The sequence below is a fragment of the Moschus berezovskii genome, chromosome 3 (assembly GCF_049115385.1).
Source record: "Moschus berezovskii isolate FMDL1 chromosome 3, NW_MosBer_1.0, whole genome shotgun sequence".
In the NCBI taxonomy this organism is placed as follows: Eukaryota; Metazoa; Chordata; class Mammalia; order Artiodactyla; family Moschidae; genus Moschus; species Moschus berezovskii.
The window spans coordinates 115,948,023-116,008,970 of record NC_142462.1 but is presented as its reverse complement, the minus strand read 5'-3'; the positions used below and the strand labels follow the sequence as shown (position 1 = coordinate 116,008,970).

At 40.8% G+C, this 60,948-nt stretch overlaps 1 pseudogene; it reads left to right on the top strand.

Moving 5' to 3' along the window:
- The first annotated feature begins 7,809 nt into the window (after positions 1-7,809).
- On the top strand, positions 7,810-8,752 carry LOC129552137 (olfactory receptor 9A4-like; annotated as a pseudogene).
- The last annotated feature ends 52,196 nt before the right edge of the window (positions 8,753-60,948 follow it).

The window sequence follows — 60,948 nt, the reverse complement described above, 5'->3', positions numbered from 1 at the left end:
GACGACGGAGAATGAGATGGCTGGATGGCATCACCGACTCTGTGGACATGACTTTGAGTGAACTGCGGGAGTTGGTGATGGACAGGGAGGCCTGGCGTGCTGTGATTCATGGGGTCGCGGAGAGTCGGACACGACTGAGCGACTGAACTGAACTGAACTGAACCTTGTATTGTTCCCATTATTACTGTATGTACTTTTTAAAGTTGGAAGAAAACAGGAGCAAGTGCACGTTTTTAGTATTTGTTATATGAACCTTGCTTACTCTTTCTAGTTCTCTTCCTTTGTTCCTCAGACTGAAGATGACGTTTAGTACCATTTCCTTATTCCAAAACAACTTTGCCTCTATTCACTTCCTTTGTGCTATTATTGGAAAATATATTACATTTCCATTTGTTATCCACTCAACATTTACATTGTTACTGTTTTATATAGTGATTTTTTTTTAGATCAGCAAATGGAAAGCAGGAAAAGTATACACCCACACTGACTTTTATAATTACTAAATTATCTTTGCCAGTACTTTTTCTGCCTTGTAGAGATTCTAATTATCATCTGAGGTCATCTGCCTTTAATCAAATAACTTATTTTAGTATTTCTTGTAAGGGGGTGGGGGCCTGGCGTGCTGTGATTCATGGGGTCGCGGAGAGTCAGACACGACTGAGCGACTGAACTGAACTGAACTGAACGTTAGTAAAAATTTATTCTGTTTTTGTTGATCTGGGAATGCTTCTATTTTGCCCTCACTTTGCAGAGACTACTTTCCTGGATATAAGAATCTTGACTGTCTGTTTTTTTCCTTCAGCACTTTAAATATATGATCCCATAGCATTCTGGTCTTACTCGTTCTGATGTGAAGTCAGTATTAATCTTAATTGGGTCTCTTATACATACAATGTCATTTTGTTCTTGCTGCTTTGAAGATTTTTTTCCTCTGTCTCTTGGCAGTTTTAATATTATGTGTTTCTGTGTGGATCTGGATTTATCTTTCTTGGATTTGTAAAGTAATGTTTACATTGTTTTATGTAAAGTATTTTATTTACAATGTTTTATTTTACATCATTGACTTTGGAAAGTTTTCAACCATCATTTCCTTAAGCATTTATTTCTCTCCTCTGTGTTTCTCCTGTTCTTTTAGTAACATTCATATGTGATGGTGTACTTAATGGAGTCCCATATTCTTCTGAAGCTTTGTTCATTTTTTTCATTTCTTTTTAAATTTCTATGAAATATAAATAGGTTTTTCTAAGGGAAACACAGATCTCTGTGTATTAAAAATTGTTAAATTTAACTACATAAGAGTGAATTTTATGTGTGAAAAAATATGTAAAAATAAAAGCATGAAATAAAGGTAATTTTATATGGACGAAAATTTCACTTATAAACTCATAAGTTCAATAAAGACAAGCATAAATTGTTTTTAAAACACTGAAAATAGTTAAACATGTTTAAAATTAAAGATTGGAAATTTAGCAATAGTGTTTTTCAAATAATAGCTATTTTTCAGAGAATGGGCTGAAAATAATATCAGTGAACATAGTGGACATGATCTCTTTGATAGAGTATATTTGAGGAAGAATATTACCTTCCATGGGCTTCCCTGGTAGCTCAGTTGGTAAAGAATCCACCTGAAATGCAGGAAACCCCTGTTCAATTCTTGGGTGGGGAAGATCCCCTGGAGAAAGGATAGGCTACCTACTCCAGTATTCTTGGGCTTCCCTTGTGGCTCAATTGGTAAAGAATCCACCTGCAATGTGGGAGGCCTGGGTTTGATTCCTGGGTTGGGAAGATCTCCTGGGGAAGGGAAAGACTCCCCACTCCAGTATTCCTGCCTGGAGAATTCCACGGACTGTATAGTTCATGGGGTCACAAAGAGTCGGACATGACTGAGCGACTTTCACTTTATTACCTTCCATAATAACACACACACACTCACTCACACAAGCAGAAACCTATACTTTTACAAGTGAATCTTTAAGAATCACTTTGATAAAGAAACTATAAGTTTTCTTTAGGTCTGTGTAGGCTTTTTGAGTGGAGAAGGCACTGGAGACCCACTCCAGTACTCTTGCCTGGAAAATCCCATAGACAGAGAAGCCTGGTGGGCTGCAGTCCATGGGGTAGCTAAGAGTTGGACACAACTGAGCGACTTCACTTTCCCTTTTCCCTTTCATGCATTGGAGAAGGAAATGGCAACCCACTCCAGTGTTCTTGCCTGGAGAATCCCAGGGACGGGGGAGCCTGGTGGGCTGCCGTCTATGGGATCGCACAGAGTCAGACACGACTGAAGCAACTTAGCAGCAGCAGCAAGCTCTTTGAGAACTCTGTGTCTGGGTGTGAGGAAGGAGATTTGGGCAGAGGAGGAAGAGCTGAGCTGTGTTGCAACAGAGGCTTCAATCTCAGGGGAAGCTCTGGGTTTAGGATGGCTCTTTAAATGTGTCCTGATTTGTGTCCCTACCTGAAACTTAGGGGTTGGGCATTTGCACTACTGCACCAGCAGCCACTGGATCCTGGCTGCCTTAAAGTAAAAGTTGCTCAGTTATGTCTGATTCTTTGTGATCCCATGGACTATACAGTCTATGGAATTCTCCAGGCCAGAATACTGGAGTGGGGAGCCTTTCCCTTCTCCAGGGGATTTTCCCAACCGAGGAATCAAACCCAGGTCTCCCTCATTGCAGGCGGATTCTTTACCAGCTGAGTCACCAAGAAAGCCCAAGAATACTGGAGTGGGTAGCCTATCCCTTCTCCAGAGGATCTTCCCAACCCAGGAGATGAACCAGGGTCTCCTGCATTGCAGGCAGATTCTTTACCAACTGAGCCACCAGGGGAGCCCCAGCTGCCTTAGGGGAAGGCCTATCATCTTAGAAGATGTATTTCTCTCTCCTGAAGGCAATTTCTGGGGATAGTCTCAGCTGTGGGCTGGAGGAATAAAGGCCTTAATCCTGAAATGGGTCTGGGCAATGCACACAGCCATTTACTATGAGGTATTTGGAGAGCACTTGGCAGGGACTCTGAACATGCCTGAGGGAGTAGGGAAGCATCTGCAAGAGAGTGATCATTAAGTGGCATCTGGTTCTAACTTGCTGAGCTGCGTGGGATGGAATGAGCATTCAAAGAAGCAGAGCAGCATGCAGTAAAACCTTTGAAAGAACTGGAAGCATATCAGTGTTTCTGGAAGCATAGGATGAAGATTGAGTAGCACAAGATGAAATCAGAAAAAAAAAAAAAAGCATTTTCTAGAACTCATTCAGGGCTTTATAAGACTTTGACCAAAAAGAACTGAGAAGCTTTTAATCAGTGGAGAGACTCGATCCAGTCTGTGTTTTAAAACATCTCTCAGACTCCTGTGGGGAGAACAAAGAGGGAAGCAGAGGTGGAATGAAGGTCATTGAGGGGGCAGGGGAGGCAGTCAAGAGAGGACTATTCCTTCATTCTCTCTTCCGTGGGTAGGAACTTTATGCTTCAGGTAATAGCTCCATTTATTCCACTGGGTCATCAAAACGGCTCTTTCTTTCTCTGGACTGGGATGACTTCTTGTCTTATCTGTGTCCCCATTGTGCTTATGTGGGAAAGTCAGTTATAGACATGGTATTGCCTTGAGTTTCTGCCAGGTTTGAGTTTGCATATTCACTGAACAGTTTTACTCACCTGTAAAACCTAATAATTTAGACTGGGTTTAGGTCCTGGGCTTGTTGTAGCCTATAAATGCCCATGATATTATCTGGAAAGAGTTGAGTCTGACAAAAAGGTTAGTTTCTCAGAGGGGTTCCATGACAAAAGGGAATGAGAGGAAGTCTCAGTTGGGGCTGAGAGGATAAGGGTGCCATTAAGAACTAGCGCACCAGCTCCATTTCTACTCTTTGCCCCTTTCACCTTGGGCAAGTTGGAAATGAGGAAAACAGACAGCATGCCCTGACATTTCACATGAGAAAACTCAAATCAGAGGGGGTGAGAGCTCACACTGAATCAAAGACACATTTTATAAGTTGGAAACGGTATTGGCATTCAGGTTCCTGATTCCAGTTTCAGTGATTTATCCATGACCTTACACTAGTTTGAAATCCTTTCACTTTTAGTTAGTTGTACACTTAAAGATTGTACTCTCAATTCTATAAGCTCTACTGCTGGGAGATACTGGTCTTCCTTTTTACAGAGTTTTTGTTAAAAAAAAAAAAAAGTATCTATTCACCTCAGGTATGTTTTCAGAAAAAGTTGATAGAACTTGGCCGGAGATACATGTGTTTATGGAAAGGTCTGGGAGTTGCCTGTCACACTCTGATATCCACCAGAGCTACTCATAACCCCTCCTCCTCCTACATTTCTTTTGGTTCTCCCATTTCCACATCCACCCTACAGGGAGATTCTACTTGTGCGTGTGTGTTCAGTTGTGTCCAGTGCTTTGTGACCCCATTGACCGTAGCTTGCCAGGCTCCTCTGTCCATGGGATTTCCCAGGTAAGAACACTAGAGTGGGTTGCTGTTTCCTTCTCCAGGGAATCTTCCCAACCCAGAGATCAAATCCACATCTCCTGCATTGGCAAGCAGATTCTTTACCACTGAGCCACCAGGGAAGCCCTTCACCTCACCTCTTTAATTTCTCTCAGTAGTGTTTTACAGTTTTAAGTGTTTAGGTCATGTACATAGCTTGTTGAATATGTCTATGAATTATATTTTGGAGAACGGCATGGTAACCCACTCAAGTATTCTTGCCTGGAGAATTCCATGGACAGAGGTACCTGGAAGGCTACTGTTCATGGGTCACAAAGAGTCAGACATGACTAACATTTTCACTTTCATGAATTGTATTTGTAACTTATTCAGTTCAGCTCAGTTCAGTCGCTCAGTCATGTCCGACTCTTTGCGACCCCATGAATCACAGCATGCCAGGCCTCCCTGTCCATCACCAACTCCCAGAGTTCATTCAAACTCATGTCCATCAAGTTGGTGATGCCATCCAACCATCTCATTCTCTGTCGTCCCCGTCTCCTCCCGCCCTCAACCTTTCCCAGCATCAGAGTCTTTTCCAAGGAGTCGGTTCTTCTCATCAGGTGTCCAAAGTATTGGAGTTTCAGTATCAGTCCTTCCAGTGAACACCCAGGACTGATCTCCTTTAGAATGGATTGGTTGGATCTCCTTGCAGTCCAAGGGACTCTCAAGAGTCTTCTCCAACACCACAGTTCAAAAGCATCAATTCTTCGGCGATCAGCTTTCTTCACAGTCCAACTCTCACATCCATACATGACCACGGGAAAAACCATAGCCTTGACTAGACGGACCTGTGTTGGCAAAGTAATGTCTCTGCTTTTTAATATACTGTCTAGGTTTTTCATAACTTTCCTTCCAAGGAGTAAGCGTCTTTTAATGTCATGGCTGCAACTAGCATTCGCAGTGATTTTGGAGCTTTTAGGTTTCCCATTAAACAAAAAGGTGAAAAAGCTCTGAAATTTAATTTCAGAATAGGAACAACTAAAAAGTTTGTTCTGCTCTCTCCAGACTGCTTGCTGAAGGATGCTCTGAGCCTGGGCTAGCTAATAACCAAGACTAAGTCCCCTTGGGAAGGAGGGGAGGAGAGAGACAGAGGGCGTGCAACACTTAGCTCCCCACAGCACTGTTTTTTGTGGACTTTTTTTCCTAAGCCCCTCCCTGAGGACAGTTTCCTTCTTCTTCACCATGCGTGGAAGCAGCACCAAGTAGCTCTGACCCCTGTGTTCAGCTCAGCAGTAGCCAGACAGCAGTAGCCCTGCCCGAGCCCCAGAGAGCATCAGCAGTGGCAGAGGAGCCCCTGCATCGAGGTGAGTGTCTTCTCAGGGATCCTCTGTACAAGGGAAAGTGTCGGAGAGGATGAGGACGGGGAGTTCTGGCTTGGCTGCCTTCTAGAGGAAGACACCGAGAGTCTGAAGACTGGGCAGGGGAGCAGCTGGGAAGCGGCTCCTCTCCTAATCCCCCTGCAGAGCGGAGAGCAGAGTCAGCTCTTCTCTGACCCGGAGCTCGTGCAGGCTCAGCTCCTTATGTCGGTCAGCAGGCTCCTCTCTCGTGTTTCTTCAACTAGTGGTTACGGGAAACTGGGGAGAAGCAGACCACAGAGATTTCCCAAAAGTTCTGTCTTTGAGGCCTGGATTCCAATCAGTGAAAGATTTACAGAGGTATCGGGGAAGTCTCAGGAAGGGATGAGAGGAAGGGAAAATCATAAAGTGAGGAAGGAAGGCAAACCAAGAGCAATAAGGTGGGGAAATACGGCTTATGAGTCTTGGTCAGGATCTCATACTTTTAAATCATATACTCTGCATTCATACATCCTTCCTCTGCCAGAGATGTCAGATTTTCATCCCTACTTATTGGTGTTAAGAATATATTTTAAATATTTAAATATATTAGGTCGGGAAGATTCCCTGCAGAAGTGCATGGCAACCCACTCCAGTATTCTTGCCTGGAAAATCCCATGGACAGAGGAGCCTGGTGGGCTATAGTCTGTGGGGTTGCAGAGAGTCGACCAACACTCTCAGGGAATTTTCATAATTTTTAATTTCCCGAGTGGTCCAGTAGCTAGCACTCTGCTCTCCCAATGCAGGGGGCCCAGGTTTGATCCCTGGGTGGGGAACTAGATCCCACATGCTGCAACCAAGAGTTCACATGCCACAAATAATACCCGGTGAAACCAAATAAATAATATATACAATTATGTATACTATATAGAAGATTCATTTGCTCTCATGGAGCTTATATTCCATCATCACACATGGACAGTGAACAAATAAAATGAAATTTCATGTCCTGTTTCTTGCTTTTTTTCCTATGGCATTCTTAGTAAACTAACATCTTCAATATTTTAATTACTTGTTTGCAGAATGACCTTGAACCCCGCCTTAAATGTAAGCTCTACCCAGCCACAAGTTTTATTTTGTTCACTGCTGCCTTTGCTTCATGTTCAATTAAGGAATGAAATAAACAATTAAATATTAACATAATATAAGGCAATAAGAGCTGCGAGGAAAACTGAAGTACAAAAATGAGCAGGTCGGACTTATTTTAAGGAGGGTGATTTTGGAAAGAGTCCTCTGATGAGATGACATTAGTGTAGTGGGATGGTTGAAGTGAGAGGTAGAGATTCAGGCATCCTGAGTGCCTAAGAGCCTTAGATCTAAACTTGTCAAAGCTGGGTGCTATCTTTCCTTCCTGCCAAAATTTGGAAGGCAAATGGAGTTAGAGAAGAATTAATCTATCTGGAAAATTATCTCAGGCTCAAAGAGTTATTGTTTTGGAACACTAGCTGCTCTGTCATATGGAGATTCTAAAAGCTGGGAAAATCAGGGATGTTGTTCTTAGACCCTTTGCTTTTTTTCTGCTGGGTCTCTGCAGCACCAATCAGGATGAAGGGTGGGGTAAATTTCAGACTTTTGTATATTCTCTGAAATGCTACTATGTCACCTGCTACAGTTAACCTAAGTGGAAAGAAAACCTCCCAGATCCAAGAGGCTGATTCAGCATCAAAACTGGTCTCCTTCAAGTCGTAACCTTTGTGCCCTGTGAGAAAGGACATCTAGTGGGGAAAAAAGACAAGAGAGGTGTTCTTCACACAAGTGGAGAGGATGGTATCTTCATCCATTCCAGGCAGTGAACTTCAGTGGGACTGGAGGTGACAACATTTAGGTCTGATTTGTGCAGAGCATCCTCATAGGGGCGGCTCACCTGGCCCCCAGGTTGGACATGGTTCCTCATCCTAGGCTGTCCTTCTCTCTTGAGAGCAGGACCGTGTGGAGCGGTGTTTCTTCTCTTTTGATCTCTAGGTTTCCCAAGGAGCAGAAACAAGGACTGGATGACGAGCAATCCCTCATGTGCCACTGAATTCTGCCTTTCAGGGTTCCCTGGGTCCCAAGGATTGCACCACATTCTTTTTGCTGTCTTCTTTCTCTTCTACTCAGTGACAATAATGGGGAACACTGTCATCATCGTGATTATCTGTGTTGATAAGCATCTACATTCCCCCATGTATTTCTTCCTTGGTCATCTCTCTGCTGTGGAAATGCTGACAACATCTATTATCGTCCCATGATGCTCAGGAGGTTGCTGATCCATGAGATGCAGACAATATCTCTGACTGCCTGTGTGGCCCAGCTCTTTCTGTACCTTGCTCTGGGACCACAGAGTTTGCACTGGTGGGAGCAATGGCTGTGGATCGTTACATGGCTGTCTGTAATCCTTTGAGGTACAATACCATGATGAACAGCCACACCTGCCTCTCAGTGGTGACTGGGTCATGGGTGTTTGGGTTCCCTTCTGAAATCTGGCCAGTCTACACCACATTTCAGTTTACCTTCTGCAAATCAAACGTGTTAGACCATTTTTATTGTGACCGAGGTCAGTTGCTCAAACTGTCCTGTGATGACACTCTTTTCATAGAGTTTGTTCTGTTTTTCATGGCTGTTTTCATTATCCTTGGTTCTCTGGCCCCAACAATTGTCTCCTACACCTACATCATCTCCACCATCCTCAAGATCCCCACCGCCTCTGGCCGCAGGAAAGCCTTCTCTTCGTGTGCCTCCCACTTCACCTTTGTTATCATCGGCTATGGCAGCTGCTTGTTCCTCTACGTGAAACCGAAGCAAACTCAGGCAGTTGAGTACAATAAGACAGTCTCCCTGTTGATTTCCGTGTTAACCCCTTTGCTGAACCCTTTCATCTTCACTCTCCGGAACGACGAAGGCAAACAGGCCCCTCGAGATGGAGTGAAAAGCTGCTGTCAACTCCTCAAGGATTAACTCTTCTCTCAGTCCTTTTTTGTGGTGTGTTCAACATTATGGATTATTCAGGAACCTAGAAAACACTAATTTTTCCCTCTTTAATCACTGTCACCATTAGAAAAGTGAAGTAGTGTGTATGACTCCTGGTAAGGCTATGGAGATAGGAAGAGCCGGTAAAAATGATACCCACTGTCTGCTCACTAGAATCTCATCTCCTTAGTTTCTATTTATACTTCCACTGTTGAACTTAGAGAACCATATTCTTGTGATGTGGGAAGAATCAAAAAAAGTAAACAAGTACATGTTTGTAGGAGCCCTGTTGTTCAAATTATTGGCTTCCTTTTAAGCTCTAAAGATATATTTCCCAGGGGAGGAATGAAATGGGGGCAGTGTGGAGTGAGATATATGGTATAATCAAGGTCCAAAGTCAGAGATGTTCACTTCATTTCTTCAGCAGCTGTTGCTATTTCTTTTCTGACACTTTTGTGAAATTTTTGACAAGGTGCCCACATGCTTTAAAATACCCTATGTTTCCCTTTCCCTCTGGTTGTTTTTCTTGCTTTCTCAGCTCCATTGCTACTGAGAGGTAAATATAATGTTATATACACTTTGCCACAAAATGAACCTGGAGTGGTGATGTGGGGATTGGAATGCTTCTCATTTGACAAATCTTGGTGACCACCGGGGGATTGGAAGAAGGGAAAAGTTCCATTCACTAAACTTCAGGGTGTTGCTTTAGCCTCTCCCCTTTGAGGTGTGTATGTGATAGAGACTGGGAAGAGCAAAGTGACTAATTCTGGAAGGAGTATCCTGCTTTTGCTGCTGTTGAAAGCAACTGTTTCTGTCTAGACCTCTCCCATTCTCAGACATCAGGCTGCATAATGCCTTCTGGTTCTTTGTTTTCCAAATCCAAGGGTCAGCACCTTTCTAAGTCTGCTCTGTGGACAGACTATAACCAGCGAAGAACCCCCCACTTGGTTCCCAGTTCCTAGGCAATTTCAGAGCATGGAAGTTTGGCAGTGTAATTGTCAAAATTTCATGTTGCTGGAGAAAGGCTTTGGAGGTGGGAGTTTACTGAAATGATGATGTGCTGCGCATTCTGCCAGCCCTGAACTGAGAGTGGTGGCTAAGCTGCCCAGCAGAAGGTGATGGGGTTTCTGAGGTTTCCTGAGAGCACTGTGTGAGGATGCCTTCCTGTTGGTGAGCAGAGGCAAAACCACCATGTCTACTGAATTATTTGTACTGAGGATGAGATGATGGGTCAAACAAGCCCATATTCTGCTAGCCACCGCTGGCTGAGAAAGGGTTGGAGGCTCAAAGGCAGGCACCCCTTGCCCCGGTTCATTTCATGAGGTCCGTCCTCACTAGAGGAACCCCACTGTTCTCGTTTGCTTGTGATTTTCCAATTTGCACAAAAGCTTTCTGTGTCGCAGGTTGTCCCCTGATGCTGGAGGCAAGTTAGGCCAGTGAAGAGCGCCTCACAACCTGGACCCCAGCGCTCAGTGAAGAGCACCGAGCATCATCATTTCAGAAATGCTTCAGTGCTTCCCACTTGCCATCACCAGGCCCCTCACTCCCTGCCTTTCTTGTTTCAGCTTCACCCACCACCTTCCCTGACTCTCCTTCGTCTCCTTTGTTCTCCAGGTCTCAGTGGCCTCTCTCTCTCCTTCTTTCCACTCCCCATGTTGGCCCAGGAGTCTGACCTCTGACCTCCCGCTGCTGACACACTCCTCTTCCTTCCCCTCTCCCCTCCCACAGCCCATTCTCCTCCTCCTCCTCAGTCAGCAGTTTGCAAACAGCCTCTCTCTCAGCACTCTAGTCACCTTGCTGACTTTCTCAGATGAATCTGTCCTCAAGTCTAGGTTACGAGAGGAGCAGGAGAGTTCCAGGTGAAGGGGTTAATGATAGGGACTAAAATCATGTTTTGTAACCAGGTTTTTCTGTTTAGTCTTTGGCTGTGAGTAAAAGAATCTGTGAGTCTATTTGTATTAGTCTGCTTGCGCTGCCATAATGAAACGCTACAGACTTCAGCTTGAAATTTGGTGACAAACGGCTGAAATGTATTTTACACAGCTTTGGAGGCTAGAAAGATCCAAGATGCAGGTTTAGACCAATTCAGTTTCTGAAGAAGCTGTTCTTTCTGGTTTGTAGGGAGCCACCTTCTCTGTATGTCCACACAGGGCCTTTCTTGTAGTGGGCATGCGTAGAAGAGAATGAGTCTCCTTTATAAGGACACTCATCTTACACAGTTAGGATCCACCCTTATGACTTCATGTGTGTGTGCTTGGTCACTCAGACGTGTCCGACTCTTTGTGAACCCATGGACCGCAGCTTGCCAGGCTCCTCTGTCCATGGGATTTTCTAGGCAAGAACACTAGAGTAGGTTGCCACTTCCTTCTGCAGGGAATCTTCCCAACCCAGGAATCCAACCCACATCTCCTGCATTGGCAGGCAGATTCTTTACCACTGAGCCACCAGGGAAGCTGTCTTATGACCTCAGTGGAAACATGTCAGACTTTATTATTTTGGGCTCCAAAATCACTGCGGATGCAGATTGCAGCCATGAAATTAAAAGACACTTACTCCTTGGAAGGAAAGTTATGACCAACCAAGATGGCATATTAGAAAGCAGAGACATTACTTTGCCAACCAAGGTCCGTCTAGTCAAGACTATGGTTTTTCCAGTGGTCATGTATGGATATGAGAGTTGGACTGTGAAGAAAGCTGATAGCTGAAGAATTGATGCTTTTGAACTGTGGTGTTGGAGAAGACTCTTGAGAGTCCCTTGGACTGCAAGGAGATCCAACCAGTCCATTCTAAAGGAGATCAGTCCTGGGTGTTCATTGGAAGGACTGATGCTAAAGCTGAAACTCCAATACTTTGACCACCTCATGCGAAGAGTTGACTCACTGGAAAAGACTCTGATGCTGGGAGGGGTTGGGGGCAGGAGGAGAAGGGGACGACAGAGAATGAGGTGGCTGGATAACATCACCAGCTCAATGGACATGAGTTTGAGTGAACTCCGGGAGTTGGTGATGGACAGGGAGGCCTGGCGTGATGTGATTCATGGGGTCGCAAAGAGTCAGACATGACTGAACGACTGAACTGAACTGAACCTTAATTAATTCCTTAGGGCCCCAACAACAGACACAGTAGCCCTGAGAGTTAGAGCTTCAACATATGAATTTTGGGGGATACAAACATTCAAGCTCTAACACTATCACTCTGCTCCTACAGCACAAGCTTATTCTCATCCAGAATGTCTACTTTGACTTCACACTGGAGGCTGAGAGACAGATGTGTGTCCACTGGGGGCTCAGGTTTCCCAAGCTGTAAGCACCTCCTCTATAAAAGTAAAATGAAATGCTTCAGGTCCACTATGAAAGCTTAGTAGCTTTTCGTTCCACTTAATTTTTTCTCTATATTCCTTACAAATGTACACAGCTGTAGTAAACATAAGTATGTAAAATGAAATACTAATTAGAGACTTCTCTGAATTTCTTATGCACGCACAATTACCACACTGTAAAATATTCTTATGTATAATTTTAGGTATGTCAGATTGAATACACTGCTATTTTTTGCTTCACATAAACACTGATCTCTGTTAATATATACTTTGTGTTCTTAGTGATATGTCATGAACAAAAATCAAAATAGAACTAGAGAGAAGATTACTTCCAACCAAGCAAGTTTTTAATATTTTCTCTTCTAGAAAGACTCCTTGGCTAAAGCAAAATGCCTGCCTAGATAGATATCTGTGACATGAGTTTGATGAGACAGTCCCTTTTCCTGTTTCATTTTCTTTAGGTATTCCTCTATACCCATACTTGATGATGCCTAAATTTTGATGTATATGATACAAAGTAAAATATTCAATTTTCTTCTTGATAATAATATTTCTAATCAGGAATTAAAGAATAAGAAGAGAGTAGTATTGTAATCAAAACTTCTGTGCCTTCTGGATCACCACCCCAAATATTAATTTTGTGCCTAATTTAAAATCTCCAGTTTTTTATTGGCCTCCCATATTAAGATTGATAGTAATTCTCAAAGCTAAAGAAAACTACCATTTGGCTCAGGTTTGTCTGACTCTAAAGTTTGCTCTTAACCTCTTTATTTTGTTCTCTCATTAATTTTTTCAGTAGAGACACTGAATATAACTTTTACATCATATGATTGATTTTTATATATTGAATTTTTATATATTTTAAAGCACTTTATATATTGAATATCTACTGCATAAAATTAGCTTTGTTAAATACTTTGAAAGCATGTAGGTAGAAGGGAACAGTATTAATAGTATACTAAGTACCACTGTGAAGAAAGCTGATCATGGAAGAATTGATGCTTTTGAACTGTGGTGCTGGAGAAGACTCTTGAGAGTCCCTTGGACTGCAAGGAGATCCAACCAGTCCATTCTAAAGGAGATCAATCCCGGGTATTCATTGGAAGGACTGATGCTAAAGCTGAAACTCCAATACTTTGGTCACCTCATGCGACGAGTTGACTCACTGGAAAAGACTCTGATGCTGGGAGGAGTTGGGGGCAGGAGGAGATGGGGACGACAGAGAATGAGATGGCTGGATGGCATCACCGACTCGATGGACATGAGTTTGAGTGAATTCCGGGAGTTGGTGATGGACAGGGAGGCCTGGCGTACTGTGATTCATGGGGTTGCAAAGAGTCGGACACGACTGAGCGACTGAACTGAACTGAACTGAAGTACCTTGTAATTTCTCTATATTTTTATTCAACTCTGACAATATCCTGTAGATAAGTAGTAGTATGTGCATTTAACAAGTGAGAAATAGAAGGTCAGAGAGGTTAAGTAACTTGCTGAAGTTTTCTCAGCTATCAACCATATCACATCCATCAGATTGGAAAAAAGTAAAGCTCTGGGAATACTAAGTGTTAATGTGAATTCTGGAAAACAGACTTGAATTCATTTCTGATGGGAATAAAATATTATGGTCTGTGTATTACAAAGTTTCAAAATGAGTAAACATGAACTGCGTATATACTATGACATATTTTCAAGTTGATTCTTTCTTTATCTGTGTTGTGTCTACTGACAAACCCATGAAAGGAATACTTGATCTTTCAGACAATGTTTCTTAATTTATAATATTTTCACTTGATTCTTTTACAATTTTTAATCTCTTTTCTGCAATTCCTATCTTGCTTTTGCATTTATCCACCTTTTCCACTAAATCATATAACATATTAATCATAGTTATATTAGTTTTGAATTGGGTAAATATTTTCTAGTATATAATTTAAAATTCTTTATTTTTTTTCCACTTTTCACTTAATTTTTTAATGGATACTCCACGGCTTACCATATACATCTTAAGTAAGAATTGACTTCAGATTTATACTAACAGTGCAAGTTAGATACAGAAACTTTACTCTTGCAAAGCTCTATTTCACCACCACCCCTTTTTGTGCTGCTGTATTCTTTTTCAATCTATATATGTGTGTTAGTCACTCAGTCATGTCTTACTGTTTGTGACCCTGTAGACTGTAGCCTGCCAGGCTCCTCTGTCTATGGAATTCTCCAGGTAGGAATACTGGAGTAGGTAGCTATTCCCTTCACCAGGTCTTCCTGACCCAGAGATCAAACCTGGGTCTCCTGAATTGCCAGCAAATTCTTTACCATCTGAGCCACCAGAGAAGCCTTTCCATCTATATAGTAACAAATTAAACAATACATTGTTATAATTATTATTTTATATAATTTTAAAGAAGCTGGAAGAAGAAAAGAGAGCAAGTAAATATATATATTATCTGTTACATGAGCCTCATTTACCTTTCTGGTTCTCTTTAAATATTCCTCAGATTCAAGTTGACCTCTGGTGCCATTTCCTTATTCCAAAACAGCTTTGTTCCTACTCACTTCCTTTGTGGTGTTATTGGCAAATGTATTACATTTCTTTATTTACCCACTCAAGAATATAATTATATACTGCATGTTTTATACAGTTGCTTTTTAAAATAAATTAATGGAAGGCAGGAGAAAAAATAGGCATTTACTTCCCTAGTGGCCCAGATGGTAAAGAATCTGCCTGCAATGTGGGAGACCCCCTGGGTTCAATCCCTGGGTTGGGAAGATCCCCTGGAGGAGGGTATGGCAACCCACTCCAGTATTCTTGTCTGGAGAATCCCATGGATGTCAGAGATCCCTCTGTCCATGGGGTTACAAACAGTCAGACAGGACTGATCGACTAACCACAGTGTACCATATTTTATAATTACAGAATGACCTTTACCCATGCTTGTTTTGTGTGCATGAGCCTGGATTCTAGTCACTTTCTGGGTCACTTGCTTTTAGTTAAAAGAACTTCCTTTAGTATTACTATTAAGGTGAATCTTGTAGCAAGAAAATCTGTTTTATCTGGGAATATCTTTCTTTTACCTTTATTTTTGAGAGAGCATTTTACTGGTATAAGATTCTTGATTGACCATGATTTTTCTTTTAGAGCTTTGAATGTATCATCCCATTATCTTCTGGTTTTAATCGTTTCCTATAAATCAGCTGTTAATCTTATCAAGTTTCCTCTTATTGTGCTTGAGAAGTTATTTCCCTCTTGCTGCTCTGAAGTTTTTTTTCTCTTTGTCTTTCAGCAGTTTTAACATTAGTATGTTTGCTTGTGGATCATTTGCATTCATCCTACATGGAGCTTATTTACCTTTTTGGACGTGTAAATTGATGTTTTCATTAAAATTAGAAAGTTTTCAACCATAATTTCCTTGAGTATTTTTTATGCTCTTTTGTATCTCTCCTATGCTCTTGGCCATCTCATTTCATGCATATTGGTGTACTTAATGGAGTCCCATACATCTCCATCTCCAAGGCTCTGTTAATTTTTCATAATCTTTTTTCTCTTAACTCTTAAAATTGCATAATTTCTATTGATCTGTCTTTAGATTTTCTTTTTTTTTTTTTAGTGTGGAAATGATAGTCTTTTTTTTTTTAATATATTTTCTTTTTATTTATTTATTTTTTATTGGAGGCTAATTATTTTACAATATTATATTGGTTGGTTTTGCCATACATTGACATGAATCCACCCTGGGTGTACATGAGCTCCCCCTCCTGAACCCCCCTCCCACCTCACTCCTCCCTTTATCCTCCCTCTGGGTCATCCCCGCACACCAGCCCCGAGCATCCTGTAACATGCATCGACCCTGAACTGGTGATTCGTTTCACATATGACAACATATATGTTTCAATGCCATTCTCCCAAATCATCCCACCCTTCTTCTGTCAGGAAAATTCTAGTGTTGAGTTCTAATGAATTTTTCTTTTCACTTATTTTCAACTCTAGAATTTTCATTTGCTCCTTTTAAAACATAATTTTGATTTCTTTGTTGGTATCTTCGATAGGGAGAAACATTGTCATTGTACTTCTTTAACTTCTTTAACCACCTTTTTTCTTTAGGTCTTTGAACATATTTATAATGGCTGCTTTGAAGCCTATGCCTGTTAAATGTGACATCAGTTTCTTTCACAAGAAGTTTCCGTCTTGTGCTTTTTCTCTTATGAGTGGGTCATAGTTCTTGTTTCTTTGCATGTCTTATAATATTTTATTGAGAACTAAACAGTTTAGATGTTATATGGTACACCACTCTTAGGATTTATTATTGCAGTTTGTTTGCTGAATTATTTAGTGTCCTGGCTAGACTATTTTAATAAAGTCAAATTTCCTTGGCAGTGTGCACCCTCAGTGTCACTCCTCAGAGACCAAATTCTTAGGCAAACACACAATCACCTTGAAGTGACACTGGTTTTAACAGGGATCTCTTTGTCTCTTCCCCTGATCACACCCACTTGTTAAGATCCACTAATTATTGGAAAACTGTTCTATTGTTTTTGACAATGTCCTGGGGCATAAATTGCTTCATAGTCTTATCCAATTATATTTGGGTTCCTTTACAGAGATATTCTTTAAGGTAAGAATTTGAGGTTTATTCTGACCTCAGGAAGGTATTTCTTAGCTCTCTCTTTGATCCTCCCTGTTAAGTTAATTGGCCCATAGTTTGCCTTGTATTTGTCATGAAGTTACCAGCTTCCTCCTTTGCTCACCACCAAAACCTTCACTGTTATTAAGAGTACCCTTCCCTACACTCTGTTTCAAATAAAGTCACTTCTTTCAGAGCTGGCTCTCCTTTTGGGAAAAATATCTGAGCTATGACTCTGGAGCTGGGGATGGGGACAATGGTACAATTCTATGTGATAACCCTGCTTTAGTTGCCGGGTGCCGGGCACTGGCAGTAGCCTTTGAACTTCTTGGCTTGCCTCTCCTGGTGTGGAACCTTCATCCTACATGTGAGCTTGATGAAGGGTGATTGCCATTCTCAGGGTGCCACTCATAAGGTAGCACTTCTGTTCTATAGATGGAAACTGAGTATTATAGAGGCAGGAAGTCCCAAACCCTTTGTCTGCACTCTCCTGGAAATTAGCTTCTGCAGCTTAGAGTTGTGCAAGAGGGATGAGAAATGCTGACCACCTGCTTTTTATGGGAATTTACCATTGCCCTTGACTTGAAACTGGGGGAAAACAACCAGCTGTACCTGCCTGGAGTGGGTTTCCATCACACTGAATTGGGAGGAGAAGAGGAAGATAGTAGGTCATGATTCAAGTGCCACAGACTCCTGCTGTTTTAAGCAAATTTTAGTAGATTCTCTTGATAAATATTTCTTCATTTGTATATGCCTTTAATACAATTTCCAGAGATATTAAATGTTTCTTAAAAATGATAATTCCCAAGAATTATGCCTGTCCAACTAGCCAGTCAGTCTGAGGAGATTCCCTATAAGTCACAGTTATATTAAAGTCCCTCACTGATAGCTGCAGTATCTGGATCTGCTCTGAGTTTAGTTCTGTAGTTTTTTCTCTTGAAAATGGGTTGTTGTTGAATAATAGTGCTGAGAGTGGGCAACCTTGTCTTGTTCCTGACTTTAGGGGAAATGCTTTCAGTTTTTCACCATTGAGGATGTTTGCTGTGGGTTTGTCATATATAGCTTTTATTATGTTACCACCTCATCCTCTGTTGTCCCTTCTCCTCCTGCCCTCACCTTCCCTGAACTGTATACACCATGAATTGATTGCCCAACACTGTCCACCCACTCTTTCTAAATTGTACCGTTTGGGACTACACAGACCAAGTTTCCTTAAAATACCAACCTTCAAATAGTGGAGGAAAGCTATGATTTTCCCGCATGAATCTAGTCTTTCTCAGGCTAAATGTCTCCTTTTCTTTCAACACTTGCCCCGGTCAACCCACCATCCTTTGGGTGACTCCCCTCAAGGTCATCTGTAAGTTGAAATGTTGAAAACAACCTAAATATCCAGCAGTGGAGGCTCAACTAAAAAACATGACAAATCATGTAAAAATAGAACACATAATAAAAATAGATAAAGCAGTAGATTTAGTAGGATTTAAGTTTTGTAATTAAAACTTTATATGTAAAATAAATTTTTGTAATATCTGTCAAAGGGTGGAACAATGGTAGGTGATGTTTCTCTTGTTTGTGCCTTTTCTTCAAATATTCTAGAATGAATTACTGGTAATTAGGAGAAATAAAAACAGACCTTACGTCCCTATAGTTTTTAACCTAATGGCCCAGGTTCTAAATCTTGGGAATATCATAAAATAGGCTTCTGACCACATATCATTTCGAAGATAAGCATGTAGCAGAAAGACCAGAATACCAGGAGCCTAGCAGACATCCACGGAGAAGGCAATGGCACCCACTCCAGTACTCTTGCCTGGAAAATCCCTGGACAGAGGAGCCTCGTAGGCTGCAGTCCATGGGGTCGCTAAGAGTCGGGCACGACTGAATGACTTCACTTTCGCTTTTCACTCCCATGCATTGGAGAAGGAAATGGCAACCCACTCCAGTATTCTTGCCTCCATGTAGAATCCCAGGGACAGAGTAGCCTGCCGTCTATGGGGTCGCACAGAGTCGGAAACGACTGAAGCGACTTGGCAGCAGCAGCAGCATGTCCCTTCTATTCCCACCTTCTGGAGGGTTTTTTATCATAAATGGATGTTGAATTTTTTCAAAGGCTTTCTCTGCATTTATTGAGATAATCATATGATTTTTATTTTTCAGTTTGTTAATGTGGTGTATTACATTGATTGATTTGCAGATATTGAAGAATCCTTGCATTGCTGGGATAAAGCCCACTTGGTCATGATGTATGATCTTCTTAATGTGTTGTTGGATTTTGATTGCTAGAATTTGGTAAGGATTTTTGCATCTTTGTTCATCAGTGATATTGGCCTGTAGTTTTCTTTTTTTGTGGGATCTTTACCAGGTTTTGGGATTAGGGTGATGGAGGCCTCATAGAATGAGTTTGGAAGTTTCCCTTCCTCAGCAATTTGGTGGAAGAGTTTGAGTAGATTAGGTGTTAGCTCTTCTCTAAATTTTTGGTAGAATTCAGCTGTGAAGCCATCTGGACCTGGGCTTTTGTTTGTTGGAAGATTTCTGATTACAGCTTCTATTTCTGTGCTTGTGATGGGTCTGTTAAGATTTTCTATATCTTCCTGGTTCAGTTTTGGAAAGTTGTACTTTTCTAAGAATTTGCCCATTTCTTCCAAGTTGTCCATTTTATTGCCATATAATTGCTGATAGTATTCTCTAATGATCCTTTGTATTTCTGTGCTGTCGGTTGTGATCTCTCCATTTTCATTTCTAATTTTATTGATTTGGTTCTTCTCCCTTTGTTTCTTGATGAGTCTGGCTAGTGGTTTGTCAATTTTATTTACCCTCTCAAAGAACCAGCTTTTGGCTTTGTTGATTTTTGCTATGGTCTCTTTTGTTTCTTTTGCATTTATTTCTGTCCTAATTTTTAATATTTCTTTCCTTCTACTAACCCTGGGGTTCTTCATTTCTTCCTTTTCTGGTTTTTTTAGGTGTAGAGTTATGTTATTTAGTTGACATTTTTCTTGTTTCTTGAGGTGTGCCTGTATTGCTATGAACCTTCCCCTTAGCTCTGCTTTTACAGTGTCCCAGAGGTTTTGGGAAGTTTTGGCCACAGCAATCAGAGCAGAAAAAGACAAAAAAGGAATCCAAATTGGAAAAGAAGACGTAAAACTTTCACTATTCGCTGATGACATGATCCTCTACACAGAAAACCCTAAAGACTCTACCAGAAAACTACTAGAGCTAATCAATGAATACAGTAAAGTTGCAGGATATAAAATCAAAGAAATCCCTTGCATTCCTATACACTAATAATGAGAAAATAGAAATAGAAATTAAGGAAACTATTCCACTCACTGTTGCAATGAAAAGAATAAAATACTTAGGAATATATCTACCTAAAGAAACAAAAGACCTGTACATAGAAAACTATAAAACACTGGTGAAAATAATCAAAGAGGACACTCATAGATGGAGAAATATACTGTGTTCGTGGATTGGAAGAATAAATATTGTGAAAATGAGTATACTACCCAAAGTAATTTATACATTCAATGCAATCCCTATCAAGCTACCAACGATATTTTTCACATAACTAGAAAAATAATCTCACAATTTGTATGGAAATACAAAAAACCTCGAATAGCCAAAGCAATCTTGAGGAAGAAAAATGGAACTGGGGGAATCAGCCTGCCGGACTTCAGGCTCTACTACAAAGCCACAGTCATCAAGACAGTATGGTACTGGCATAAAGACAGAAATACAGATCAATGGAACAAAACAGAAAGCCCAGAGATAAATCCACACACTTATGGACACCTTATCTTTGACAAAGGAGGCAAAAATATAAAATGGAGAAAAGACAGTATCTTTAACAAGTGGTGCTGGGAAAACTGGTCAGCCACTTGTAGAAGAATGAAACTAGAACACTTCCTAACAACATACACCAAAATAAACTCAAAATGGATTAAAGATCTAAATGTAAGACCAGAAACTATAAAACTCCTAGAGGAGAACATAGGCAAAACACTCTCTGACATAAATCACAGCAGAATCCTCTATGGCCCACCTCCCAGAATATTGGAAATAAAAGCAAAAATAAACAAATGGGACCTAATTAAAATTAAAAGCTTCTGCACAGCAAAGGAAACTATAAACAAGGTGAAAAGACAGCCTTCAGAATGGGAGAAAATAATAACAAATGAAACAACTGACAAAGAATTAATCTCCAAAATATACAAGCAGCTCCTGCAGCTCAACTCCAGAAAAATAAATGACCCAATCAAAAAATGGGCCAAAGAACTAAACAGACATTTCTCCAAAGAAGACATACAGATGGCTAACAAACACATGAAAAAATGTTCAACATCCCTCATAATCAGAGAAATGCAAATCAAAACCACAATGAGATACCATTTCACACCAGTCAGAATGGCTGCTATCCAAAAGTCTACATGCAATAAATGCTGGAGAGGATGTGGAGAGAAAGGAACCCTCTTACACTGTTGGTAGGAATGCAAACTGGTACAGCAACTATAGAGAACAGTGTGGAGATTCCTTAAAAAACTGGAAATAGAACTGCCATATGATCCAGCAATCGCACTCCTGGGCATACACACCGAGGAAACCAGAATTGAAAGAGACACATGTACTCCAATGTTCATCGCAGCACTGTTTATAATAGCAAGGACATGGAAGCAACCTAGATGTCCATGTGCAGACGAATGGATAAGACAGCTTTGGTACATATACACAACGGAGTATTACTCAGCCATTAAAGAGAATGCATTTGAATCAGTACTAATGAGGTGGATGAAACTGGAGCCTATTATACAGAGTGAAGTAAGCCAGAAAGAAAAACACCAATACAGCATACTAACGCATATATATGGAATTTAGAAAGATGGAAATGATAACCGTGTATACGAGACAGCAAAAGAGACACAGGTGTATAGAACAGTCTTTGGGACTCTGTGGGCAGGGCGAGGGTGGGATGATCTGGGAGAATGGCATTGAAACATGTATATTATCATATATGAAATGAATCACCAGTCCAGGTTTGACGCATGATACAGGATGCTCGGGGCTGGTGCACAGGGATGACCCAGAGGGAGGATAAAGGGAGGAGGGAGGTGGGAGGGGGGTTCAGGAAGGGGAAGTCATGTACACCCGGGGCAGATTCATGTCAATGTATGGCAAAACCAACCAATATAATATTGTAAAACAATTATCCTCCAATTTAAAAAGATAAATAAATAAAAAGAAAATGGGTTGTTGTGTGTTTGAATGAGTCTCATAAGGTTTTCTAACTTTATTTTTTAAAATTGGAGGGTACTTGCCTTACAATATTGTGTTGGTTCCTGCCTTACATCAATATGAATCAGCCACAAGTATACATATTTCCCCTCCCTCCTGAACCTCCCTCCCACCTCCCACCCCACTCCACCCCTCTAGGTTGTCACAGAGTACTGGTTTGAGCTCCCTGAGTCATGCAGCAAATTGCCACGGGCTATCTGTCTTACATATGGTAATGCATACGTTTCCATGCTACTCTCTCAATTTGTCCAACCCTCGAGTTTTTCAATTAAATTCTGTACATGGTATATAGAACAGTTGAGACTGAGGTTGATAGCATTTATTCGTCAAAATTGACAAGCCTTTTTTTGGAGGAGGATCTACTTGTAAGTTTGAGGGGTCCAGTTAATCTGATGAGGAGGCTGAGCTGGATTGGGGATATTTTGTTACCTTTAATGAACTGTGCTGGAGAAGACTCTTGAGAGCCTCTTGGCCTGCAAGGAGATCAAACCAGTCAATCCTAAAAGAAATCAACCCTGAATATTTATTGGAAGGACTGATGTTGAAGCTGAAGTGCCAGTAAAAGATCCTGATGCTGGGAAAGATTGAGGGCATGAGGAGAAGTAGGAGACAGAGAATGAGATGTTTGGATGGCATGACTGACTCAATGGGCATGAGTCTGAGCAAACTCTGGAAGATAGTGAAGGACAGGGCAGTCTGACATGCTGCAGTCCATGGGGTTGCAAAAAGTCGGACATGACTGAGCAACTAAATAACAACAAGAAGAAATACTTCAGATGTCTTTACTGATGGGCTGTAGTCTTGACCTTAGAGTTTCTAGAAGGGGTATATACATTATTTGGATTTAACACAAAACAATGATTGCTTTAATACTTTACATTTGTGAAATACTAAAAATCCTCCAGTGTTATCACAGCTCTTTTTGACACTGCTGATATTTTCTTGCTCTGGCCAAATAGATATGTTTGCATGAGCAATAGTTCTGTATGCCCTGGTCATTGTTCTCAAACAATTGTTGCTGAGAGAGTCTGGTCTTGGTGAAACAATATTTTTATTTCCCTTTCTCTGAAATTTATTTTCTCTTGTTTCCAAGGCCACAAATGTGCTAAGGCTGCTAAGAGAAAAGAGAATAATGTACATCAAAGCTGCTGTAAGAACTGTGTAACACACACTAGCAGGCACTGCCTGGAATGAATCAGTTGTTGTCCAGTCACTAAGTCATGTCTGACTCTTTTGCAACCCCATGGGCTGTAGCCCTCCAGGCTCCTCTGTCCATGGGATTTCCCAGGCAAGAATACTGGATTGGGTTGCTATTTCCTTCTCCAGGGGATCTTCCTTGCCTAGGGATTGAACCCATGTCTTCTGCACTGGCAGATGGATTCTTTACCACTGAGTCAGAAGGGAATCCCAGGAGTGAATCTAGAGGATGGTGAATCTGGAGATAGTTGGACTGTAAAGTTAAATAAGGGAGAGCTTGTCAATTTGGAGCCACTCTTCATCATACAGGATTAATACCTTGGCAAGTGTCCTGGGAAATGGGTCTGCTATAAGCTATCTCCTGACTCGTGGAATTTTGAAAAAAAGTTAAGTTAAATGGTGTTGTTGTTGAGTTGCTAAGTTGTGTCCAACTCTGTGACCATATGGACTGCAGCATGCCTGGCTTTCCTGTCCTTCACTGTCTCCTGGAGTTTGCTCAAACTCATGTCTACTGATTTAGTGATGTCATCCAACCATCCCATCCTCTGTTATCCCCTTCTCCTCTTGTCTTCAATCTTTCCCAGCATCAGGGTCTTTCCAATGGGTCGACTCTTCACATCAAGTGACCAAAGTATTGGAGTGTCAGCTTCAACATCAGTCCTTCCAATGAATATTCAGTATTGATTTTCTTTAGGATTGACTGGCTTGATCTCCTTGCAGTCCAAGGGATTCTCAAGAGTCTTCTCCAGCACCAGTTTGAAAGCATCAGTTCTTCAGTTCCCAACCTTCTTTATGGTACAACTCTCACATCCATACATGTTTACCGGAAAAACCATGACTTTGACTTTGTGGACCTTTGTTGGCAAAGTGATATCTCTGATATTTAATATGCTATCTAGGTTTGTCATAGCTGTTCTTCCAAGGAGCAAGTTATCTTTTAATTTTGTGCCTACAGTCAATGCCCACAGTGATATTGGAGCCCTAATTAAGTTAACTAGAGATGCCTAAAATTGTCTCATAAGACTGTGAAGGAAGGGAGAAAAGCCATATATAAGTGGAAATAGTACAATGGAGTGTTATATAGGGCTGAAAAACCCACCAGTTGACCACCTTCTTTGGAAGTGAGGCCTGCTTGGCACTCTGCTAGCAAGTTGATAAAAATGCATGGCTAAGGTAAACACAGCTGAACCTGCTGTGAGGAGATGCTTTTACCAAACTGGGCTTCCTAGTGGCAGTGGGAATGCAAGTAACTGGAATGCAGAGGCCAGGGGGCAGCACTTAAATTAACTGTCAGCTGCATAGGATACCTACGTGTTTTATTAGTCAGCAAGGTTGAAGTGGCAAGCATGAGGAGCCTGGATTTCATAGACCTTTGGGCATGGTGAGTGGTGTTCATGGGGAAGTATAGGGCACCTTACATGTGCTCACAACAAGATGGCGCCTGACAGATGTCAGGAGGGAATGGCCAGGGCACCTTACATGTGCTCACAACAAGATGGCGCCTGACAGATGTCAGGAGGGCGCAGCCCCAGATAACCACAAAAGGTTCTGATTGGCTCCTAAACACCTCCCCTTGCATGCTTTAATGTGATTGGAAAGCCTCTTTCAAAAGTCCCGCGCTTGCCCCACGTTTGCCTATATATACCAGAAGCTTACACCAATAAAACTGGAGCTGCCTTGACAGAACCCGCTGCATCTGAGTGTCTCTCTCCGGGCAAGGGAGGCTGTGGGGCGGGCGGCCCCCTCACCTCTTCTTTGGGGCTTGCTCCTTCAGACCCAGACCCCCAGAGGGGCTAATCCTGGGCGGCTCTCTTGCTGAGGCCGAGGCTCCCCTCAGTCTCTGGCTTCTGTCTTGGAGCGTTACAGGGCAGGAGAGGAGAAAGAGAGAGAGAGGGGACCCCATGCCGGGCGCTGGAAGGACCCACAGGGAAGGAGATAAGAGTAACCAACACAAAGACTGTGTGGTGTACACAGTCGAAAGAAATCAATAATGAATGAGAAGAAAGTTCAGACCACCAACCCCAGTGAAGTCACAATCCCTTTGACCAGTCTTCATGTTGGAATGAGTCCTCAGACCCAGTAACATCAAATGTAAGAATCTGAGGTGCCAAAAGTTGGGCCCTGTAATAACACGACCAGTATATCTGGTGGATTTGTCAGATTTGCTCCCAAACCTGCAACCATTCACTTGAGGAACCATCGCTGAGGAAAGGGGTTATGAATACATAAAATATTCATGTATTTTAAGAGCTGTGGGATACAGTATGTGAGTTGACGCTCATACTCAGGGATCAAAAATACCGCCTATGCTCCCCTTATTTGGGAAACTTGTACATCTATCTAATTAATGGAATACGGGACCAGATTCATCTCACAGTGGTTCCGTAGGACCCGTCCATTTTTAACATTCTTTCTCCTTTTTCTCCTCTCTTTTCTTCTCCATTTTCCCTCTCTCCACCTTCTCCTTTCCTCTCCTCCTCTACTTCTCCAGATTCCTCTCACCACCCCCAGCCCCATCTCTTACACACACGGTAATAATAAACACTCATTCTGCAGCACTCACTGTGCTAGGCACTGAGAAAGAGATGAAATCTAGATTCTTCCATCAGATCACTCATCTTGAAGGAAGGGAGACGGCTGCATCGGTGAGCAGCACATTGTAGTAAGTTCCCCCACAGAGTCATGCAAAGGGGGTATGGCAGGACAGAGGGGGAAGCGCCAACTCGGCCAGGAGGGGATAGATAAGGAGGTGTTTCTCAGATCAATCATGTCTGGCTTCATTCTTGAAAGAAAAGTGAACATTATCAGGCAGAAAATGAGGAATCCCCTGTGTTCTTAGGGCTTCCCTGGTGGCTCAGACGGTAAAGAATACGCCTGCAGTGCAGGAGGCTCAGGTTTGATTCCTGGGTCGGGAAAATCCCCTAAAGAAGGGAATGGCAACCCAATCCAGTATTCTTGCCTGGAAATTCTCATGGACAGAGGAGCCTGGCAGGCTACAGTCCATGGGGTCACAAAGAGTTGGACACAACTGAGCAACTAACACCTTTACCTTCACCTGTGTTCTTATGCTCATGTTCCACTAGAACCTAACAGATTTCAAGGTTAACCTCTTGGCTTGTATTTCTAACCATGAAAATAGACATTTCATGGAAGATGCAGCTGGTTTTCGACCAACAATAAGAGCATTGAAAAAGCCATCATTAAGCAGGGAATTCTCTCCAGGAACTTGGATTCTAGAAAATAACTGGTTTCTGCCAGATTCCTTTATTTCATTCTTACAGATGAACTACCTTCGTGAAGTCTCCCAGAATATTCTATGATTTGAGCAGAAAACTGCTGTTCAAGAAGCTATCAGTGCAGAAGGGCTTCCTAGTAGCCCAAATTCTTTCTCCTGAATTCCATCTTGCCTTTGGAAGATGATTAATGGAAAAACATGGAACTTATAACCAAACTCATGCTCAAGTCTTTACTCTACCATCTCTGAGTTGTATGATTCTAGGGCAGTATTCAACCTCTCTCTGAGTATTATGGGGTCAGACTCTTAGACAGTTGGAGAAAAATAAAAGTACAATACATGAAGGAACAGGTCCATATCAGATTCTCAGTAATGTCAAAGGTAGAACAGCTGTTAGAGATCATCCATACTTTCCTTGCACATAAATCATTGTCCAAATCTACATGGTTAGTCAGTGTCCATGATACAAATTAAACCTGGATCTTTGGGCTACAACAGAAGGCAGACTGGGAACAAAAGTTGTGTACTCACTTACTGTGCAAGTTGATGGTAAGAAAAACTATGAATGGATTAAGTTCCTTAGGGACCCAGTAGAAAACAGGAAGATTCATGTTTAAATCCTGAAAGGAATTTTCTGGGGAACAGAAGCGAAGCTACAATAGGAAAAAAAAGCAGAAGAGATGAATGGCGATAGATGGAGGGGTTGATTGACTACTCTGTAGACAAGAGTACAGACTCAGAGTAAGATGACTCTTCTCTCAGAACACAGGCAGACACGATGGGAGTAGGAGGCTGGAGTCCACGGTGCAGAGACGACGTTTACTGGTAAGCCTAGTGACGGTTGTTCTCTTCCTAAGTGTCCTAAGATTTGTTTCTTTATAAGTGAGACGCTCAAGGCCCAAACCATGCTAAAAGGAAAGGGAACCAGACCAAAAATGTTTTCTTTTTAAGTTTAATTTTATTTCTTTTTATTGAGGTATAATCAGTATGAAACATTTTACTAGTTTCTGATGTACAATATGGGCTTCCCTTGTGGCTCAGCTGGTAAAGAATCCGCCTGCACTGTGGGAGACCTGGGTTCGATCCTTGGGTTGGGAAGATCCCCTGGAGGAGGGAAAGGCTACCCACTCCAGTATTCTGGCCTGGAGAATTCCATGGACCATATAGTCCATAGGGTCGCAAAGAGTCCGACAAGACTGAGTGATGTACAATATAATGATTTGATATTTGTATATATTGCAAAATGATCACCACAATAAGCTTAGTTGATATCTGCCACAATACACAATTAAGTTTTTTCTTTTTAAAATTTATTTTAATTGGAGGCTAATTACTTTACAGTATTGCGTTGGTTTTTGCCAAACATTGACATGAATCAGCCACGTGTGTACATGTGTCCCCCATCCTGAAGCCGCCTGCCACCTCCCTCCCCACCCCATCCCTCTGGGTTGTCCCAGTGCACCAGCTTTGAGTGCCCTGTTTCATGCATCAAACCTGGACAGGCGATCTATTTCACATATGGTAATACACATGTTTCAACGCTCTTCTCTCAACTCACCCCACCCTCACCTTCTCCCACAGAGTCCAAAAGTCTGTTCTTTACATCTGTGTCTCTTTTGCTGTCTCACATATAGGGTTGCCATTACCATCTTTCTAAATTCCATATATATGCATTAATATACTCTATAAGTCAGAAAGAAAAACGCCAAAAATGTTTTCTACCATGACTTGGGGACCTCTTAAGGAAGGGAGGTGGTAGTGATGGTGAGCAATGCTTCTAAAACACTGTACGTATGAGAGACAGAGTGTAAGCTGTCTAGATAGACTTCAATTCTATGGGATGAATTATCCAAATAAGCATTTTGAAAGAAGTTGGGGGTACAGGAATAATGTGTTAGAAGTTTAGAGAAATTAAAAAATTAGAGAATGGTTGACTATGTCTAATGGCACGATAAACTGACAATTGTAATTCTTTTTCTTGAGTTAAAGTATTATGTGTGGGTGTAAATTTGAACAGGAAACTGCAGAGTCAAGGAAGAGATGTGATAGTGACTAGATATCATCACTTAAGACCATGAAATGTGTAGAGTGAACAAATAATACGGCTATGTTTAATGTATGGACTGATTGGTCAGATAAACGAAAGTGAAAGTGAAAGTCGCTCAGTAATGTCCGACTCTTTGTGACCCCATGGACTATAGTCCATGGAATTCTCCAGGCCAGAATACTGGAGTGGGTAGCTGTTCCTTGCTTCCCAACCCAGGGATCAAACCCTGGTCTCCCGCATTGCAGGCGGATTCTTTACCAGCTGAGCCCCAAGGGAAGCCCAAGAGTACTAGAGTGGGTGCCTGATCCCTTCTCCAGCAGACCTTCCTGACCCAGAAATCAAACCGGGGTCTCTTGTGGATTCTTTGCAGGCGTATTTTTTACCAACTGAGCTGCGAGGGAAGCCCCAGATAAATGAAATACCCATCTATTGAAAAACATTGATGATTTTGCTTTTTATTTATTTTTTCAAAGTTTTTAAATTTTTATTATGCACTAAAAATTTTCTCTGTAGGATCACTTGAAATACGATTGTGTAAACATTTGAACTAAAGATCTTGAGACCTAAGTTCCAGCTCTGCCATCCATTTCTTGCATAACCTGGTTAGATCATTTCTTGGAGTTTCACCTTGTATGTCTGACACTATGGTTTGAAATCTTGACTCTAAAATCCAACACAAAATAGATTCCATATATAAAAATTGTCTATGCATGTCATCTTTAGTAATATGTATGATCTCCAATACTTTGGCCACCTGATGCGAAGAGATGACTCATTTGATAAGGCCCTGATTTCTGGGAAAGATTGAGGGCAGGAGAAGGGGACAACAGAGGATGAGATGGTTGGATGGCATCACCAACTCAATGGACATGGGTTTGGGTGGGCTCAGGGAGTCAGTGATGGACAGGGAGGCCTGGTGTGCTGCGGTTCATGGGTTCGCAAAGAGTCAGACACGACTGAGCGACTGAAATGATGACATAAAACCAGGTACAATTATAAAGGGTTATTATTTTCCAAGAATGTGTGATCTAATAATGTGTTCTATTTCTTTTTCTGGAAGGGCCAATCTTCCAAACCTCCGACCTAAAAAAATTATGTTATTTTTTGGAAACTGACAAAATTCAACCAGAGACCATTAATCTATTTCCATGTTTAAGCTATGGCTTTGCTCTTTATTCTACTGTGAAACTTGCTATGGTCCGCCATCTTCATTTCTACAATATTACAAATCTCATGATGCCTCATGCAGGCACCAAACATTTTTTTTTTTTACCTGTACTTGGAAAACTATTCCAAATAAACTATCCAGTAAGCTAAAGACGGGGAAAAATCAAGACTGAATATACAGGAGTAATGACTAAGTCTGTTACGGGAAGATCATATTTAATTCGATGAAACAGTACATGTAATGTGATTTGCATAATGTCCTCCTTGCGTTGTTGTCGCTATTCAGTCACTACGTTCGTGTCTGACCCATTTCCGACCCTGTGGACCGTAGCCCGCCAGACTCCTTTGTCCATGGGATTCTCCAGGCAGGAATACTGGAGTGGGTTGCCATTTCCTTCTCCAGGGGATTTTGCTTTTTCGTATTGTAAAAATTTTCTCAATTTGTTGTTGTTCAGTCGCTAAGTCATCTACGACTCTTTGCAACCCCGTGACCTTCAGGGGTTCTTAACTAGGGGATATTAAAATGATCTGCTTTATAATTTTTAGTGTCAAGTGGGGGATTTTCATAATTTTTACCGTTTCAAAAGGAGTCTCATAACGTAAGGGCTGCGTCTGCCTTTCCCAAGCCAGCCACGCTAGCCCAGGTTGTGTATAAGCTGCAGACCGATATCAGGCACAGAGCGTGCACCCTTTTCGTGTGCAAAAAATGTGTCGTATTCTTTACACAGGTGTGTGACTGTGTGGTGCACAAGGAACACATTATGGAATAAATGACAAAGAAAGGCAAGTGGGCTGAGTCTCGACTGCTTCAGTAGAACCTGAATGCTCTTAACAATAGTGACCAGAGATGATTTGAGATGTGTTTGGCTTGAAATGGTTCCTGCTTGATTATAGGCATCTTCATTCTTGTCGCTGTTTAATCGCTAAGTCAAATCCGGCTCTTCGAGACCCCATGGACCGTAGCCTGCCAGGATCCTCTGTCCATGGGATTCTCCAAGGCCAGAATACTGGAGTGGTTGCCACGCCCTTCTCCAGGGGATCTTCCCCACCCAGGGATCAAACCCAGGTCTCCTGCGCTGGCAGGCACATTCTTTACCACCGAGCCACCTGGGGAGCCCCATATTCATCATATTTATCTCATTTTGTCCAAGTTAATTAATGTTAATAAACTATTACTGTTACTGCCTACCTTCCGAATTAAGAACCTGAATCTTCAGAGATCGAGTCCAAGTATCACAGGTGTGTACCTTCTCAGAAATGTGTGTACACTCCCACCTAGTGGCGGCGCTAAGTAATGCAGCGGCAGTGCTGATCTCTCAGGCGATCGTCTGCCAAGTGGGGTCCAGGGATGACGTCATAGGGAAAAGTGAGACCCAGAACATATGCCCTTCTTCCGGAGGAGGGAAAGGAGTGAAGAAAAGAAAGATAATTTTAGGAACGGTTTTTTGAAAACTTGATAATAAACTGTTAGTTATTTCTGACATAAATTAGATTTTCAGAAATTGAGGGAGATTTATGAGCAGAGAGACTGCCTGAGAAGAATGGTTTATTTCCATGAACAGGAAAATACAATTGACCGACTTTTAGCAGCTGGATTGAACTATGGTTAAGAAAGTAGAATAACTGAAGGAGATTCTGTATCGTTTTGATGCCCTCCAAATGAGCGGAAGAACTAGGGACTCATGTTGGTGAAATGGTTACAACTGTAAAACCCCAGGTGCCACGTCTGGGAAAATCAGCTTCTCAGACACGTATTTAGCTGGGCTGGTTATAAACATGTAGACGTCAGACTGTTTTTACTGAGTGTGTTGCCCCATGTTAAGGATGAGAAATGTGGAGTTAAAGGGGTCTGAACTACTTGCCTACACTCTCCTAAGTACTCAGAGGTCAAGGTGGGGTTCAAATTCAGATCTGTAATACCAGATCCCATTCTCTCCACCACATCATGTTGCTTTTCCTTGACCCATATGCATTTTAATGTTTATTTTAAATTGTACTTCTTTGTTGAATTATTAATAAGCTCAGACGGTATAAAGTTCAAAATGCCTAAAAGTGTAAGAGCAAGTGAAAATCAAATGAAAACAAAAAGGGCAAGTGAAAGCAGTCTCTTTCTTGCCCCAACCTTCCTTTCCCCCTCCTAAGGCATTCCTCTCTTGCCCACCTCCTCTATACCTCTCCAGAGTATTTATCCACATGTGTAATTAAGAAATGGTAACAGCAAAATGATCGAGTCTTCAGTGTTAGAGCAAATTTTATGATTAATGCAGAAAGTCAAGACGTTAATTAATTTAAGCCTCAAAATCAAAACTCCCTTGCCTGCTCCAATAGACTTTAAAATTCAATCAAAATTAAGTATAGAGTATTTTAAAAATAAATGTAATTCATTTCATTCACTCACTTGAATAGTTTTGATTGACAACTAATGTAAGGCTTTAAAATGATTGCTTAATTTTTCACTAAAGCTTATATACATTCTCAACACCCTGTTGCAAAACTTCCAAATCACCCAGAGTCTGTATCCCTTCTCTCCTTTTTTAATTAAAACTGTTCTTATTCCCGAATCCTTTTCTTGGTTATTAGATAGACCCTTATTCAATCAAGTTGATTTTAGCTAACGACACTCTCATCAAGCAATCTGAGCCCAAAATGAAGTCTGATTTTATTTCTGGATTATATTATGAGTCAGCTAGCTGGTCATTTCTCCAACTAAATGTCTTAAAGTTTTTAAGATGCTCTAAAACTCTTTTCCCACATGTTGTTTTGTCAGTATGAGTCCAGTTTTCAAATGCAAAGTGAATCAGATCCACCACACTCGGCTTTACAGTACATTTTTGCAAGATCTCCCATTTTTAGCTAAGTCACAGCTGAGCTTCACTTTCAGCTAATTAGTACTTGTTCTCAAATCGGGCAGTTCTAACCCAAGCCAGGAGATGAGATGCAATTTACTTCCCCTCTCCTTTCCTAAAATTAACTAAGCTGTAAAATGTGAGTTTCCCTTGCTTTTCCCTTTGCTCCAAGGTTTGGTTCCATCAGAAAGAATCCGACAGAACTCAGAATGTTCCAAAGCAATCTTGCTGTTCCAATTTGAGCAAGAATGGAGTATTTATTTTCTAAATCTCAGCTCCTTGGTTGCCAAGCAACCATTAATTTATTGTAACCAACTAATATTTAACATAATACGTGATGATTAACTAGTACAGTATGCTTTTTCATACTTCTTACTGTATACAGCTCCGGCCATATCGGAATGAATATGGTTGGTCTTACAGAATCAAAAAACAAACCACAAAGAATTCTTGAGATTAAAAAAGAATCCTCCTCATCCTTGCCTGAGCCCTGTTCTTAGAGAACACAGTGTATGTGGGGATTATGCAATCCAATGTCCACAAAATTGAAGGAGGCCCTGGTTCGGGAAGACCCTTGTCCCTAGGACTCCCTCGAGAGGCCCTGACAACACTTTCATTAACTCAGTTAGCCTGGATCTTTTCATCTATGCTTTTTTTATGCAAGGACATTTCAAGGTGTGTGTAGCTGATTTATTAAATTAACTATAAACTTAATGGAATAGGAAAAGGAAACAGCTTTATTTTACCCCAAACATTTATTTCCTTCAGATCTCCCTTCCCTTCTGTGTGACATTTAGGGTAGCTCCTGCACTTTTCTAGTCCCTTCACTTATAAAGACAGCTTCATATTGTTCCTGAAGACCCATTATCTGGTGTTAAACCATGCGTCCCAGTCTGTGTTAGGATTTCAGCGTTGCATGTCGTTTAAAGTGTTTCTTCTCCCTTGGTCGTGCTTGATCTGTGACTTGAGCCTTACAGGTGGAGAGCAGGAACAGTTTGCTCATTCTGTCCTCCTTGATGATCTAATTCTATTCTCCATCTCTGCCCTGATCTTCTGATGTCAGGACAGGGAAGAAGAGGTTAGGGGGAAGGGGACTGGAGTATTTTTTTTTCACTTGTTTGGAGCTGTTTGTCCTTTCCTCAGCTCCTGAAGCTGAAACTCCAATACACTGGCCATCTGATGTGAAGAGCTGACTCATTGGAAAAGACCCTGATGCTAGGAAAGATTGAAGGCAGGAAGAGAAGGGGATGACAGAGGATGAGATGGTTGGACAGCATCACCAACTGGATGGACATGAGTTTGAGTAAGCTCTAGGAGTTGGTGATAGACAGGGAAGCCTGGTGTGCTGCAGTTCATGGGGTCACAAAGAATTGGACATGATTGAGTAACTGAACTGAACTGAAGCTACTAATTCCCTTTGTGGGGTAGGGGTCCAAATAACATGTCTTTCTTGGGCACACTTGTGGATTTTTAAATATCCCTAAATGACATCTGCATTTCACATTGCTTAGTGATCCTCTCTGCTTCATGTGTGGCTTGTTCATTTACAGCCTGTCAGTGCCAGGAGCTCCTCATCCCAGGAGGTAGCCCTTTTAGACCAGGAAACTTGAAGATGGTTCATATTTTCCACAGTATCTACTTGGCCCCTTTGGCCATATCAGTGATAGGAATGAAGGCTTGCTCTCATTGCCATACTTGATGAGGCAAGAGTTTTCCCTGCTGTCTCAAACTCTGAGGATAGTTGGTTCATTTTGTCAGCTACAAATTGGTATTTGCCACCTTCCTCGACAAGGATTAAATCTTGTGCTGCTGCAGCTGCTGATTTTCAACACCCCCTAAGAGGAGTTCAGGGTGGAGGGCAGAAATGAAGCACTCTGTGCTTGCAGAAAAACTGGCAGAACAGGTCTTCAGATAGTTAGGTATTTTCAGGAGCCGATTTTATGAGCTCAGTTCTTATATCTCCTCATATCTAGAAAAGCACTAAAGTCCTTCATGGTGACAGCTGCTCCTTGTAACTAGCAGAAACCTGCAAAAACTATACGCTTGATTGCACAAACTCTTTGCCTTCACCAAAATCACATAGACACTGACCTTCTGCTCCTTACCTCTTTGAAACAGTTTCTCAGAGCTATCTGAGATGCTGTCTCCCAGGCTATAGTCCTCATTTTGCCCCCAATAAAACTCAACATGCAACTCTCATGGTGCACATTTTTTTAAGTCAGCAGTTTCTTTCTAAAATTGTCACCATGGTGTTCTAATGGCACCAGAATGGGCCCATGAAGTTTTGCATGCAACCAGGCAGTGGGATAAATAATAGACCATGCCTGCATTTCTAATCTCCACACTGGTTTTATCTTGGAGATTGCCTCTACTTGCCTAGGGCATGAGGGACAAGAGTGGGGGAAGAACTATATAGGATAGAACTCTGTCCCTATAAATCTCTTCCCTCTAGTAACAATAGCCTTCTTTTTATAGCCTGGATGGAAGGTGAAATGAAGGTCAGTGGATTGTCATTCCACTTTTAGTAAGCCTTACAGAGTTGCATCAGTCATTTCTCCTTTAGAATTTGTGATATTTAGCATCTCTTTGCTGAGCATTGGCCTTTAAAACTCTGTGGAAATGAAATGTCCATTCAATATGTCATTATAGAGACAATCAGAAAATGAGCAACATTTCCATAAAAGAAACAAAACTGCAGGATGGTATGATAGTTGGCGCCTTAGAGTCCACTGATTTTACTCAGATGCCTTTGGTTTACCTGGGCTTCCCAGGTGATGCTAGTGGTAACGAACCTGCCCACCAGTGCAGGAGATGTTAGAGATGTTGGTTTTATCCCTGGGTCAGGAAGATCCCCTGGAGGAGGGCATGGCAACCGACTCCAGTATTTTTGCTAGAGAATCCCATGGACATAAAAGCCTGGTGGGTTTCTCTGAAGTACAATCCACTGTTATTCCTCTGAAGTGCAATCCACTATTATTTCCCCCACACTTTTCATTCATTTCTTCACTCACAGCAAGATGGACCCGTCACCCACTGCACTCAAACTGCTCCAGCCAAGACAATCATTGTCTTCTGAACTGCTCTATTTTAATAATTGTGTGAGTTAGGAGCTCAGAAGTAAAGTCAACCAGGGATGATAGTTGTGGATACAGGAATGTGGGAACAGCCAAAAATCTAAGGGAGAAAAGGAGGAGGTAAAAAATATGAGAAGTTAAAGGAAAGGATAGAATTTAAAAATTGCTTTCAGGATATTGAAAAATCCTTTCAGACAGGCAGGCCAGGAAAATGCAGTTACTTCTTGGGTAAAATATTCAAACATGCCATCTTCTGAGTGATTTCATATTTTCCAGAAGAGGTCAGCAAAGACAGTAATATCAGTCTTCCCCATCCCCTAGAGGCAAAGTGGTTGGCTAGGAAGGGATGTTTACCTTTTCACCTAGGATTTATACAGGTCTTTTACTTTCAGGACTTGTGTCTTTCTCTGGCCCTCTTCCCAGAGTTTCACAGCTGCCTGTGCTCCTGGTGAAGGGATGGATCAGAGGTTATATGTCTCATGAAATGACAGGCCTTAAATTAAAATTTATATACTTCCCTTGTAAGTGAGTAAGTTAATGAAAATTTCTGGCAAGTTAGCCAATGCAATTAGACAAGAGGAAAAAATGCAGATATAAAATATTAAAAAGGAGAGGATAAAGTTAACCTTGATTTCAAATAATTTGATTGGCTGTCTGAAAAACTCAAGAAAAGAAACTAAAATCCAGTAAGATGACTCAGTGATATGGCAGGATATAAAACTGATATTCAGAAATAAAATTCTTCACATATACCAAAAAAAAAAAAATCTGATTAGGTGACAGGATGAAGGAAAAGGACCTCACTTACAAAAGTAACAACAACAAAGAAATGTAACTATTATATAAATTTTGTAATTTAAGTTCAAGGTCTACATAAAGTAATTTGCTCCTGAGAGACACCAGAAGGCTTGAACAAAGGGAAAGATGAACTCAAAATGCAAAAATATCAATTCTCCCGTAAGTTTATCCATAAGAATTATAAAGTTTCAATTAAAAATGACAGCAATTTTTAAGCAAGAGATCTGATTAAAATTTGTATATGATTATATAAGGAAAAAATAGCCAAAAATGTTCAGAAAGAGAGTGATGAGGAAGAATGCCTGTAAAAGAAGAGCATGTAGCTATAAATTAAAATACTCAACTATGATCATTTGTAAAAGGTGGACTGTTCTGTATATGGTGAGGCAACTAGGTGGCCATCTAGGAAAAAAATAGGTTAAATCCATTCCTGCATACATTACACCAGGATGAATTTCAAATGAGTCAAAGGTGTAAATATAAAAGAGAAACCATAAAGTTAGCATAAGAAATGAAAGAATGCTTATAGGAATTGACAAGCCCTTTCTAAGTGTGACATAAAACATAGAAGTCACAAAAGAAAAGATCGACAAATCTGATTTTAAGAATTTTAAAAAATATGATTGTTCCTGTTTTTCAGTCGCCCAGTCATGTCTGACTCTGCAGCCCCATGAACTGCAGCACGCCAGGCCTCCGTGTCCCTCACCATCTCCCAAAGTTTGCCCAAATTCATATCCGTTGTATCGGTGATGCCTTCCAGCCATCTCATCCTCTGATGCTCTTTCTCCTTTTGCCCTCAATATTTCCCAGCATCAGGGACCTTTCTGATGAGTTGGCTGTTCACATCAGATGACCAAAATACTGGAGCTTCAGCTTCAACATCAGTCCTTTCAATGAGTATTCAGGGCTGATTTCCCTTAAGATTGACTGATTTGATTTCCTTGCTGTTCAAAGGCCTTCAGGCGTCTTTCAGCACCACAATTTGAAAGCATCAATTCTTCGGCGCTCTGCCTTTTTTACCATCCTGTTCTCATAACCATTCGTTACCACTGGGAAGACCATAGCCTTGACTATACGGACTGTCGTCTGCCAAGTAATGTCTCTGGTTTTCAATACACTGTCTAGGTTTGTCATAGCTTTCCAGCCAAGAAGCAATCATCTGATTTCAGGGCTGCAGTCACCACCTGCAGTGATGTTAGAGCCCAAGATGAGGAAATCGTCACTATTTCCACCATTTCCCCTTCTATTTGCCATGTAGGGATTAGGTGGGAAGTAAGGGATTGCCTAATAGCTCAGCTGGTAAAGAATCCTTCTGCAGTGCAGGAGACCCTGGTTTGACTTCTGGGCCAGGAAGATCCACTGGAGAAGGGATAGGCTACCCACTCCAGTATTCTTGGGCTTCCCTTGTGGCTCAGCTGATAAAGAACCTGCCTGCAATGCAGAAGACCAGGGTTTGATCCCTGGGTTGGGAAGCACCCCTGGAGAGGGGAACAGCTACCTGCTCCAGTATTCTGACCTGAAGAATTCCATGAATTGTATAGTCCTTGGGGCACAAAAGTTGGACTTGACTAAGTGACAATCACTTTCACTTTCACTGGGGGCCGGACCCCATGATCTTTGTTTTTTTTAATATTTGGTTTTAAGCCAGCTCTTTCACTCTCCTTTTTCACCCTCATCAAGAGGCTCTTTAGCTCCTCTTCACTTTCTGCCATTAGAGTGATATCATCTTCATATCTGAGGTTGTTGACGTTTCTCCTATCTGTCTTAATCCCAACTTGTAACTCATTCAGCTGTCTCTCCTGATGTGCCCAGTTCAGTTCAGTTGCTCGGACGTGTCCGACTCTTTGCAACCCCATGGACCGCAGCAGGCCAGGCTTCCCTGTCCATCACCACCTCCCGGGGTTTACCCAAACTCATGTCCATTGAGTCGGTGATGCCATCCAACAATCTTATCTTTTGTCATCTCCTTCTCCTCCTGCCTTCAATCTTTCCCAGGATCAGGGTCTTTTCCAATGAGCCAACTCTTCCCATCAGGTGTCCAAAGTATTGGAGTTTCAGCTTCAACATCAGTGCTTCCAATGAATAGCCAGGACTGATCTCCTTTAGGATGGACTGGTTGGATCTCATTGCAGTCCAAGGGACTCTCAAGAGTCTTCTCCAACACCACAGTTCAAAAGCATCAATTCTTTGGCACTCAGCTTTCTTTATAGTTCAACTCTTACATTCATAGATGACTACTGGAAAAAACCATAGCCTTGACTAGACAGACCTTTGTTGGATAAGGAATGTCTCTGCTTTTTAATATGCTGCTAGGTTAGCATATAGGAAAAACAAACAGTGACAGCAGATAGCCCTGTCATACTCTTTTCTGTATTGCTTCCCTGGTAGCTCAGACAGTAGAGTCTGCCTGCAGTGCAGGAGACCCGGGTTCGATCCCTGGGTCAGGAAGATCCACTGGAGAAGGAAATGGTAACCCACTCCAGTATTCATGCCTGGAAAATATCATGGACCAAGGAGCCTGGTAGGCTACAGTCTATGGGATCACAAAGAGTCGGACATGACTGAGCAACTTCACTTTCACTCCTTTCTCAGTCTGAACCAATCAGTCCTTCCATACAGGGTTCTAACTGTTGTTTTTTCACCCACATACAGGTTTCTCAGGAGACAGGTGAGATGGTCTGCTATTCACTTCTCTTTAAGAGCTTTTCACAGTTTGTTGTGATCCACACAGTCAAAGGCTTTAGTGTAATCACCTTTGTAGACCACCAAAAACAAAGTAAATAGACAATGACAAACCAAGAAACATGACAAACCAAGAAACCATATCATAGGTTAATTTGACTAATATATAAAGAGCTCCTACAAATCAATAAGAAAATGTATAACAATCTAGTAGAAAAAATATTCAAAAAATAAGAACATGCAAGAATAACCTCATCTTCACTCAAAAAGGAACAATGAAAATTAAAGCCACACTGAGATACCATTTCCACTTATTAAATTGGCAAATATCAAGGCTTTAAAACACACTGTGGGAATATAGGTAATGTGAAATAACCTGAAAACAGGGCAATTTTGTAATTTGTAATCTATCAAAGCTACAAATATACCCTGTGACCTAGCAATTCCTCTTCTGTGAATTGTCACACAGCTGTTCTGACATGAGGATATGAATTCTATATTTGATTATTAAATGCATCATTGGTTATAAAAGCAACAAATTGAAAACAACTTATATGTTTATCAGTAGGGAAATAAATAATGGCACATCTGTATGATGGAATGGTTTGGAACCATTGATAAAGGAAAAAAGAAAAAGAGGGAGCCTTCCATCTATGGATATATAGTAATTTGCAAGATATGTAGCCAGATGTTTGCGCATGCATGCTAAGTCACTTCAGTTGTGTTCGACTCTTTGCGGCCCTACAGACTGTAGCACACCAGGCTCCTCTGTCCATCAAATTCTCCAGGCAAGAATAGTGAAGAGGGTTGTCATGCCTTCCTCCAGTGGATCTTCCTGACCCAGGGATGGAACTCGTGTCTGTTATGTCTCCTACATTGCCAGGTGGGTTCTTTACCAAAAGCACCATCTGGGAAACCCATAGCCAGGGGTAGGACATATGTTTAATATACTGCCATTTGTACAAGAAAGGAAAATGTATTTGCATATATATGCTTAAAATATTTCTATAAATGTACACTAGAACCTTGATAACACTGACTGACTGTGGGGGATGGGGAGTCAAATGGATGGGGACAGATGGGAAGAAAAATGTTTCAAAATATTTTCTGAATTTTGAACCATGTGAATATATTATACTCTGATGCTTTAATAGTTGAACATGGTTATATCTTCCTTTGATATTCTGACGCTTAAAAATTCTACGTCTGGTATATCCTGTAATCCTAGTTCTCTAGGTTTGCTAATTTATATGTATAGTAAGATCTTATTCATCCAAAATTCAACTATAGTTTTACCTTCCCTTTCTAGATCCGAGCTATGATCAGGAAATAGAAAAATAAGCTATCGAGCAGGCAAATTAGGTGTCTGAGTCCATGTACAAAATAAAACTGAGGCATGTCACTCACCAGAAGTCTATTAGGATTCCTTCATTCTATCAATTTAATGTATTTCTTCAAGATAATTATAAAAGCTTGATAATATGATTTACTCATGGCAAATCGATAGAAAGGGACAGGGTCTACTGAAAGCCCTGAGATTGTTAGCTCACATTCCAAGAGGCATGTTGAAAGGAAAAGCTCTACAAAGCTAATCTCAGGACCCAAGACAGCAACATACTGGTTCATTCTGTGCAGGGACAAACCTCGGAGATCAAATCTTTGTGACGATGAGCTTCTAACGGTGGTCACAAGGGACCAAATCACATTCAGTTACTCTCAGCAGGATCTGCTGAGAATGGTTTTCATACCTGAAGTTTAAGTGAAATAGAAAAGCTTTTGACAATAAAGAGTTTAAAAGTTAGGCTCTTTGGAAAATGAGATGGTAGATTTCATATTGGTGGTGTTTGGAGTATATTATTTAAAAATGCTTATTCTGTCACCGGAATGGCATAATAACTGATCAGAGATTTCTTTTTCTAACGAACACAAGAAAATTCCAACACAAATTCTCAACAAATGAAAACATCAATATCTAAAATTCACAGTGGATGGGCTTCCCGGGTGGCTCAGCTGGTAAAGAATTTGCCTGCATTGTGGGAGACCTGGGTATGATCCCTGGGTTGGGAAGATCCTCTGGAGAAGGGAATGGCTACCCACTCCAGTATTCTGGCCTGGAGAATTTCATGGACCTTAAAGTCCATGGGGTAGCAGAGAATCAGACATGATTGAGCGACTTTCACTTTCACGCAAAAATGAGGCAAGAACAATATTCTAGCACAGTAAAACAGTCACATAATACGTAAGAGCCCAGAAGAAATTCTAACTCCTTTGTAATGGAATAACTTCAAAAATCATGAAAAAGTGTAGGGAATGGAAACCTCTGAGCAAAGATATGAGTGGAGTTGTAGGAGTCATGAAACCGGGGCAGGTTAGAGATAAGCAGAAACATAATTATTAACTATTACAGGGTAATTAAGAATATTACTGGCATACTCTTTGACCTAACTATCCATTTCTAAGAATTGCTCTTTTAGATATACTTAAACAATGGTGCAGACATATGGTCACAAGGATATGTGCACCCTTGTTGGAAACATACATATCCTTTGCTTTGGAATAATGAATCTAGGATAACTCGACTACTAACTGAAAAGGGGCTTTAAACAAGTTATGCTTTACAATAACTTTCAATATGGAATACAATAAAATTGTATTGTATACAATACAATATATACAATAAAATAAAATTATACAATAAAATTCTATGTAGTCATTAAACAGGGAATACTGTATTTACACTGATGTATAAAACTGAGCACTTTAAAATCAAAAGATAAGTTGCAGAATATTATGTAAAACAGTATTATATTAAAAAAGTATCTCTCTGTGTATGTATTGTGTGTGTGTGTGTGTATGTGTCCATACACTTGTGTGTTAGGATATGAATGGGAAAAAACTTAGAAAGATACATATCACACTGTTACATCAGTTGATTGGAGATTTGGGAGAATGGACCAACAGACCAGAAACTGTCTTTTATTTTACCCATAGCAATACTATTTGATTTTTTAAAATTATTTTTAAGTGTTTTGAAAGAAGGATGTTGTTAATTCTTAAAAGTTCAATTGATGGGATAGATTAGGAAATTAAACCCAACCTATAATTGTAGTAAGATGAAGTAATAAGAGCAATTGAGCTTGAGGATGGTGTATAATAATATGTCTTGGCTTTAAAAAGAATTCCTGAATAGGTGGTTTTAAATCAGTTATTATTGTTGTTCAGTCACCCGGTCATGTCTGACACTTTGCAACCCCATGGACTGCAGCACACCAGGCTTCCCTGTCCTTCACCATCTCCCAGAGTGTGCTCAAACTCATGTCCACTGAGTCAATGATGCCATCCAACCACCTCATCCTCTGTCATCCCCTTCTCCTCCTTCCCTCAATCTTTCCCAGCATTAGGGTCTTTTCCAATCGGCTCTTCACATTAGGTGGCCAAAGTGTTAGAGCTTCAGCTTCATCATCAATCCTTCCAAAGAATATTCAGGGTTGATTTCCTTTAGAATTGACTGGTTTGATCTCCTTGCAGTCCAAGGGACTCTCAAGAGTCTTCTCCAGGATAATAACTTCTCCTTTAAATCAGTAGAAGTTATTATTATGAATAGGATTGTTTCGTCTGTCTAAAACTCCTCCCTCCTTTCTCTGAGGCAGCCCCAGTTTCTCTTGGTAAATGTTTCTTTCCCCTTTGCAAACATTTGGCTTACAAAATATGCAATTTTCTTTCCAACTTCAAGCTCCCCATAGACATAGTAGTCAGTCCAAAAGGCAGGTATCTAATCCAAACTGAGTCAATCATGTAACCAACCACCTCACCCTAATTATAATTGATCATATAGGTATCTAGTTGACCCTGGCGAGACCAATCACAGCTCTTTTTCATCACTTTTCAAGCTGGACTTGGAGGAGGAGATTCACTCCTTCTTTGACAGTGAGAATAAGGGACATGTATCCTTGGAACTGTAACTACCCATGTGAAGGAGGCCAGGCCACACGAGATCACGGAGCCAATATTAGAAAGAAGCCGTAAAGAAAGATGGAGAGCAAAGTAATCCAGCTATAACTACTGCTTTGCATTCCTTCTCACTGTTACATGAGGGAAAACTTTTCCTTTTTGATTAAGTTAGTTCAAGCTGAGTTTCTGTCCTTCACAATCAAAAACATACCATTTAACTAAAACAAAACAAAACAAAAAAGGATGGCTACACTAATACATTTATTTGCTTCCAACTTCATTTCGATGACAGCGTAATAATGCTTAATGCTAAGTTGCTTCAGTCATGTCCGACTCTTTACGACCCCATGGACTGTAGCCCACCAGGCTCCTCTGATCATGGGACTTCCCAGGCAAGAATACTGGAGTGGGCTGCCATTTCCTACTCCCAGGGATCTTCCTGACCCAGGGATCAAACACACATCTCTTATGTTTCCTGCATTGGCAGGTGGGTTCTTTACCACTATGTGAATCTAAAAAGGAGCCGATAATATTCACAAGTCGACAGATTAGGATAACTATAACTTTTAATATCTAAATCATAAAATTCTGGAATAGGGGAGTATTTTTATATTCTTAAAGAATATCCGTTTCCCCAAAGACCGTTTTTCTAGTTGAGTAATCAATCATTTGGGGGAAAATAGTAGAATGAATAATCACGGGTTCATCGACCGGGGAGAGATCTTCTGACGACATATCTCATCTCTAAATAAATTTAAAAGTTACTTTTAGCAGCTTACTGTGTGAAAAAACTAAGTTAAAAACAACTGCTAAGTGAATATCATAAACACTGTAATGCTAAGCTTGAAAGAATGTGTGAGATCAAAAAAGGGAATAAGTGAAACACACATTTAGACATGGCACAATTAGTGCGAAGCTTCATGTCAGAGAATGGAGTCCAAAGTTCCTGTTTCTGCTGTTTAATGTGAATAGAGATAAGCATGTTTTTGTTGTTTAACCTTTTAGAATTGAATTAAATAAAGCTATCTTCAACCCATTTTAGAAAATAGTATATGTAAATGCAGTCTATGTATAAAAAGGCATAATTGTTAAAGCAAAACAAAATGACAAGTAGATAAGGGAGAAAAACGATTTAGTAGAGTGGATTTCAGGCTTAACTACTGTTTTTCAAAAAGATAAAATTCACTTTTCAGGAAAAGTCTCATTCTATATTTAAAAGCAAAGCCAATTTATGAAGTTTAGAAATAGAAATCTATTTTTTCTACTAATTTATAGAAAAAGTGCAATGGCATTCAATATACTAGAAGACAATGCATAAATTATTAATCATAATAGTCACTGATTACATACTGAGAAGGCACAATAAAAAGAGAACATTTCAACAATTTTACGTTCGGTCAATGTAAGCCTTAAAACCTGTTGTTGTTGCTGTTGTTCAGTTGCTAAGCTGTGTCCAACTCTTTGCGACCTCATGGACTGAAACACGCCAGGCTTCCCTGTCTTTCACTATCTCCCAGAGTTTGCTCAAAGTCATGTCCATTGAGTTGGTGATGCCATCCAGACATATTTTCTGTCACCCACCTCTCATGCCCTCACTCTTTCCCAGCATCAGGATCTTTTACTGGAACTTCAGCTTCAACATCAGTCCTTCCAATAAATATTCAGGGTTGATTTCCTTTAGGATTGACTAGTTCGATCTCCTTGCAGGCCAAGGGGCTCTCAAGAGTCTTCTCCAGCACAGTTCACTAAAGGTAATAAAATACCTCCAATCCAGCTCAGTTTCCTTATCAGATTAACTGGACCCCTCAAACTTACAAGTGGATCCCCCTCCAAAGAAGGCTTGCCAATTTCGAGGAATAAATGCTATCAACCTCAGTCTCAACTGTTCTATATATAATGTGCAGAATTTAATTTAAAAACTTGAGAGTGGGGCTAACTGAGAGAGTAGCATGGAAAGGTATACATTCAGTTCCTGTTCAGTTGCTCAGTCGTGTCCAACTCTTTGCGACCCCATAAACCGCAGCAGGCCAGGCCTCCCTGTCCATCACCAACTTCCAGAGTCCACCCAAACCCATGTCTATTGAGTCGGTGATGCCATCCAACCATCTCATCCTCTGTCGTCCCCTTCTCCTCCTGCCCTCAATCTTTCCCAACATCAGGGTCTTTTCAAATGAGTCAGCTCTTCAGGTGGCCAAAGTGGAGGTGCAGCTTCAACATCAGTCCCTCCAATGAACACCCAGGACTAATCTCCTTTAGGATGGACTGGTTGGATTTCCTTGCAGTCCAAGAGACTCTCAAGAGCCTTCTTCAACACCACAGTTCAAAAGCATCAATTCTTTGCCACTCAACTTTCTTTATAGTCCAACTCTCACATCCATACATGACCACTGGAAAAACCATAGCCTTGACTAGATGGACCTTTGTTGACAAAGTAATGTCTCTGCTTTTTAATATGCTGTCTAGGTTGGTCGTAACTTTCCTTCCAAGGAGTAAGCGTCTTTTAATTTCATGGCTGCAATCACCATCTGCAGTGATTTTGGAGCCCAGAAAAATAAAGTCAGCCACTGTTTCCCATCTATTTGCAATGAAGTGATGGCAATGGATGTCATGATCTTAGTTTTCTGAATGTTGAGCTTTAAGCCAACTTTTTTCACTTTTCTCTTTCACTTTCATCAAGAGGCTCTTTAGTTCTTCACTTTCTGCCATAAGTGTGGTGTCATCTGCATATCTGAGGTTATTGATATTTCTCCTCGCAATCTTGATTCCAGCTTGTGCTTCTTCCAGCCGAGTATTTCTCATGATGTACTCTGCATATAAGTTAAATAAGCACTGTGACAATATACAGCCTTGATGTATTCCTTTCCTTATTTGAAACCAGTCTAGTCAAGGTTATGGTTTTTTCAGTGGTCATATATGGATGTGAGAGTTGGTTTGTGAAGAAAGCTGAGCGCCAAAGAATTGATGCTTTTGAACTGTGGTGTTGGAGAAGACTCTTGAGACTCTCAAGAGTCCCTTGGACTGCAAGGAGATCCAACCAGTCCATCCTAAAGGAGACCAGTCCTGGGTGTTCATCGTAAGGACTGACACTGAGGCCAAAATTCCAATACTTTGGCCACCTCATGCAAAGAGTTGACTCATTAGAAAAGACCCTGATGCTGGGAGGGATTGGGGGCAGGAGGAGAAGGGGACGACAGAGGATGAGATGGCTGGATGGCATCACCAACTCGATGCACATGAGTTTGGGTGAACTCCAGGAGTTGGTGATGGACAGGGAGGCCTGGCTTGCTGCGATTCATGGGGTCGCAAAGAGTCGGACACAACTGAGCAACTGAACTGAACTGAACTGATTGTTCCATATCAAGTTCTAACTATTTCTAGAACAAGAAGACCTGCATACAGATTTCTCAGGAGGTAGGTCAGGTGGTCTGGTATACCCGTCTGTTTCAGAATTTTCCACAGTTTGCCATGATTCACAGTCAGAGGCTTTGGCATAGTCAGTAAAGCAGAAGTAGGTGTTTTTCTGGAACTCTCTTGCATTTTTGATGATCCAACAGATGTTGGCAATTTGATCTCTGGTTCCTCTGTCTTTTCTAAATCCAGCTTTAACATCTGGAAGTTCATGGTTCACACACTGTTGAAGCCTGGCTTGGAGAATTTTGAGCATTACTTTGCTAGCATGTGAGATGAGTGCAATTGTGCTGTAGTTTGAGCATTCTTTGGCATTGCTTTTCTTTGGGATTGAAATGAAAACTGACCTTTTCCAGTCCTGTGGCCACAGCTGAGTTTTCCAAATTTGCTGGCATATTGAGTGTAGCACTTTCACAGCATCATGTTTTAGGATTTGAAATAGCTCAACCGGAATTCCATCACCTCCACTAGCTTTGTTCATAGTAATGTTCCTAAGGCCACTGACTTTGCATTCCAAGATGTCTGGCTCTAGGAGAGTGATCACACCATGGTGATTATCTGGGTCGTGAAGATCTTTTTTATATAGTTTTCCTGTGTATTCTTCCCACCTCTTCTTAATATCTTCTGCTTCTGTGAGGTCCATACTATTTCTGTCCTTTATTGAGCCCATCTTTGCATGAAATGTTCCCTTGGTATCTCTAATTTTATTGAAGAGATCTCTAGTCTTCCCATTCTATTGTTTTCCTCTATTTCTTTGCACTGATCACTGAGGAAGGCTTTCTTATCTCTCCTTGCTATTCTTTGGAACTCTGTACTCAAATGAGTATGTCTTTTCTTTTCTCCTTTGTCTTGGCTTCCCTGGTGGCTCAGAGGTTGAAGCATCTGCCACAATGAGGGCGACCTGGGTTCGATCCCTGGGTCATGAAGATCCCCTGGAGAAGGAAATGGTAACTTACTCCAGTATTCTTGCCTGGAGAATCCCGTGGACAGAGAAGCCTGGTAGGCTACAGTCCATGGGGTCACAAAGAATCAGACACGACTGAGTTACTTCACTTTCATTTTCACTTTCTCTTCTTTTCACAGCTATTTGTAAGGCCTCCTCAGGCGACCATTTTGCCTTTTTGCATTTCTTTTTCTGGGGGATGGTCTTGATCACTGCTCCCTGTACAATGTCACGAACTTCTGTCCATAGTTCTTCAGGCACTCTATCAGATCTAATCCCTTGAATCTATTTGTCACTTCCACAGTATAATTGTGAGGGATTTGATTTAGGTCATACCTGAATGGTCTAATGGTTTCCCTACTTTCTTCAATTTAAATCTGAATTTGGCAATAAGGAGTTCATGATCTGAGCCACAGTCAGCTCCTGGTCTTGTTTTTGCTGACTGTATAGAGCTTCTCCATCTTTGGCTGAAAAGAATATCATCAATCTGATTTTGGTGTTGACCATCTGGTGATGTCCATGTGTAGAGTCTTCTCTTGTGTTGTTGAAAGAGGGTGTTTACTATGACCAGTGTGTTTTCTTGGCAAAACTCTGTTAGCCTTTAACCTGCTTCATTTTGTACTCCAAGGCCAAATTTGCCCTTTACTCCTGGTATCTCTTGACTTCCTATTTTTGCATTCCAGGGCCCTATAATGAAAAAGACATCTTTTTAGGGGTGTTAGTTCTAGAAGGTCTTGTATGTCTTCATAGAACCAATCAACTTTAGCTTCTTCAGCATTACTGGTTCAGGCATAGACTTGGGTTACTGTGATATTGAATGGTTTGCCTTGAAAACAAACAGAGATCGTTCTGTCATTTTTGAGATTTCATCCAAGTACTACATTTCAGACTCTTTTTTTGACTATGGAGCTACTCCATTTCTTCTAAGGGATTCTTGTCCACAGTAGTAGATATAATGGTCATCTGAGTTAAATGAACCCATTCAAGTCCTTTTAGTTCACTGATTCCTAGAATGTCAATGTTCACTCTGGCTATCTCCTGTTTGATCACTTCCAATTTGCCTTGATTCATGGACCTAACATTCGAGGTTCCTATGCAATATTGCTCTTTACAGCATCAGACCTTGATTCTATCACCAGTCACACCCACAACTGGGTGTTGTTTTTGCTTTGGCTCCATCTCTTCATTCTTTCTGGAGTTATTTCTCCACTGATCTCCAGTAGCATATTGGGCAGTAGTACTGACCTGGGGAGTTCATCTTTCAGTGTCCTATCTTTTTGCCTTTTCATACTGTTCATGGGGTTCTCTAATGAAGTGGTTTGCCATTCCCTTCTCCAGTGGACCATGTTTTGTCAGAATTCTCCACCATGACCCATCTGTAGGTGGCCCTACACAGCATGGCTAATAGTTTCATTGAGTGAGGCAAGTTTGTGGTCCATGTGATCGGACTGGTTAGTTTTCTGTGTTTGTGGCTTTCAGTCTGTCTGCCCTCTGATGGAGAAGGATAAGAGGCAGAGAGGGTGAAAAAACAATGCATTTGAATTGTATTTTATATTTAGTCAGTACTCAATACTGTCAGAGTGCCTAGTATTAGGACACAGGTGACCTTAGCAAGTTCAGTAGCAGGCATGCTAAAGCTTCACGTGTTAGATGTGGCAGCAGAAGGCAGCGAGAATTAGACTTAACAACCTAGTGACTTTCCAAGGTGGTTAGATCCCAGGGGCAAGCATAGATTTGGGGGAAGCAGAGTTCAGCACTTTGAGAAGGTCCCAAATGGGGACTCAAATGCAGGATGTGTTAGCACCAGGTAGTAACCAGGGACACATAATGATAATTGGCTCATCTATTCATTGAGAGCCGAGGGTTCAGGGAGCAGGATCAAGCTTCCCAGGAAACAGCAGTCCTAGTGGGTGGGGATCACAGACAGAAATGGACACAGAAGTTCTATGGCATCGGTCATTGTAGAGGGTAAGAAAGTGGTGACCCAGGAAGCTCATCCAGGCACCACAAACCATCTGTTAGGAGCACTCCTCTCAAACTGTCATTGTACAAATATTTGTATGTAATCAACAGAATAGGAAAAACAAGAGATCTCTTCAGAAAATTAGAGATTCCAAGGGAACATTTCATGCAAAGATGGGCACAATAAAGGACAGAAATGGTATGGACCTAACAGAAGCAGAAGATATTAAGAAGAGGTGGCAGGAATACACAGAAGAACTGTACAAAAAAGATCTTCACGACCAAGATAGTCACGATAATGTAATCACTGACCTAGAGCCAGACATCTTGGAATGTGAAGTCAAGTGGGCCTTAGAAAGCATCACTACGAACAAAGCTAGTGGTGGTGATGGAATTCCAGTTGAGCTATTTCAAATTTTGAAAGATGATGCTGTGAAAGTGCTGCACTCAATATGCCAGCAAATTTGGAAAACTCAGCAGTGGCCAGAGGACAAGGTCAGTCTTCATTCCAATCCCAAAGAAAGGCAATGCCAAAGAATGCTCAGACTACCACACAATTGCACTCATCTCAGTTCAGTTCAGTTCAGTTCAGTCGCTCAGTCGTGTCTGACTCTTTGCGACTCCATGAATCACAGCACACCAGGCCTCCATGTCCATCACCAACTCCCGGAGCTCACTCAAACTCATGTCCACAGAGTCGGTGATGCCATCCAGCCATCTCATTCTTGGTCGTCCCCTTCTCCTCCTGCCCCCAACCTTTCCCAGAATCAGAGTCTTTTCCAGTGAGTCAACTCATTGCATGAGGTGTCCAGAGTATTGCAGTTTCAGCTTCAGCATCAGTCCCTCCAATGAACACCCAGGATCAATCTCCCTCACACGCTAGTAAAGTCATGCTCAAAATTCTCCAAGCCAGGCTTCAGCAATATGTGAACCGTGAACTCCCAGATGTTCAAGCAGGTTTTAGAAAAGGCAGAGGCACCAGAGATCAAATTGCCAACATCCGCTGGATCATGGAGAAAGCAAGAGAGTTCCAGAAAAACATCTATTTCTGCTTCATTGACTATGCCAAAGCCTTTGACTGTGTGGATCACAATAAACTGTGGAAAATTCTGAAAGAGATGGGAATACAGACCACCTGACTTGCCTCTTGAGAAACCTGTATGCAGGTCAGGAAGCAACAGTCAGAACTGTACATGGAACAACAGACTGGTTCCAAATAGGAAAAGGAGTACGTCAAGGTTGTATATTGTCACCTTGCTTATTTAACATATGCAGAGTACATCATGAGGAACGCTGGGCTGGAAGAAGCACAAGCTGGAATCAAGATTGCTGGGAGAAATATCAATAACCTCAGATATGCAGATGACACTACCCTTATGGCAGAAAGTGAAGAGGAATTCAAAAGCCTCTTGATGAAAGTGAAAGAGGAGAGTGAAAAGGTTGGCTTGAAGCTCAACATTCAGAAAACAAAGATCATGGCATCTGGTCCCATCACTTCATGGGAAATAGATGGAAAAACAGTGGAAACAGTGTCAGACTTTATTTTTTTGGGCTCCAAAAGCACTGCAGATTGTGATTGCACCCATGAAATTAAAAGACACTTACTCCTTGGAAGGAAAGTTATGACCAACCTTGATAGTATATTAAAAAGCAGAGACATTACTTTGCCAACAAAGGTCCATCTAGTCAAGGCTATGGTTTTTCCCGTGGTCGTGTATGGATGTGAGAGTTGGACTGTGAAGAAAGCTAATCACCGAAGAATTGATGCTTTTGAACTGTGGTGTTGGAGAAGACTCTTAAGAGTCCCTTATACTGCAAGGAGATCCAACCAATCCATTCTAAAGGAGATCAATCCTGGGTGTTCATTGGAAGGACTGATGCTGAAGCTGAAACTGCAATACTTTGGCCACCTCATGCGACGAGTTGACTCACTGGAAAAAACTCTGATGCTGGGAAAGGTTGAGGGCGGGAGGAGAAGGGGATGACCGAGAATGAGATGGCTGGATGGCATCACCGACTCTGTGGACATGAGTTTGAGTGAACTCCGGGAGTTGGTGATGGACAGGGAGGACCGGCGTGCTGTGATTCATGGGGTCGCGGAGAGTCAGACACGACTGAGCGACTGAAATGAACTGAACTCAACTGAATCTTATTGGTTAGGATTACCTCACAGGATGGTGATTCTTAGAGACAGGAAAGACAGAGATGGACAATACCAACATTATAAAATAATAAATGATAATATTAAAGATGTGGAGGGTCCAATTATTCAGGCAATTTAAATAAATGCTTATGAAATTAGATGAGAAAATACAGACTACATTTGCATATACTGTCACCCAAAAAACTGTAAACAAGCCATAGATGTATTTTTAAAATATCAGCCACCAACCTCCTAACAGCGGGAATTCTGCTAAGAAATTCTCTAACCATAATCCATTTGAAGAAGAAATGAATAATAAAAATATTAACAAATTGTTTAATTTCTTGGTATATTAAAAAATACTTTTAGTAAGTAGTAATTGGCTTAGGAAAGAAATTAAGAATGCAATGAAAACTATTTTAAAGTAATAATAAACATATTATTTTGCATATCAAAATGTGCTGGGATGTGGCCAGAACAGTGTTTAGAAGAAAATGTACTCATTTAAAGGTCTTTAATAAGAAGAAATGTTTAAAAAGAGATATTAAGGGAAAAACCATGATATGGTAAAATTCTAGAACAGAATGAAGTTTACATTTAAAGCAAGATAGAAAAATAATGTAAAAGTATAAATGAATAACATGGAAAATAACTGGTGTAAATTATTTATAAAATTAAGAACTAGTTATTTAAAGAGGGGAAAATTAATAAACTTCTGATAAATTCTAGTGCATAGAGAAATATGGATAGATGCCCACACATCTCCTGTCCCATCTCTTAGATTGTTGCAGCATCTGCCTGTTAAAAATATCAAAGAACACACACACATGAGGGCACAAGCTCACACACAGATGAAGAATCGTAACATTCCCCCCCAGTTAATCTTCTTTGTTGGCTTCTTCTCTTTCTGGTCATCAAGTACTGAAGAGGCCCGTGCTCTCATCTCTTCGATCGATCCCTGTGTGATCTTCGATCGATCCCTGTGTGATGTCCTCTAGTCTCTTGGCATTAAAGGTAGTCTTTGAAAATTCAAATTTGCAACGTGTTATCTCTATCTTGACTTTCCCGTAGATCTCTAGATGTTTATATTTAATTCTCTACTCAACATCTCAGCGTCTATGGCTAATATCTTTCTCCAGGCACCCACTCACAGTTTGTTCCTCTCTCAATGCTCTTTCCCTTAGGAAATGACACCATGATTCATCCAGCTATTCTGGTATCAAACTTAGGCATTATGCTTGACACACCTCTCTCTCTCATTTCATTGCACATGGAATCCATCAATTCATCTTATTGGCACTGTCTTAGAATATATCTAGATTTCAGCTACTTCTTACCACCTCTGTTGCTGTCACTTTAATCCATATCTTCATCATCTCTTGCCTGGATTTTGCAATGATTCTAACAGCCTCCTGCTTCTATTCAGTACCACCTCCCCCACCAGGAGACTGGGTGACTCTTTAAAAAACTTTCCAATGTCTTCCCATCAGACATAAAGGAAAGTTCGAAATCTTCTGTTTGCATAGCTGACTGACTCCTTTAATCTAATGCCAGAACACATTATCAAAAAGTGGAACTTCATCACCACCAGCCTCCCCATCTCTCTCCAATCCCTTTTCCTGATTCACTTTTGCTCACAGTTATAGCTACCAAAAACAGTTATAGCTGTTATAACTACCTAAAATTACAGTATTTACTTGTATATTATTTATTATCTGCCTATCTGTCCCTCTGGGCGCCATAGCATTGCATACACCCTGCCCCTGCCCCACCTTTAATACTTAAAAAAAAAAAAAATCTAGAGACAACAATTTCCAAAAACAGGCAGAAAGGTGGCATGGAAAACTAGAAGTTAGGATAGGTCTGAAGCTGTGGGAAGCCTCCATGTGTCATGGTCAGAGGCAGGTAAAATGAGCACAGTAGTTTCACACACTCTAGAGGTTAGAGTTTTTACACAAGATTAAGAAGCTATGACCTCAGTTGAAAACAAGTGTAATAGTGAATACCTGCTAGAAATATAGGCAAGGCCTGGAAGTGCTCCCTGCAATCCATAAATAAGAGAATTGGAGTTGAAGGTCATTGGCTTAGATTTTCTAGTTCTGAGGTCACTTCATGGCAAATAGATGGGGAAACAATGGAAACAGTGAGAGACTTTATTTTGGGGGCTCCAAAATCACTGCAGATGGTGACTGCAGCCATGAAATTAAAAGACACTTGTTCCTTAGAAGAAAAGCTATAACCAACCTAAACAGGATATTAAAAAGCAGAGACATTACTTTGCGGACAAAGGTCCATCTAGTCAAAGCTATGATTTTTCCAGTAGTTATGTACAGATATGAGAGTTGAACTATGAAGAAAGTTGAGTGCCAAAGAACTGATGCCTTTGAACTGCGGTGTTGGAGAAGAGTTTTAACAGTCCCTTGAACTGCAAGGAGATCCATCCTAAAGGAAATTAGTCCTGAATAGTCATTGGAAGGACTGATGCTGAAGCTGAAACTCCAATACTTTGGCCATGTGATGTGAAGAACTGACTCATTGGAAAAGACCCTGATGTTGGGAAAGATTGAAGGCGGGAGGTGAATGGGACGACAGAGGATGAGATGGCAGGATGGCATCACTGACTCGATGGGCATGAGTTTGAGTGAGCTCCGAGAGTTGGTGATGGACAAGGAAGCCTGGTGTGCTGCAGTCCATGGGCTCGCAAAGAGTCAGACATGACTGAACGACTGAAGTGACTGAGGCGGAGCCAGAATGGGTGTATTTCTCTAAGTGCATCTCAAGGTGTCAACAAAGTATGCCAGCTTTAATCACCTTTCAGGGGAGAAACTTAGACCAAAGAAAGGATGAGAGAATTATTTTATGACTTCTCAGTACTCCAGCGACAGACAATATATGGAAGTGTTGGGAGAGAAGTTTGGGAGTCATCATCTTGATGGTCTGCACGCCCTCCGGGAAGCTGGCTGTATGTTTCATGAACCTCAGGAAGATCAGGCGTAGTAGCCTGCACAGAGGTGTATGTCCCGTGGCTTCAAATATCCACAGACAGGCAGCCTCTGGATCACCTCTTTTCAGGAGAACCACAGAGTGTGGTTCTGACCCTTATCAAGAGTGCCTAAGCAAAGAGTGGGACACGACTGAGCAACTGAACTGAACTGAACTGAAGCATTCCAAGCACAGTTTAACTTACTAGTCTTTTAAATATAGACTGTAAAAATCCAGCAACATTCTTGCATTTCAAACATAGCATTGGCACCAAAACCCAAACTGCTGTACTGAAATCAAGCTACATCCGCCAGTTCTATATTTATGGACCACAGGCTTTAGAAAATGTAGAGGACAATCTGGAAAGCAAAGTAAGAGAATTTCATGTCAGAATAGCATTTGGTTGGGCAACTCCAGTCCCCGGGAAAGAGTTGTCCTGAAATGCCCTTACCAAGATAATCGATCACACAAGTAGATCTAAAGCAGGGATGGAGGCAAAATACACATTTTCTTGTTGTCATATGACAAAGCTGAAAATCTTATTTTGTTGAGAAGTGAAAACCACCTGGGAGTAGACTTATGAGAATCTGGTCTAATGGTGGGATGAGGACACTTTTTATCTCTCTACTTTTAACTCCATCTCCTGAATATAAGCTCTATTTTCATATGGGCTTCCTATAGCTCTGGGGCTATGTGTTTTCTCCATTACACTAGTCAGACCTGGATGGAAGTAGAAGGAAGAAGACTTCCAAAAAATACGAGTCTTGGGTTTCTTAAAACTGGACCAACTTAGTTCAAATGCTCATTCTTGAACCAATCTGTGGCCAGCACAGCACAGGTCATATGCGCTCTTGAACCAATCTGTGGCCAGAGGAATGTCTAGGGCTGTTTGATGAGAACTGAACTAATCACCTTGGCGGGGCTTTGGAGTGTGTGTGTGTGTGTGTTTGTGTGTGTGAAATCATTCTGATTGCCTTAGGTCAAATAGTATGGTGGTAAGTGTCAATTTCACCTAAACTGCATTTACCATGGGATATGAGTAGAATAGGTATTGAGGAATTCATTGAAGTTATTACTGGATGCTAAATTTCAAATGACTTCTGTCTTCTTTCTTAGGGTTTTTTTTTATTTTCAAACTGGCTCCAGTGAACTTGTATTTTGTAATAAAAAAAGAGCTGAAATAAAAAATAAAATTAGAACTAAAGAGAATCTGTAGCAATGGAAAAAATGTTGAAACTAAGGAATGTTAGGCACACTGAAATCAATCAAAAAGGTCAGTGAAATGAATGCCTTGTTAATAAAAATACAATATATCAATACTGAATCAAGATATAAGGAATAAAAAGAAATGAAAGGGACAATGTGTAACTTCCTTCCTTCACCTACCCTGTTCAATAGAATTTGAAAATTTTCTTTAAATTTTCAAAAAGTAAATAATCCCTTTTTGGCAGAACATGGTATTATGACTGGGGTAGACATTTGCCATGTTTGGGTCTGACAAGTATCTTTTGAACACCTTACTATTTGGGGAGAGTTTCCCAGATTATAAACCCCTCTTTTCTAGGGTAGAACCGAGGTCATGCTCCCCGAGACTCTCCTGCAGTCAGGCACAGCAGAGACACCTGTACCAGATATTAGTGACAAAATAAATAATAGGAGAAAGAGTGCAGAGTGTGGGTCAATTTTGGGCAAATGTTGTGTAGAGCTTTTGCTGTCTGTCCCCAGCAGCACTCATGGTGGCCACAGAATCCTGGCTGCAGTGGTGGCAAGAGGGGGTACTTTGGCCAGAGCATGGTGATCCTAGTGTTTTTGCTGCATAGACTCTGACTCTGCCTATCTCTGATATCTCAATATCTTTGAGTATTTTCTTTCTGACTAAACTATCTAGAATAAATTCTGTTGCTTATAATAAGGAATCAAATTGCTTCATTATCCAGTTTGTTCTATGAGACAACTTTGGACCTATCTTGCAACTTGGCAATCATCGTAAAATTAAATTTTATATTTCAAGATATCTCAAGATTCACAAGTAGTAGTATGAAAAAGCATAGAGAAATCCATGTACCCTTTACTTAGTTTCCCACAATGGTAACATCTTGCAAAACTGTAATAAAATTTCACAGCCAGGAGATTGATGTTGGTATGACATTGATACAATCAACATATATAACACATCTATCACTGCAATTCAGTTCAGTTCAATCGACCAGTCGTGTCTGACTCTTTGTGACCCCACGGACTGCAGCATGCCAGGCTTTCCTGTCCATCACCAAGTCCCAGAGCTTGCTCAAACTCATGTTCACTGAGTCGGTGATGCCATTTAACCATCTCATCCTCTGTCGTCCCTTTCTCCTCCTGCCTTCAATCTTTCCCAGCATCAGGGTCTTTTCCAGTGAATCAGTTCTTCACATCAAATGGCCAAAGCATTGGAGTTTCAGCTTCAGCATCAGTCCTGCCAAAGAATATTCAGGGCTGATTTACTTTAAGATTGACAGGTTTGAGCTCCTTGCAGTCCAAGGGACTCTTAAGACTCTTCTCCAACACCACAGTTCAAAAGCATCAATTCTTCGGCACTCAGCTTTCTTTATAGTCCAGCTCTCACATCCATATGTGACTACTGGAAAAACCATAGCTTTGACAAGATGGACTTTTGTTGGTAAAGTAATGTCTTTGCTTTTTAATATGGTGTCTAGGTTGGTCATAACTTTTCTCCCAAGGAGTGTCTTTTAATTTCATGGCTGCAGTCACTATCTGCAGTGATTTTGGAGCCCCCAAAATAAAGTCTGTCACTGTTTCTTTTGTTTTCCCATCTTTTTGCCATGAAGTGATGGGACCAGATGCCATGATCTTAGTTTTATGAATGTTGAGTTTTAAGCCAACTTTTTCACTCTCCTCTTTCACTTTCATCAAGAGATTCTTCAGTTCTTCTTCACTTTCTACCATAAGGGTAGGATCATCTGCATATCTGAGGTTATTGATATTTCTCCCGGCAATCTTGATTCCAGCTCGTGCTTCATCCAGTCCAGCATTTCTCATGATGTACTCTGCATATAAGTTAAATAAACAGGGTGACAATATACAGCCTTGATGGACTCCTTTCCCAATTTGAAACAAGTCTGTTGTTCCATGTTCACTTCTAACACTGCTTCTTGACCTGCGTACAGATTTCTTAGAAGGCAGGTCAGGTGGTCTGGTATACTTATCTCTTTAAGGATTTCCCACAAAGATCTAACTTCATTTTTTTTTTTTTTTTTTTTGCTTGTGGATATCCCATTTATTGAAGATACTATCCTTTTCCCATTGTGAATTTTAGACTCCATTGTCTATGATCAGTTGACTATATATGTGTGGGTTAATTTCTGGCTTGGCTATTCTGGCCTAATAGTCTGCATGCCTGTCTTTATGCCAGTATCATACTGGTTTTTTTTTTTTTTAGATTTTATTTTGTTAGAGCAGTTTTAGTTTTAAGTTCGCAACAAAATTGAAACTAAAATACAGAGATTTCCCATACTTCCCTACCGCATCCAAGCAAAGCTTTTCCATTTTCAACATCCTCTACCAGAGTGATATGTTACCATTGATTAATCTACATTGATACATCACAATCATCCAAAATCTGCAGTTTACAAGAGTTCACACATTGTATATTATATGTGTTTGGACGAAACTGTAATGACATGTATTCATCAGGGCTGTTTCACTGTCCTCAAATTTCTCTTTGTTCCACTGATTAATCCTACTTTCCTCTTCCAAAATCCCTGGCAGCCACCGATCCTTTTACCATCTACATAGTTTTGCCTTGTCCAGAATATCACATAATTGGAGTCATACAGAGTAAAGCCTTTTCAGATTGACTTCCTTCACTTAGTAGTATGCATTGAAGGTTTCTCTATGGTTTTTCATGACTTGCTAGCTCATTTCTTTTTAGTGCTGAATAATATTCCATTGACTGGATACACTACAGCTTTTTAATCCATTCTCCTACTGACGAACATCTTGGCTGCTTCCATGCTTTGTCAATTATGAATAGAATTGTTATAAACATATGTTGTACAGGCTTTTGTGTAGACATAAGTTTCACCGACTCAATGGATATAAATCTGAGGAAATGCCGGGAGGTAATGAAGGACAGAGGAGCCTGGCATGCTGCAGTCCATGGAGTCACAAAGAGTTGGACACGACTTAGCTACTGAACAAACACAAAAGTTTTCAACTCCTGTGAGTAAATACCAAGGAGTACAATTGCTGGATCATAGAGTAAGAGAATGTTTAGTTTTGTAAGAAATTGCCAACTGTCTTCCAAAGGGACTGTGCCATTCACACCAGCAGTGAATGAGAGTTCCTGCTGCTTGGCGTCCTCGTGAGCGTTCAGGGCGGTCAGTGTTCTGGATTTGGGCCTTTCTGCTAGGTGTGTGGTGGTATCTCACTGCTGCTTCAGTTTGTATTGCCCATGATGCTAAAGCTGAGACTCCAATACTTTGGCCACCTCATGCGACGAGTTGACTCACTGGAAAAGAGTCTGATGCTGGGAGGGATTGGGGGCGGGAGGAGAAGGGGACGACAGAGAATGAGATGGCTGGATGGCATCACCGACTCTGTGGACATGGGTTTGGGTAAACTCCGGGAGTTGGTGATGGACAGGGAGGCCTGGCGTGCTGTGATTTATGGGGTCGCAAAGAGTCGGACACGACTGAGCGACTGAACTGAACTGAACTGAATGACATGTAACGTGAAGTATCTTTTCAAATGCTTGTTTTCCATTTGTATATCTTCTTTGGTGAAGTGTCTTTTAAGATTTTGGAACCGTATTTTGATCAGGTTGCTTGTTTTCTTAAGCATTATTTGTACATTTTGTTTTGTTTTTATAAAATTTTTTATTAGAAAACTGAAATTTACAATGTGTTTATATCACTCGCTGAGTGCATGGCATTTAAAAACAACATCATTACAGAAAGATAACAAAAATACAAAGTCTTAAAACCTACGGGATATGAAAAACATTATCCACTGAGGCCTTCAATGTAGTAGACCTTACATAAAAAGGAAAAGCAATGAGCATACAGGTATACAGCCAGTTTAAGAAGTTAGCAAAATAAACAGAATAATCATAAAGAAAAGAAAGCAACTAATACATACCAGGTATTAATGCAATAAAAATAAAGATAAAATTGAGAGGCTCAACAGAGTTAAAGCTGCCTTAAAAAGCTTCTCTAAAAAGGGAAACATCAGGTAACAATAATCAATAAGAAAAATCTTGCAAATAAACAATACTCAAAATGGGAATTACTCATAGAAGCATTAAGAATATAAATAATAGAAACAACTTATGCCTATACATTCAAAGATTAGTTGTCTCATATACAGGGTTATTGTTACCATCTTTCTAAATTCCATATATATGCGTTAGTATACTGTATTGGTGTTTTTTCTTTCTGGCTTATTTCACTCTGTATAGTAGGCTCCAGTTTCATCCACCTCATTAGAACTGATTCAAATGTATACTTTTTAATGGCTGAGTAATAGTCCATTGTGTATATGTACCACAGCTTTCTTATCCATTCGTCTGCAGATGGACATCTAGGTTACTTCCATGTCCTATTATAAACAGTGCTGCAATGAACACTGGAGTACATGTGTCTCTTTCAATTCTGGTTTCCTCAGTGTGTATGCCCAGGAATGCGACTGCTGGGTCATATGGCAGTTTTAATTCCAGTTTTTTAAGGAATCTCCATAGTGGCTGTACCAGTTTGCATTCCCACCAACAGTGTAAGAGGGTTCCCTTTTCTCCACACCCTCTCCAGCAAAACCGTATTTTGATCAGGTTGCTTGATTTCTTAAGCATTATTTGTACATTTTGGATAATAGTTCTTTGTTGGATATGTCTTTGACAAATATTTACTCCTAGTCCATGGCCTATCTTTCTATCCCATTGACACTGTCTTACACAGAACAAAAGTTTTAAATTTTAATGAACTCTGTCTCAGTCAAGTATTTCTTTCATAGATCATGCATGCCTTTGGTGTTTTAGCTAAAAAGCTATTGCCAGGCCATAGCCTGGGTCATCTAGGTTTTCTCCTGTGTTATCTTCTAGGAGTTTTATAGCTTCAAGTTCAATATTCAGGTCTGTGATCAATTTGGGGTTAACTTTTGTGAAGAGTATAAGGTTTGTGTCTAGATTCTTTTTTTGTTCTTTTGAATTTGGATATCTTCTAGTTCTGTCATGATTTGTTGAAAAGACTTTACTATATAGCACAGGGAACTCTGCTCAATATTCTGTAATAACCTAAATGGGAAAAGAATTTGAAAAGAATAGATACGTGTGTATGTATAGCTGAATCACTTTGCTGCATACCTGAAAGTAACATAAAGTTGTTAATCAACTATATTTCAATAAAAAATACAAATTTAAAAAAAAAGAGTCTCTTGCTACATTCTCTTGCTTTTGCTCCTTCATCAAACATCAATTGGCTATATTTATGTAGGTCTTTTTCTAGGCTGTCTATTCTGTTCCATTGATTTATTTTTCTA